General features: G+C 34.6%; 1 long non-coding RNA gene and 1 pseudogene across 1 annotated transcript; one reads left to right on the forward strand and one right to left on the reverse strand.

Moving 5' to 3' along the window:
* The first annotated feature begins 16555 nt into the window (after positions 1-16555).
* LOC107024661 lies at positions 16556-18868 on the forward strand. The gene is made up of 2 exons (XR_001457381.2): positions 16556-17469; positions 18623-18868. It is a non-coding gene; the product is annotated as an uncharacterized LOC107024661 (long non-coding RNA).
* A 2434-nt stretch (positions 18869-21302) lies between these two features.
* Positions 21303-35182, reverse strand: LOC107025080 (annotated as a pseudogene).
* Between the last annotated feature and the right edge of the window lie 24215 nt (positions 35183-59397).

The raw sequence follows: 59397 nt of genomic DNA on the forward strand, positions 1-59397 counted from the left end.
TATATATATATATATATATATTGCATTCTAGTCAAGAACGAACCGACGATGTGTGATGCCACATGATAACACTTGTATTTTGCATAATTTGTTATGTTTTTGAGGAGTCATTGACCACATTTTTTAAATATAGTGTATATCTTTTTTTTCTCATGAACATGTATTCAGTGTCGAGTTATCGAAAAGACTCCTCCAATATTTGCATTAAATTTATTTCAGCTTGAAGAGGGTGATCCTCAATAGCAAATGATTTATTCTGCTACAGAGGGAGGTTGGTTAAGAAACATAACATCTTTCGCCCTTCGTATGATTATTGAGTTTGAAATATGAGTTAGTGTAAAACTATTATTACTTAAGTAGTACAACAATTTCCTTATTACAAATGGGTACTAAATTAACTACTCTGTATGAGATTGTACAGTTCAAGTTTCCTACACCTTCTATTTGTAGATCCAAATAATCTCTTTTGTTCTTATCAGTTTCTTGTTTTATTCAGTATGTTTATTTCCCTTTCTAATATCATTTGCATGAAGAATATTATTTTCTTAACATTTTTAACCTCCAATTCCGAACATAACACATATCGGCATCTCTCATTGAAATAAGTATATTATATCTATAAGAAATCACGTTCTTGGCATCTTCATAGAATGAACCATAAGTTGTTCATCTTGTATTCAATCATACTTAGAAAAAAAACTTTGAATATATTTGTAAGACAACAAAGTTTAAGTACATTTTTAAAACTAGAAAATTAAAATTATTGGCGAAACAAGAATCAGAAACAACTTTAAAAAAAATACCAAATAATTTTCTTAAAGAAGAATTGTTGTTAATATATGTCTAAAGAATCTTACTATTTCCAACAAAGTTTGCAGAAACATGAAGTTACCAAGTTTTATGGATCAGTGAAGAACAAAAGAATAGAAGAACTGAAGTTAATTCACAAATCTTAAATTTGTAAAACATGTACCAGAATCTGGAAAATTTTAATAGGAAAAGGATCAAGTCCACTGAACTCACAGTGTCCCCTTAAGGAAATTATTCCCCTCTAGTATCCGAGGTTTGATTTGTATATGACCTCGCAGGGTAAAATGATCTCAATCACCAGAGTATAGATACCAAAAACTCCGATGTCAGCGAACGACTCAACGGTAGTAAAGTACACTTAAAATACTAGATTTAGTAGTTGAAGAAGAAGTCCATGAATTCTACCTTAAAATGAGAGGAAATCCCTCAATTTATAGAAACAAAGGGTAATGCAAAAAGGTTCTTATTGTGCCTTACCGTAAAGGTCACAAACCTTTGGAAAAGTCACAATCTTTCAGAAAGGTCGTCACCTTTCATAAAAGTCACAACTTTCCATAAAAGTCACAACTTTTCATATAAGTTGCAACTTTTCATAAAAGTCACAACTTTTCATAAAAGTCGCAACATTTCATAAAAGTCACAACTCTTCAAAAACGTCGCAACTCTTCATTTTACATTCACACCTTTTTAATATCCAACCTTCCCCCGCATGAATGGGGAATGACTCGAAGACAGAGAAACGGACAAGTATGTGTACTTTACAAGCAAGAATTAATTGCATCTGGATAAGTAGGTTTCCTCTTGGACTTTCCCTAGTGAACATATGTTGGATATACTCGGTCAATCGGTAGACGCGATATCTTTGAACCGTCGAACTTTACTGTATACCTAGACAAACATATGTCACTCAATCAACCCTTTACCATTTATGGTTCTTACAGTTGTCTTCCTTTTAGCCATGAACACCTCCTTATTTCATGAGTGTATAAAGAGATAGACTTTTGACAATCATCTTCTTTGAAGCGGCTTACACTTCACACTCACATAGGTGATTTCTAACCGTGTTATCGCGTAGATACACTATTTGGTCAACTCTGTCAAGCTCAACAAATCATTAAAATGATTAAGCTTTATTAAATCATTGATAAGACTTAATGTTGTATCCTTGTCCCTGAGCATTGTCTTCATCATGAGAATTGATTGAGTTTGTTGACAATGCCTAACCGTCATTCACAACTTTGTTGACAATGCCTAACCGTCATTAACTCATTAGGATCTCCATTATGCTAGATAGAGTTACAGCCATGATGACTTGTCCTAAGCCATAAATTAATTCCCTTAGATGATCTTTTAGCTTCCTCTCTAGTTAGGCCTTTTTGTAAGTGGATTTGAGTCATTATCCTTTGACTTTACATAGTCAATTCTAATAATTCCACTAGAGGGTAGTTTTATAACGGTATCATATCTATGTCGTATATGACGAGACTTTCCGTTATACGTAATGCTCCATGCCCTACCTATTGCATCTTGATTGTGAAAGTGTATGCATACTAATGCCAATGGTTTGGGCCAAAATAGAATATCTATCAAGAAATTATGGAGTCTTCCAACTTATTCACCGACCTTATCAGAGCACCTAGCTCAAAGATTACTGTAGAGCTAGCGATACATGTCTCTTTTGAAATATTTCTAAGATACTGCACTTCAACCAATAGTTAATATTCGTCCGATGATTCAATTTGCATCACTATATCTTTCAATATTGTTGGATATTGTTATAAAGCAAGACATAGTTTTAAGTATTATTTTAAATACTCCAAAACTCTATTTATTTTCATCTAATGAATTTATTTGGGATCACTTGTGAACTGACTTGGTTTAAAATAGCAAATGCTATATCTGATCGCACACACTATCTGATATACATCATGCTTCACAAAACTCTAGCAATCCAATTGTGAGTAACTTTTGTTTTCACTCTTTTGAAATGCAAAGCTCACATTTATTGGAGACTTGACAATATTGACATCCAAATATTTGAACTAGTGAAGTACCTTTCAATACAATGAGACCGTGAAAATGCTAAACATTATGGAGTTCTACGAATTCTTATATCTAAGATCGCATTAGAACCTCCAATAATTTTCATTCCACTTGCTTTATAACATATGTTTAGTAGCATTTATATCATTAGTGTCTCTATTGATGATCAACATATCACCAATATACAAACAAACAATGACGTTATGATTTTAATGTGAACACATTTATCACTTCCATCATCCTTCAATCCATTTGCCGATATGGTTTGATCAAATTATGTCATTGTTTGGGTGATTCCATAATGTGACTTAACAAGTTCACACACTTTATTTTATTTACCAGGAACCACAAAACCCTTGGGTTGTTCCATGTAAATTTCTTCGTCCAATTCTACATTCAAGAAAGTTCTTTTCACATTCATTTGATGAATTTGGAGGTCATATACCACACTAATAATTTTTGCATCCGAATGGATGTAATTCTAATTACTAAGGAGTATATATATATTGACAAGATCAAAACCTTTGTTTTTTTTTGTCTAAATCCTTTGACACAAAGTCTTGCTTTATATTTTTCAACAGTTCCATCAACTGTTATTTTCCTTCTAAAGATTCACTTTGAACCCAAAGGTTTATTTTCTTAACGAAGATCAATTAACTTCCAATATTGTTTATTGACACCATCTTTCCAAAGAATGAGTCTATAGAAGACACAGGAAATGTTACAAAATCATATTCAAAGGAAGTAAATGTCCTTTAACATTTACTAAGTCTATGAATCTCTTTATTAAGTACATTATGCTTTTCATTTCATAGGCCTGTTAGACCCTTCTCTAGACTACTCAAGTCTAACTTTACATTCCACAGTCATAGGTCCTATTTTAATTCTTTTAGGAATAGGAACTTGCACTTTGACTAGATACCCCCACACTTTGAAATATTTCAAGTTGGATTTACTTCCTTTCCATTTCTCATATGGAAAAGATTGTATTCTGATTAAACAAAATCGCTTTCTTTCTAAAACGACAAAACTTTTTGTTGTTCCCTTTTGCAGTAAGGATAGTTCCTCCATACAAGTTTTGTGTAAACCCGAACTTATAAATAATGCATCCATCATTTTCGCAATCTAAAGAACTTTAAAAGCAATAATATTTGCGAAGTAAAATTCATTCCACAACATATGGTTTGCAGATCTTTCTCCAAAGATACACATAATAAAAAAAATTAAAATTCAAATATGATAATCCTTAGAAACTATTTTCCTCCTTAGATAATTTAATAAGAAAATTACTTGGTAATCTTTAAATGGAATACCATAAATATTTTCTGTTACATTCTCACTTCGACCTTACTAAACAAAGCAACAACTTATGGAGAAGTAATACATTTATCTTCTACTTCCATTATCAGATTCTCTCAATCAGTAGAATACAAAAAATACTAAGAGTATACTAATTTCCTTAAGATTGTTGTTCATCTTGTATCCCAAACACACTTCGAACAAAACTTTGAACATCTTTGTAAGACAGCAATGTTTAAGAACATTTTCACAACTAGAAAATCAAAACTAGTAATGAAACTAGAATAAGAAACAGATTTAAAAAAAATATATGAAATGTTTTTCTTAAAGAAGAATTGTTGTTAATATGTGTCTAAATAATATTACTGTTTCCAACAAACTTTGCAGAAACACGAAGTTACCAAGTTCAATGACCCAGTGAAGAACAAAAGAATAGAAGAACTGAAATGAATTCACAAATCTAAAATTTGTAAAACACGTACCAGAATCTGGAAAATTTTTAATAGGAAAAAGATCAAGTCCACTGAACTCACAGTGTCTCCTTAAGGAAATTATTCTCCTCTAGTATCCGAGGTTTGATTTTGAATATGACCTCCCAGGGTAAAATGATCTCAATCACCAGAGTAAAGATACCAAAAGCTCCGGTGTCACTGAACCACTCAACGGCATAGTATAGATACCAAAAATTTGGCTTTGGTTTTGGCAAATAATCGAGAGTTTTGTAGTTGTTTAACCCGACCCGACTCGGATCCGCGCGCGACCCGTCTTATTTAAACTTTCCCATTTTATTTAAAATTCCCGCCATGACTGTTCTAAAATGTTGAAACTTTCAGGAACAGTCAGTGCCATTTAAAAGGTTGCAAACTTTCATTAATGATCGTGTGAATTCTGAAAGGGTTGCAACCTCTGTGAACTTATTCTCCTTGCCTATAAATACCACTCATTCTTCAGAATATTTACTAATAAATTTTATAATCTTCTTTTTCTTCTTCTGCACACATTGTTCTTTGTGTACTTTCCTGTTGTGGATTGATTCGCTGACAGTAGAGTTTTTGGTATCTACACTGTGCTGATTAAGATCATTTTACCCTGGGAGGTTATATTAAAAATGAAACCTCGGATACTAGAGGGGAATAATTTCCTTAAGAGGACACTGTGAGTTCAATGGACTTGATCTTTTTCCGATTTAAAAGATTTTTTCAAATTCTGGTACGTTCTTATAGATTTTAGTTTTTTTTTTAAATTAAATTTCTGTTCATCTCTCTTACTGGTTTTATAAATTTCAGTTACTTCGTGTTTCTGAATAATTTATTAGAATCAGTAATTTCTGGTTTTGATAACACAGATCGAAAACACCATAATCAACACCGATCCAATTCAATGTTGGAAACTAGAATTAAAAAAGTAAACCTTGTTATCGACAGTGGAAGTCATACAAGAAGTGAGACAAGAAACAAACATGTATCCGACTTCATAAGTCAACACCTTTTAATGATTTCTCATGCATATTCGAAAATAATATATTGGTTTTGGGGTCTCTAGTATAAACAATGGATTTAGCTATAACTTTGTCTCTCTCATTGTCACAAGAATTAGAAAAAAGTACTCAATAAACTTCCGCCGATCCTTTTGCTAATTTCTTCTGATGATGAGGGAGAATACAAAGAGATAAAGGTAATGTTTAATCCTTCAATAAGACTGGAGACACAAAAAAATCACATTCTCCCAAAGGTAAATTCATAAAAATCTAAAAAGTGTTCACTAATGAAGTCCATTATATATTTGTGTCCCATCTCACTTTTGGGATGACTGCTGATGTGGATGACATGTTTTATTTTGCAAATTTTGCTTTCTCCAAATAAAATTGGATCAATTGATTACCTAAACTGTCATTTTGACCCTAAACTACCTTGTTTTTATTAGTTTTAGCCTAGAAACATAACTAAAACTTGCCGAAGTCAAATCATTCATCAAACATAGAAAATTAGATATTAAGAGGAGAAAGGAGGTAAAGAACCCTATTTCAAGAATGGAGGAATATTCCATCAGTTCTAGCACCAAAATCGAAAGATTTTAACATGGAATTCGTCACCAGGCATATGGTATTTCACTGATGGGTTCCTTTCGCTCATTAGATCCCTACAATTCATTTCGATTCTAGATTCCTTTATTATAGCTAGACCTAGAATTTGTAGAATCTTAGAAGAGCATCATTAATTAATTATTTTAATGTTCCAAATTAGATTATCATGTTATACTTGGTTTCAAACATGAATCCTACCTATGTACTTCTTTAGTTCTGTAATTACACATGCTAGGTCAAATATATCAATCATTCACATGTACATGCCTTAGTTTTGGATATGTCAATATCTATTTAATAATGTTGCATTCTCAATGGACATGTCCGTCTGGAGCTATCAAATGTATTACAGTAATTCAGTCATACTGTGTTAGTCATTTAGTCGATTGAGAGTAGCATAATACCAAGTTGGACTAGGGTTAGTCACCATATAGTCTGGAAACGAGGAGCCGTGTAGTGTGTAATTAAGTCCCCTCTATGGGAATCATTTAGTATCATGACAGTCGTGCATCTATACCTATGGTAAGGTACATTGAGTCCTCCCAATGGGGAGTATACATCAAACTCCACATTTAGCTCATGTGGTTTTATTATCGGTTATTGGTAGTTCACAGACATCAGTTAGATATTATTGCACTGACCATATTTGCAATACTGTTACACTTCCTTAAGCACTTGACTATTTTAGACTACATCTCCCATTATTTTCTTCTCTTTATTACTAACCCTCTCTTAAATAAATATTTCACAAGTAATTTTCATCATCTCAAGAATGCTTCAGTCATTCTATATCATTTTTTTTCAAAGGATTTTGTTTAGTCATATTCTTTTGTTCTTCTCTTTTTTATTCATGTCACGTTTTTTCAAAAAGGGCTTTTTATGAACTTTGTAGCTATCGTTGATTATCTTTTCACTCAATCATCTTTTTTCTTCAGATTAACAATTTGAATATGTCTATTCTATAATGCTCAAGAAAGCAAGGTTCCAAATAAAGTACTCAAAAATAGTTACGGACAAATTATGACTACCAACCAAAAGGTTGCAGGCTCAAAAGGGCTAACTACTACTATAATACCTAAAAAAGCTAAAGTTTACAAGAACATCAAAGAAATCTTATAATCATCTCCTAAACAAAATAACACTTTTTATTTCGCTTTTTTAACATGCAAAAAGAGTTTCAAACTAAGATGCAAAACATGAAATAATCAAATTTTCACCACACATGAAACAAGTATAAATTAAGATGGATCAATTCCACTTTTAAGAGATAAATGATCATAAAAAACTACAAGAAAAATCTGATTGCATTGTATATCCTCCCATTATAGAACCTCTATTTTACTTCTGACTGTCTTTTGAGTATCACGAAATTCATAATTGGATTTTTTAGCGTCAAACACAACAACATATGCATTCAGTTCGTTGCTTAATTTCAGAGTATGCAAGAAAAAAATCAACATCTTCAAAAGTTCTTCATTTTTCTATCTATAAGGCGTTACATTACATGTATGGTTATCCTATGAAGCTTTTCACATTCCTCTATAAATTTACTTCAGGATTCCATACTATCAAAGGAAAAAAAGATAATTAGAACTGTCATGATAGGATTTTGAAATAGGGTAGAAAAACACAATACAACTAAGGCACAAAATACTAAAAAGTTTGCAGGATTAAAATGGTGCACACAATTCTCCCTGAAAATATAATGAAATTGTTGCCAAAAGTGGGCTCATTTGCAAGAAGGACAAGGTTTTACAACATAAGAATAATCACCAGTTCATCCACAAATAGTATTTTAGTACAAAAATTATGTATCAAAATATATAAACGAATAAATAAAAAGAAAAAGTATAACCTAGAAGGATAGTTAATTTTATGTCCTTCGCAATGACTCCAAAAACTTGTTGCTCCCAATTTCACACGCATGTGTACGTGGTCGCGCAAGTAATAGTGGCTCTTAAAAAAATCAGAGTATCGAACCCAATGAACTTGTCGATTATTTATTTTCACTAAATTTTACTAGTATAATTATTCATTTAAGAGTGCCAAAATAGTTTGATTTATTTGTAAAGAAAAGAATGTAGGAACTAAATACTAAAATTACTCATATTGATTGGAGAATTCCAAGGTTTCAACATGTATAGGATTTCATTTATCACACCTCATAGATGAAGTAATTACGATTATCAAATTATTGATTTACAGGGTTGATGTTATGATCATGATCTCCCGACCTCTAAGCGCCTACTCCAGTTAGTTGTCTTACTACATCGTTTAGAGGGGTAGGCACTCCGAATTGGCAAGTAATTATATTTCATCATGTTTTCTAACCAAGCTAGGTGTTCGTCCGGGCGTCACTCGTAAACACAATTTAACTATATCTAAAGGAAGATTAAGTCTTTTGTATCCTTTTGTCTATCTACCTTATCTTCTTTGAGTCCAGCAATAGACAATATTTTTATCGCTATGTTTATCTAGCATGATTTGCTAAAACAAAAAATCAAAAGTAATATAAGGTATAGCCAATATTAATTTAGAAAAAATGATGTTCAAAAATTACCCATAGATTCTGCCCTAGAATACATGTCTTTACTACTAATGTCTATGAAATGAAACCCTAAAAAATATTAACAACTTTATACTTGATGCTCTATTTTTTTCTCTCGCATAATTATTTCTCTGAACTATTTATAGATCTAGAAAACTCTAAATAAAATAATTGAGTCCAAATCAATAAGGAACCTAAAACCATAACAAAGTTGAATTCCTTTAATTTTCCGCGTGAAGTTGTGTGTTCCAAATTTGGTGCCTATCTCCAAATTGTTACACATGGCAGCAGAATTGTATTGCAATTCAATTTACGTATTATTTTATAACTTTTGATCCATTATATTTCTTGTTTGATTTCCTTCTCCAACCTTCTATGTTGTATGTATTTTAGCTCCAAACTTCTTCATCATTACACCAATTTACTCCTACAAATAAATACATTATTTAATACAATCCATAAAGTTCACACACAAAAAGGATAAACACAAATAATGAATATGAGATAACTAATAAATATATATATATATATACACAAATATATATACATATACATATACATATACATATATACATATATATATATATATATATATGTATGTATATATATATACATACATATACACACACACACACACACACACACACATATATATATATATATATTTAGAGAGAGAGAGAGACAGAGAGAGAGAGAGAGAGAAACTATGGATGTATATAATTAGAGATAAGCATTATATTATGACCAATTAGTGTAATAAAGTTGAATTTGGAGGGATGTTTAGGAAATTATTTCTTAATTAATTTATATATTTATTCTATTAAATTAATTTAAGTTGATTTGATTTAATGTGACATTAAATTAATATGACATTTAATTTACAATGAAATCATGTAATCATAATAAATTGAGCTAAATTGACATAAATTGATGGATAACTAATATTAAATTTGTACTGCAATATTAAATACAACTCAAAATTACATACTAAAATTATAAGTGAAGTTTCCTAGACAAAAGCATTTTCGTTTTCCGTCGCCCCTGAGAATTCTTTATTTACCAAGAGAGCAGAAAGGGGGCGAATCACAAACATGGATGGCGGAATCGCCGTCTTCGTCTTTCGGAGGAGCGTAGATTATGGAGGATGGATCAGCCACATGTATTTTATATCCTTTTAATATTTTTTTTCTTGTCAGTACTTTTTGTGTAATTTTTTTTACTCTATTGATGCACAATAATAGGTTATTAGGAAATGTAGATTTGATAGTTAAGTTAACTTAAGGGTGTCTTCTGTTTTTCCCTTAGGGATTTGTGGCTACGCCAGAAACTGCTCCACATGGGTCTGTCAATTTGATGGTGTGGCATTGTTATATCCCAGGAAAACCTATGGTGAGTAAATTTTGTTGCTTTCTTCACTACCCATTTCAAGTTTTCTCCTTTTGTAGTTTATGTATTAATTGTTTATCACAAGTGAAAATGAGAAAGTTAGATGTTTCTGATACTCTTCCTAAAAATTTATTTAGATAGATACAAATTAGTCATGACAAATAATAGACAAGTGTCCACATGAGTGAGTGAGCTCCCATTTCCTATTTCAATTTCAAATAAAGGATGAGGGTCGAATTAAGCTTGTAGACATTGTGAAATGTGTCTATTTTTTTTATGGATTCTCATGATTATAAAAGAATATAAACATGTATATATTTAGTGCGTTGGTTTATATTCCTCGTTTGTGATTGATATTTCGGGCTAGAATTTGTATACTTCTATTATAAACATGTTGTTTATCATTTTTCCCTTATTAATTGTGGAAAACCAGTAATTTTGTGATATAATTACCCAACTTCAGAGTTTTATGAGGAAGTTTATCGATTCTATGTTATGCGAACTATGAAGAAAAGATAGTGCAATCTAATTATTAGTTAGACAAATCAATTTTGATATTCTCGCAACAGTTATAGAAAGTATTCTACTATATTGGTTGCATAGTTTTGTTATTATTTCTAGGATTTATATACTCCTTTAGTTTTATTTTTTGATTTGATTTACCGGATAATTCATTGTAGTGTAGAATTAATTAAAAGTTAGTAGAATTAGGTTATTGGAGTAGGAAGTAAATTTAACGAGATCTAAGTTATGTCTCATTGGATGGTGATAGTTGTAGAATACATGTTTCCTTTTATCAAACTCAGGAAAGGAAACATGTATGCTACCACTATTATCATCCAATTAGACATAACTTAGATCTCGTTAAATATACTTCTTACTCCAATAACCTAATTCTATTATCTTTTAACTAATTCTCTACTACAATGAATTATCCGGTAAACCAAATAAAAAGATAAAACTAAAAAAGTATAAAAACCCTAGAAATAATAAGTAAAATATGCAAGTCCCAACAAATATAGTTGAATACTTTCTATGTTGAGGGAATATCAAAATTAATTTGTCTAACTAATAATTAGATTGTACTATCTTTTTGTCATAGTTCTCAGAACATAGAATCGATAAAATTCCTCATAAAACTATGAAGTATGGGTAATTATAGCACAAAATTACTGAGTTTCCACAATAAATAAGGGAAAAATGATAAACAATATGTTGATAAAAAAAAGTAGACAAATTCTAGCCCGAAATTTTCAATCAGAGATGACGAATATACACCAAACCACTGAATATATACATGTTTATACTCTTTTACAATTATGAAAAACCATCAAGAATTGACACATTTCACAATGTCTACAAGCTTAATTCAACCCTCATCCTTTATGTGGACTTGAAATAGGAAATGTGAGCGAGCTCACACATGTGGATACTTTTTTATTATTTGTCCTGAATAATTTGTATCTATCTAAATCATTTTTCAGAAAGAGTATCAAAAAACATCTAACTTTATCATTTTCACTTGTAATAACCAATCCATACAAAAACCACAAAAGGATAAAAGTTAAAATGGGTAGTTAAGAAAACCAGAAAGTTTAGGTTTTTCAGGGATAGAACAATGTCACACCATCAAACTGACATACCCATCTGGACCAGTTTCTGGCATAGCCACAAATCCCTAAGGGAAAAAAAGAAGACACTCATAAGTTAACATAGCCATCAAATCCATAGATCCAAAAACCCATTATTGTGCATCAATAGAACAAAAAATACACAAAAAGTACTGCTTAGAAAAAATAATTCAAAAGGGTATAGAATACATGTGGGTGATTCATTCACCATAATCTACGCTCTTGAGAAAGACGAAGACGTGTGATTCCTCCACAACTTTACACTTGAAGCCCTATATTCTTTTCTCTCCGATATTTATTTCTCTTGATTATTTATAGATATTGAAAACCATGAATAAAATAATTGAATGCAAATAAATTAGGAACCTAACACCAAAACATAGTTGAATTCCTTTTTATTTTCTCTGTGAAGCTGTGTTTCAAATTTTGTTCCTATGTTCAAATTCAAACACATTACTGTAGAATTGCAATTGTAATTGTTATTTAACTTATGTATTATTTATAACTTTTAAATTCTTTCTAGATTTTCTTCTGCAACCTTCTATCTTTAATTCGGTTTCGCTTCAAGCTTCTTCAACTCTACACCAATTTAGTTGTACGAATAAAATACATTATTTAGGATAAATATAAATAAATAACAGTAAAAAACATGATTAAAAAAAATGTTTTGGCCTCAAATCAAGACCCTACATTTACACTTTTACTCGTCCTCGAGCAAACATTAAAGTCCATCTCTGAAAATCATACTAGGAATGTCATCATTTAAGTAGATGCAAACAATTTGACCATATATTAATTTCAAAAATCAAGTATGATTCCCGGTTATAATGCAAGACATTCAAATAAACAACAAACCTCTAACCTCCTAACCTCAAGCAAGAACTTTTAACTCATAAAATTTAAGTTTGGTCATCTACTCTCATCAAAAAATGTTAATAGAAACACTTATCCATCATGAAACAAGTGCTCTCACAAGAGAAACATTCCACACACTTAATTCAAAATATTAAATATACATTTATGATTTAGCATCAAAGAACAACTCAAACTCAAAAATAAAATTTACATGTATTCACAAAAATTCATATGCTTGCGCATTATGTACATATCAACTAATTTAGCATGCTTGAATAGAATAAAAAAAGGACTCTAACCGGTTGTAATGTAAGCTAGGGGATAGTACGAAAACAATATAATAGTGACCTACACAGTACAATCAATATTCGGTCTCAGCATATAACAACTTTTTTTTCTTGCATTTACCTAGCTCAGTATTAATTATCTATATCATTTTTACATTATATACTTAATTTATTGCTTATTTAGTTATATGTTATTTCATATTTACTCTATCTTGCATTATCTGTACCTTTCCAGTACCAACTTATACTCTACACATCATCTTCACTTGATGTAGGTCTAGGTTCTCAGTGTTTAAATAACGCATAGATTGGTTCACTTATAAATCATTAAAACTACTCATGTGTTCTCCTATTTACCTACAATTCTCCAGTTTTTGTTATGATATATAATACATCATAGTTTACTTTGTCCATAATCAAAACGACAAATATAATGTTCTCTTATTTTCCAACATACACTTAATTGTTTGATTTTGAAAAATAGGGATGCTACGATAACATTTATGTAGATATAAATTACCTTTGGTAGGAAAAGCTTTACACAAAGTGGCACTTCCATAGGAATCTTGGTTAATCACCCCAAACATTTTTCTCAAGTTAAACTTCAGATTTATTTAAACAGGATATGGTTTTAAAGTATTAAAATTGGCAAACTTTTGTATATCCCAAAACATTAATCATGTTTAACTAGAGATACTTAAGTTCTAGCATGCATTATCATCATTTCATGTTTGAGTTCACTCTTTCTTTTTCCTAAGACAAGTAGCCGTCCAAGTATTGATCCAATTCTTTGAAAGCTACCTTCTTATGTAATTTAATATCCCAGTAGACTATTCTATTTTTTATTGGATTAGAGACTTTTTGTATTTCATGTTTCTTAATCCCATGGTGAGCTCTATGTTTTACTCATCATCTACCATTCAGATCTCAACTTGTTTAGTATCAGCAATTTTTTCGGTCCAATTTGAGAACAATTTTTCTTGAATACTACATTTGTTTTTTTAAATGTTGCTTTATAACCTTGTCCTTTTCTTGATCTTCTTCAGTGTATTCAATTTCATTTCAAATATTATTTGCACGGAGACTAATGTCTAAACTTTTTTTCTCCAATTCTGAAATATAAAACATTTTTTCGTATCATGTTGTAGTGAGTAAATCATATGTATAGGGAATCAAGTTCATTGCATGTTCAACGAATAAATCATAAACAACTGGTCCGATTCAATTTGGAGAGAGAAGAATTGGCAAAATAAAATGTGTCATCAAATCTAGCAGCCATCCGAGAAGTGAGATGAGACACAAATATAGAATGGACTTCATCGGTGAACAATTTTTAGATTTTCATGCATTTATCATTGGGAGAATGTGATATTTTTGGTGTCTCCCGTCTCAATGAAAGATTCAACTTCCCCTTTAGCTCTAGTCTCTCTATTCATCAGAAGGAATTAGCAAAAGGATCCTCAGAAGTTTATTCAATACTTTTTTCTGATTTCTTATGACGAAGAAGGAAAACTGAGAAAGAATGCATTAAAAGTCATTAAAATGTTATGACTAATGAAGTCGGGTCTATGTTGGTGTCTTGTCTCACTTTTGAGATGACCACTAGTGTTGATAACATGGTTAACTTTGCCAATTCTAATTTCAAACATTGAATTGGATCGGTGTTGATTATGGGTGATTCTACAAAGATGGAAAGAACATTATTTCTTATAAATATATTATACTAATTTCAAATAGAGATGAAAATATGTGTTATGTTCTGAATCGCGATTAAAAAGGTTTAGACGACAATGCTCTTCATGAAATTCATATTGGAAGTAGAGTTCAACTTCCTGAAGAACACAGGAAACTGATAAGGATAAACATGAAAATTTGAAGATACTAAAAGAAGGTGTAGGAAATTTGAATTGTACAATCTTATATAGTTTAGTTAATTAAGAACCCATTTTTATTAGTAAATTATTGTATTACTAAAATAATACTAGTTTTACACTAAATAATATATTTCAAACTGAATAATAATGTACATGCAAAATATGTTATGTTTCTTAAAATACCTCCCTCTGTAGAAGCATAAATCTATTTGATGTTGATCATAACCCTCTTCCGCCTGAAACAAATTGAATACAAACATTGAAAGAGTCATTTTGATAACTTGACAATAAATTCATGTCCATGAGTAAAAACAAGATATACATTATATTCTACAATCTTGTCAATGCCTCATAAAAACATTACAAATCATGCAAAACACTAGTCATCATGTCGCACCACCCATCCTCGATTTTCTCTTGACTAAACTATAGTGTATATATATATATATATATATATATATATATATATACACATATATATAGCTTTAAACTTAAGCCTAGAAAATCATTAGAGAAAATACTTTTAATGTAGCATAACAAATGGTTACGATCATACAATTTTAAAAGGGCATAATAGAATGATTCATCACGTCTTAACAAGCCAGATCTATGAATTTACTAAGCATACAATAATTAATAATTCTGAAGTCTCTTTTATAAAATTTTGGAATAAAAAGACATTCTATTTAATTTATCATTGAATGACTAATACCAAAAACTTTACAAACAAATATATATTTATAGCACATATGTAAAATTACTCACTTATATTGAAAATTAAACAACGTTGTCTAGAATTTATTTAATTTTTGTGTGTAAAACCTAATTCAAATAAATTTCTGATAATATGGAATTAACATGTATGATTTTACCTGAAGTATATATTCTCGAACAAATGAATTTTCTCATCTTACTAGGACGTATGTTTGAACCTATCGTCATTTGCATCCTTAACAAACATTAATCAATTCAAGAATGTCATTCGAGTGACAACATCAAGCTCATGAAGGTCATCAACATACCAAAGGATTGTGGCGTCTACAAAAAATTAGGGTTTGATGGCTAATTGAAGAGGAGGGAACATATATAGAGCAAAATAGGTCCTGCACTTCTTAAAACTTTTCAAATTTACCTCCAAGATTTGTATTATTTGTCAATTAGTCCTTTTAAACTTTTTAATAAATGCATATTAGAACTTTTAATTTCGAATTAAATATAATTTTTATATTTGAATCTTTTTTAATAATTATTCAAATATCTTTGGTGACACCCAATTTTGAGTCTCCCCGATATAATTAATTATCGAGCTTCTTAAGTTTCCAACAATTTGAAATAATTGACTTTATTAAATTCGAGATATTTTCCAAGTCATTTTAAGAAATTTTGTTATTTTTGCAAAGCCTTTACAATTTCATGTATATTTAGTATATTTTATGGACATTCGAAAATCGTCTTAAAAAGGTTTAGTCTCACTTGAATATATGGATTTAGTTATTTGATTGATAATTTTATTCTAAACTAGTTAGGTTATAATTAAGTTTATTGATTAATTTTGTTAATATTAATAAGCTTGTTAACTAATTATAATAATTCATCTTATTTTGATTTTGGCCGATTTCAACCAATTGCCTCAATTTGATAGAAATTAAAATTGGTGTGATCACTTTTCTCAAGTCAATTTACCACATTCTTGGCTTCTCTTTCTAGACCCCTTTTAATACAACTCCCTAAACTACAATTCTTCAAGAGACACAACAGCAAAACCCATCAATTTCCAAATTGGCAGGGCCAATTACCACAACCTCAGCAGCCCACTAAAAGATACCCATACAACGTACAACAGTTTCAAAATATACCAAAAAGAAGTTGACCTGACCCGACCCATCCCTCCTCTTCTTCACAAGAAGAAACGCAGAAGCGTACAGCAGCAATACACGTCTTCACAACATCAAAACACAGCAACAATAGTGCAAGTGAACGGCAAAAAAAGTCCCGTACGCGGCTCACCACTTCTCACGCCAGAAACGACAAGTCACGTGGCGGCAAAATAGACGGAAAGGAGCAGTGACATAGGCAGTTCACTGCTTTGTGTTGTCATCTTCTTCCCTTTCTTGGACAAGCAGTACACGCAGTACTGTCCCAGCAGCAATTTCATCCTGTTGTAGCCGCGTCTCATCCCTTGTAGCAACGAAATGAAGACACGTTAAGCAGAGAGTACGTTCGATCGATCCGGAGCGTCCGCCTCAATTCTATCCGTTCAAAATTTGAGTGAATCCCTTGGAATATTCCTTAGTTATGAATAGAATTTGGGTGTGGAACTCCAAATTTCGTGGGCCTGGAATTCAATTTTCAGGATTTTTCCCTCTTTCGAACCCTAATTTTATTCTATATAAACTTCCTCTTCCCCACTGATAAAAAAAGAGTTGATCGTTCTTCACTAAGGGAGAAATTTTTTAGTTGGAAATTCAGAAGAAAGGTGAGAGAAATTTAACTAAGGAAGAGGGGATAGTTCAAGAAGTTAGTCATAAAACACATATAGAAATACATTCAAGAAAGGGTAAACTAGGCCGTTTCGTTTGGCTGTCCCCTTCGTGATTTTGTGGTGGAACTCGCTATTATTCCCCTGCTCGTTCTTGTCTCCGTCATTGCTCAGGTAAAATATTTTCTAGATTTGTTGATCAATTCCTATTCGCTTTATGTGTTCCGTTTAGATATTCTTAATCTGTTTAATCATTACATGTTAACATTATTTATATTAATGGTAAAGATTTTCTTTCTTCTTCCTTGAAGTTTTGCTACTGTTGTTATTGAAATGCAACAAAGCTCTCAGTTTCTTTTCCTTGTTTGCTCCTATAATTTCCCTTCGTGGTGCTCTTTCGGTTGCTTACCTTTGTTTAGATCATGAATTCCGTCATCTAAATTGGATTTGAAATATGTTAATAAATCCACAGACCCAAGCACGATTGTTTATGTTTAAGTTATTTTAGAGTATCTGTTTGTCCTTATCACCTCTCATTCTGCATTAATTTACATGCTTGTTGCTGAATCAGTTTGCTTCTATTTGAATTTTTCTTTCGTCTTTAAGTATCGACCTCTGCTGATTTGTTGCTTTTAATGTGGTTGTCTATGTAAAGGTAGAACCTCAACTAGCCTCTTACCGCCTATCATGATTTTTTTAAGCCCATTTTTTCTGCCTAACATCTATTATTTTTGGTTATGTTTATGTTTTGTCTTTAAGATTACTTGGAGCATGAATTTATCGGTAGTGGTCTTTCATGTGCATAGCATGCTTATTTTTTCTTTAGTATAATGTCAGCTGCTATTGGTTTGGTTATATGTTAGTCTTTTAGTAGCCTACTACGGTAAAAGAATGAGATTATTCTTAGTTGATCTCTATCAGCGTGCAAGTGAGATCTAACGATCATGTGTTAAGCCACATTGTTGTTTACTTTGTTACCTATTAGACCTTGTTTTTTTAATCTCGAGTTTACTGAATATGTGATTAAGTCTCTTTCACTATTAACAAGGTTAGATTTCTATGTCGTTGTTACTGTCCAAATTTCTACCGCTATTGATTTTTTATATTTATGTCTGATGCTTAATGAATTTAGTTATTAAAATCTCTGTCTTTCTTGAATTGTATTGAGGTCACATCTGATGATTTCTTTTTCATATCTTTGTCTCCATTAAAGCTTTTCTAGTAAAAAATAATGATAATAATTGAAGTTTCCTGGTTTCTAATTGTTGCTTCCAATTAGTTATTAATTCCATCTCTTTTCTTTTGATACATGTGATGTCAATTCCAGTCCACTTCGGACTAATCCCTTGCATTTTGTTCAGTTGTTTGAATCGGTCGGCAAATGGAGGCCATGCACAAAGGTGGAAAGTTATGTACTTCTTTAGTTCTTTAATTACAAATGCTAGGTCAGATATATCAATCTTCCACATGTACATGCCTCGGTTCTGAATGTGTCAAAATCTGTTTAATAATGTTGCATTCTCAGTGGACATGTCCGTTTAGAGCTATCAAATAAATTATAGTAATTCAGCCATACTGTGTTAGTCACTTAATCCAATGGGAATCACATAATACCAAGTTGGACTAGGGTTAATCACCCAGATAGTGTGAAAACGACGAGCCAGGTAGCGTATAAGTTCCCTCGATGGGAATCATTTAGTTATCATGCCAGTCATGCATCTATACCTATGGAAAGATACATTGAGTCCTCTCGATGGGGAGTATACATTGGACTCCACATTTAGCTCATATTGTTTTATTATCGGTTATTGGTAGCTCCCGCACATCAGTTAGATAATATTGCACTGATCGTATTTGTAGTACTATTACACTTCCTTAAGGACATTACAATTTTAGACTACATCACTCATTATTTTCTTCTCAAGAATGCTTCAGTCTTTTTTTATCATTTTTTTCAAAGGTTTTTGTTTAGTCATTCTTTTGTTCTTCTCTTCTTTTATATAAGACATATTCTTTCAAAGAGGGCTTTTTAAGAACTTTATAGCTATCTTTGATTACCTTTTCACTCAATTATCTTTTTCTTTTCCAGATTAACAATTAGAATAAATCTATGCTACAATGCTCATGAGAGCAAGGTGCAAAAATAAAGTGTTCAAAAATAGTTACGGGCAAAATATGACTACCAACAAAAGGTTGCAGACTCAAAATGGCTAACTACTAGTATAATATCTGAAAAGGCTAAAATTTAAAAGAACATCAAAGAAATCTTATCATCATCTCGTAAACAAAATAATACTTTTTATTTCGCTTTTATAACATGCAGAAAATATTTCAGACTAAGATGCAAAACATGAAATAAAAAATTTTCACCACACATGAAACAAGTATAAATTAAGATTGATCAATTTCACTTTTAAGAGAGACATGATCATAACAAAATACAAAATTAAATTATTATATACAAAGTCATATTTGTGAGCCTTGGTGTCACCGAGTTTGCAATTTCCTTATTAATCAAGCATTCACAAGAAATGACTACTCAAAAATTAGGCCTAAATAGCAAGTATCACACCACTCAAAAAGGTCTTCTCTTTTTTTCTTAAAAAAAAATTATTCCTAAATAATAAAAGACACTTGGTTCAAAGGGACTATTCTCAGGAAAAGAACCGAAAACAAAAGCGAAGGAACTCATCCTTAAATAAGAAAAGACACAATAAAACAGTAAAAACTAGGAATTCAATCCTCCATCCCACACCTAAAAATATGTTATACCCCCCAAAACATCAAATAAAATTTATAACAAGGGTTAGAAAAACTTCCTCAGGCCATTAAGGCCTAGCTAGTAGCATGTTCTCTTAATTTTCATGAAGGTTTGTATGCACCCCACACTTAACCTCAAACGTTCTCCTTTGCTTCAAACTTTTGGGCACACAGACTTCCCCTAATCTGCAAAAACAAGACAACAAAAAAGCAAATAAATGAGATTAAAAAAAATAAAAAATATAAAATAAGAAGTTACACTTCTAATTGGGTTGCCTCCCAATAAACGCCTAATTATCATCACGACACGACATATATAAATACGCCACTTATACTTCTAATTTGAACTTATGAATTTTACCCCTATCTTTGCATCAATTTTTTTCGCTCATCTTTATTGGTGGTGGTTTAAAGATAAAGGAACCAAGTAATATATTTTGCATTTTGCATTTCTATGTCCTTAGGTGAGGAATGTCGTTTTGTCTAAGTGGACTTAAAAACTTTAAGATATAGGGGTCTCGTTCCTCATCTATACACTCATGCATTAGTTTAGATTACTCAAATTTCATGTCGCCATCTAAGCATATTATAGAAAAGTGTTTTGAAGGAGATTTAAGATGCTTCGACTCCAAAGCAACATTATTTAGAACATTCTCACTTTTGTACTATTTCTGAAATGTTGCATCTTCAAGAGAAGTCTGATTGCATTGTATATCCTCCCATTTTAGAACCTCTATTTTACTTGTGAGTGCCTTTTGAGTATCACAAAACCCATAATTGGATTTTATAGCGTCAAAACACAATAACATTTTCATTCAATCCATTGTTTAGGTTCTGATTATGCAAGAAAAAACCCAACATCTTTAAAAATTCTTCATTTTTCTATCTATAAGCACTGCAGCAAAAGAGAATTTTAGTGGCATTTAATTTTTCTTTTAGCGGCAATTTTTATTGCCACAAAATCTTTAGCGACATTTAATCTATTGTCAATGCATCCAGTTTCGCTAAAGACTTTAGCGACATTAATTTAGAGTACCAGTAAAGACCAGTAAATTGCCGCAAAAGGTATTTACTTTTAGCGGCAATCGCTATTCCTGGTAAAGGTTCCATATTCATAAATTATAATTGCCGATAAATAAGACCTATTTTAGTGGAAATTATAATTGACCATAAATTAACCTTAATTCATATGTATAGCCAGAGAAATCAATACAAAGATAGTAATTGAAGAATTATCAAACTTAAACCACGTCATTCAAGAACAATCAAACTTTTTTTTAATCCAAACTCTTAAAACAGTGAAAAATTTATGATTAGAAACTTCTGTTTAATATTTTTACTACTACATAAAGATAAGCCACAATTACCAGAAAAAATACGATAGGTCAGTACTACAAGCCAAATATACCAAAACACTAAGTTGATCATTCTTCATCCTCTTCATCATCACCATCACTACCAGCAGCCTTCTTGACAGCAGACTTTGGTTCTTTTGCTTCACTCTTCCAAGACACCCACCGCCAAACAGACTAGTGAGAGAGAAGTCAATGTGCTTTTGGGAGTCTACTCGCACCCTAAAAGAAGCAACATTCACCACCTGCCTCCCAACTCTAATATGCCTTTGCTTGATGAGCACTCTGGCATGATGAATTGACTTAGCCATGCAAGTCTTGAACATTAGTGTTTGGAGACGACGCTCAAGAAAGTTCTCCACAGTGAGTGCCAAGACGAAATCGAGCTTGTTTTGGCTCTCATCCAACAATCCGTACCTATTAATCCTCCTCAAGAGATCTTCACCTTCAATAATACGACGTAGATTCTTCTCATCCAATGTCAGAAGCATTCTAGCAGCATTCCAGATACGGTTCAAACTACTGAACTCTCCAAAGCGCCCTCTTGCACCTTAGTCCATACTCTTCTACAAGCTTCAATTCTCATACAATTGTTTTTTCTTGTAAGGCTTTCGTGGCTTCTTCAAGGTCTTTCTGTGTTGCAATAAAAAGAACAATCAAACTTAATAAAACCTATATCTTCCAGGTACACTACATTGCACTTGTTTCATTTAATTATCAAATTCTTTCAAAAAGAAATGTTTTTGTAAGATTGACAGGTTAAGCACACTAGAGAAAAATTACAAAATAAAATCTTTGTTACCATAGGATGGATGCAGAAGTCATGACTGATGTTACTCGATTTAGTACAGTCAAGCTGCTACCTAGGAATATATACTCTTTCATGAAGTTCGAGCTTTGTATGTGTTCAACATACGTCACGTCTGTCATTGAACTAAACTTGAGGAAAGCAAACACTTGTGATTCAAGAGAAATTTAGAAAAGACAAAAAAATGTGGAAAATGTTGAAGGGTCGTGTTAAATGTGTTCATTACCTACATAACTAGAAGCCCATCTTCTGCCAATGCAGACTCGCAACAACTAAAGAATTCCCCTCTAAAATCATGACCAATATGTTCAAACACCTCGGTGAAATGATAATTAATACAATTGTAGTATTGGCATGACATATTTTAACTACTACAAACAATATGTTAATACCTAGACGGATAAAAGCATACACTGATATAATCCTGTCATATTTATCGTATAACATTGACTTGAAATCTATTGAATATTACAGACAACTCGTCTTTCTCTTGCAAATAAAAAATAGATCATGTTTCTATGTCAATAGGAAGTATAAAGAAGTAACAAATTGTGCCTAAGTTGGCCCAGACACCACGATTAATAAACGAACCATTTTAGTTATTGAAGGTTTAAGATCATGAAGTGCAATTTCCTAATTGCTTTTATCACTTGCCTCAACATATAGAAATTATTTATTTTAGTCACATAGCTACTTTGAACTTCAATAGACAATGCAAGTTGTATACCTGAAGGTCTGCTCGCTCAACTCTCAACTTTGCATACTCCAGCTGCCAATCGGAAAGAGTTATGCCAGTATATTGACATCCTATTTGCTTGAGAACTTCCTATGCGAATCCTCCTCAACCAAATCTAAACTCCAAACTGTGATGTCCCTTGCTAATTTTTGCCTATATAGAATCAAATTATACGTGGAATTTATCTAGAAACAAGAGAGATTCTTAAGAATTAGTTAATGACTTACCTTTCTAATGAGAAGATAAATCTTTCTCGTCTGTTTTTTGGAGCTAATACTTTCGCCAAAGCTATAGTACACTAATAAAATCAAGTCAAGTTTTTTAAAAGTGAAATTCTCAAAAGTTGTCTAAGTAAAATTGATAGAAAATGCCAAGATCGCAACAAAAAAACTAAAAACTGATAGAGCAGTAGATCAAGTTTTCTCTAGATATTTTGTCGAACACTTTGTGAATCTAGTAACATTCCTAAACTTATAAACGTCTTTAAACCAAATTATAAGAAAATTAAAGTTGAAAGGCATATTTATTAGCTTATAGGCTGATAGCACATGCATGTATACATTACCAGCGAGAAAGAGAGTGCGAGATTCATCAGTAGGTTGCTGAAATTCAGAAGAAAATTAAAGAGAGATTCTACCGGTTGGAAGTGTAAGAGCGAGTATACTGAAAGAATGAAAATTGTCGGTGCTTCTGTCTGAATATGTCGTCCATAGCCATGGAAGGAGACTTGCTGGTGCTTCAGAGAAATTGCTTGAGCTCCGATCAATCTCGTGAATCTCAAGTCTACCGCTTTAGATGGAATTGAAAAGAGTGACGAGCCTTAGAATTTGGGGAATGAATTGGGGTAGAGAATATTTGGGAATTTATTTAATTGAAAGGAATTTGTTTGTATGCATTAGACTTTTCAAGTAATTTTCTTTGAAGGTCAGATTAATTGTCGTTAAAAGGCTATAATATTATCGGCGAAAGGACAAATGCCATTTATAATTGACTTTAAAACATGATTTAGCGGCAATTATATTATTGTCATTAATAATTGCTGCTAAATATCGTATTAGTTGTAATGAAGCGTTACATCACATGTATGGTTATCCTATGAAGCTTTTCATATTCCTCTATTAATTTACTGAATGAATCCATACCATTAAAGGAACAAAGATTATTAGAATCATCATGGTAGGGGTTTGGAGTGGGGTAGAAAAACACGGTACAACTGACCCACAAAATACTAAAAATTTATAGGATTAAGATGGTGCACACAATCCCGTGAAAATATATTGACATTGTTGCCAAAAGTGGGCTCATTTGCAACAAGGACAAGGTCTTTCCACATAAGAATAATCATAATTCCCGTTCATCCACAAAGAGTATTAAGTAGTAGAAAACCTATGTATGAAAATAGATAAACCAATAAATAAAAAGCATAACCTAAAAGGATAGTTAATTTTGAGACCCTGGTAACGTCTCCTAAAACTTGTTGCTCCCAATTTCACACGCATATGTACGTGGTCGCGCAAGTAATAGCGACTCTTAAAATATTCAGAGTATCGAACCCAATGAACTTGTCGATTAACTATTTTACTAAATTATACTAGTCTAATTATTCATTTAAGAGTGCCAAAATAGTTTGATTTTATTTGTAAAGAAAAGAATGTAGGAGCTAAATAATAAAATTACTCACAGTGATAGGAGAATCCCAAGGTTGCAACATGTATAGGGTTTCATTCATCACACCTCATAGATGAACTAATTACGATTATAAAATTATTTATTTACAGGGTTGACTTTATGATCATGGTCTCCCTACCTCTAATCGCCTACTCCAATTAGTTGTCTAACTACATCGTTGAGATAGGTAGGCACTCCTAATTGGCAAATATTCATATTTCATCATATTTTGTGTCACATCCGGGTTTACCCCGTAGATGTTTCCTGCGACGTCGCCCTCTTTGAGGACTAGGACTAGCCTCATAGTTTACATCATCACATTCATAAGTCGAATTTAGCGGAAATTTAAAACATTTATTACTTCTATTTGGAGGTTTACATAGACCTCTACATATACATAATATACATATCTAGTATAGATAGACCCTTCATATAAGAAGGTTACATAGCCTTGTACTTTTGTGGCACATAAATATATACATAAGACAGAAGATAGTCTTAAGGATTATCTCATCTCATACCATCTAAAGATCATGAAAGTTGAAATCGTACTCAAATGTAAAGAAGCCACATATAGGCTTATACAATCGTACTCAAATGAAAGTGGAATTAACATAAAAGTCTTATAAAAACAAAGAAACTTCATAAGCAAGATATTGGCATGGCCCTTGAAAAGTGAGGACCTACCCATTTGGATGATAGAGAATATCCAAGCCTTCTTCAAGTCGTTTCGAATGATTCTTCAACGACCGTAACCTAAAATATTTGGGAAAGAGGAAGAAATTGGAAAGTACGCCACTTGTACTAAGTATGAGACCATATACACAAATAATAGCAAAACATGCTAAAACGGGACATTTAGTTTAAACCATGCTCATTTACCCTTTTAAAAAGTCTTATGCACAATCAAGCAAGTCATACCAAACAACAACACATGCTTACAAACTCAACCTAGAAATATGAATATCCACATACTTGGCCCATAATCTAATACAACTCTATCATCAAGGAATTAACATCACAAGCATGAGTAAGAGTTAATAATATCATAATAATCTAGACAACTACTAATGAATCATCATCGAGTCAACAAGTGCAATGACCAAGCAAAGTCCCATAACTTTACTCAACCAAGTAGCCTCAACAAGAAACCATGACCAATGTCCAACTTCACCTAACATAACCTTTAAGAACACATAACATCATACTTTGATAGTTTAACCCAATTACATGTTTAAGAGGATAATCATCATCATATAATATCATTAATATTGTAGCATCAATATGTTATCATCATATACATACATAATATCAACTTCCTACAGCTTCCATCAAGGTCAACTAGTGCAAGACATAAGTAGAGTCCCATACCCCTACCTAGGCTAAGTTAAACCTCTGAAGTAACCTTAGTTTGTTTATACTTCATTAATTTATTTTAATTTAGTGAACACATGCCTTAATCGACATAGACCACAAGAGCTAAGTGTGGAATCCGGTGTTCTAAAACCTTACACCGATGAAAGGTGGTCTACCGGCCAAAGTAAAACCAAACATAAACATAGCTTTCTAGGTGGATCAACTAGCTAGTCTTCCTATTGGGGCAACATAGTTCAAGAACAAAGAGATAGTATATTCCCTCTTCATACAACGTCGTAGTTGGGTTCTCCTCTCATGGGAATCTATTGGATTATTATTTATCTTTGGGAAGTCAACATCTCATGTAGAACTATAGGGAAAATCATCCTCTATGAAAAGTCTCCACCTCCCATTATCAAGTTCACTCCGTGCTAAGCTAAGTCCCTTCGTTGAAATGTCATTAAGCCTTTAACTATCGATCATATCTTAGTTAGTCATAGGGTATACCCCTTGTATAATCACCATCATCAATAGCTCAATAATAATTGCATGAGTATAGTCCTTTTGTCACAATTCATATACGGGAGGTTAATACATTAGCATTTCGTAGCATAACAAGGAACATTGATAGTCATCACCATACTTAATCACATACATGTTAATCAACCTCACAACATAGTCAAGACATTTCAATTATACATCATACCACCCTATCAATCCTAATACAAGGCATACTCCAATATAACATCATGACTTAACTATAATCAATCACGATTGGAAGTAAAGATAGACATTCGAAGACTTACAAAGTCTACTTCATAGTTTATCTTTTAGGCTTTACCATAAACTCTCAATTAAATCCAATTTAGATGTTCCACATCATAATTCAAAAATCAACATGATAATAATAATAGAAGTGTCACTACAACATAATTCAATCCAAAATCAATGCTTAAAACAAGATTACTTAGGTCAATTTCCATAACCTAGATCACTTATAAAATTTTGCATAAAAGACTACAATTCATTCGAATTTGTTAATGATTGGTGCAAAAACATCATCTAATAGTGATTTAACCCATAATATAGACAATTGAATCAATGACAACCCCATTTACATCAAGATCAAACCTAGGGTTAAGGGTTAAGGATCATGCTACTCGATTTAGGTCAAACCATCGTAACTTACCATAATCAAGTTAAAATACATGTTAATATATCAATTATACCCTATATAAAACATAACAAACTCAGTTCATAAAATCAAATTAATAATTGAGTGAAACCAACTTGAAAACCCAACTTTGGAAATCCATTTTGAAGGAAACCTTTGAGGAAAGAGTCCCAAAGGTGCATTAGATCACATACCTTGTTAATTGATGAAGAATTGATGGTGAATTCGTCCCTTTTCTAACCCTCAAAACCTCCCCCAGGCTTGTCTTCAATGTTATATTCCGACAGAGAGAGAAAGAAGAGAGAAGGAAGAGGATTTATTTTTAGAGTTTTGTTTTATCTAATGAGGGTTAGGGTCTTTATATGGGGGTTTAAATTAGTTAATTAATCTTCCTTAAATCCCTAAATAACCCTTAAACCCCTTAATTATTTTGAATGAAATGAAATTAGAGTGTTCAAGAACTTGGACCCTCAAAGATAGAACCCCGTCGATGGGCCGTCTGTGAGTCGACAGTTGGTCCCCCCTTCGTCAACTGTTGTCTTGGTCAAAGACTTGTGCAGGCGAGGGCTTCCACATTTTAGATAAGTTTAGGACGACGATTGGAATCGATGCTCGTCGATTCATACACCAGCCATCGTTTGAGTCTCGTTGGTGCACACTGCCGAGGCAGTGTTGCCTCCAACGTGCTAGGGTACTCCTTAAGGGAACTTTGTTGGTCTTGGGGAGTCATACCCAGACGTTTCGACCAATAATCACCTTAAATGCATGTTATACACCCTTCAACCTAAGTTCATGAATTTTCGACTCCTAAAAGTTAGTCAAATAGGCTAAGGCACGCTAATACGTCCTTGAACCAAATTTCAAGACGTTCTTGAATGTTTTAGTTCCTAAAACTCCTAAATGACTAATATAAATCATTATACGTCTTTTAATGGTGTTTAGACCCCATAGCACCTATGTTAGGCCTTAAGACTTATATTGGATTTTCGAAGTGTTACATTATCCCCCCCTTAGGAACATTCATCCCCGAATGACACTAAAATTCTTTTGAAGGAATGAATAGACTCGAGACTAGAAGCCCAACCAATAAAAAAAGTCAAAACAACATAAAGAATATGATTTCAACAAGGAAACTTTCAAAACTTCAATTACCCCACTTAAGGCTTAACACTTCATTATAAGACATTTCCTTCTCACAACTCACAAGAACTCAACATTGATACACTCATATTTACTTCTTGAAATGAAGTAAAATCGGTCGCATCATGTAAAGAACCCAACTAGTGAGGTTGAGATCGTTCCCACGAGGAAAATGGTTCAGACTTAACTTTATTCTATTATTAATTCTATTTAGTCAATTATTTCCGGAAAACAAATAACTAAAGGGGGCTTTGATTAATGAAAGCAATTAGCTAAATTAAAATAAACAAGTGAAAGGTCAAAGTATTGGAGTTTAATCAAGTAATGAGAGTTACTTGGGCGCAAGTGTATCCCACAAGCTCGTAACTCAGTGATTCTAGCTATACCAATCCTTTCCTAGTATCTTGCATGCAAAGTGATAAGTTAGGTATCTCTTAATCCTTGATACGACATCTAGAGAATTTCACTCCACACGTTGGTCCGGCAACGTGTGTTTCTTTACTAAACCTTATCTTTACCTCATATTAAGCATCCTATTCGATATTTGACTAAGTTTTTACTTTGTACCAACTGACACTAGCCTATTAAATAGTATACACTAAATCTATGTTGATAATTATTTTTCTATTATCTATATCCTTGGTCCGGAAAGTAGCAATAAGGTGAGTTCTAACGTTGTCCATCCGTTAAAAACCTTTTAAGCGAAAGAATTCGCAATACATGCAACATACTATTCTAGAATCGTTATTTTATCTAGGTTTTACCTTGTTATTCACCCAAGGTTCCACAACCCTTGTTATGGACTTTAGTACCCATGCTAATAATCATACAATTCATAATAATAATGTAAGGATTCATGCACATACTTTGATGAGAATGAAAAAAATCCAGAAATTTACTTGAATAAATCACAAAACACCAATAATCGATTCCGGATAAGTAATATCAAATCCCAAAATCGAAAGTTCAATACTAAGACAATAAAACTAAAAATTATCCAAGAGTCTAACCCCAAAAACGAGGTTTTTCAGACTATTTATTAGAAACAAAATCAAATAAAAGAGGGAAATCTATTTAAGGAAAAATCTGCCCAAAACGCAACTGAGTCGACGACCCTCGTGACGGACTGTTGTGGACACGACAAACCGTCGTGGACACGAGGAACCTTCGTGGTCTTTCGTCGCTCCATACTTAGCTCTTTTTCTGTTGCTTTTCTTCATGAACTCTCTGTTACCCTCGACGGACAAGTGTGACGAACCGTTGCAAGCACGACGGTCTGTCGAGGGGTTTCGTTCCACGACACTTAGAATCTTCTGAAGTTAGGTACTGGGACTACTATCTGTTAGCATTGATAAATGTGCAGAACAGACCGTCGTGTATATGACGGTCCATCGTGAGCTTCTGTAGTCCCACACTTGTCCAGAATTCCCCAAGTTCCTTCAACAGCCATTATCTTCTCACGACGGTTGACCCATACAGACTATCACAGTCAGACGGACCGTCATGGGGTCCGTAGGTGGTCACTTCTACAATTTCATCTCAAAATCTCTGCGTTATCCTTTGGACAGATTTCCTTGAAATAAATATAAACTACATAAAAAATCAATACAAAAAGTCTTTAGACACACACTAAACTTAAGGAAAAGGCATTGAAAGAACCGTGAAACCATGATACATCAACACCGTCAACTTAAATTTGTTGTTTGTCCTCAAGCGACGCACTATGACTCACTACAAAATCTTTGTACAAGAGTATCTGTATTTTAGCTTTCACAATCATTTGTCTATCAATCTTGATTATTATAATTATGTACATGCATGCTATCACTATTGGGCATGAATTATGTGGATCAGATCATGACACAGACTCACCACAAACTGACACCTATTCTCTTCGATCTCTCACCTAGGTGCTAATTTTTCCAGTATTGCAACTAGTGTCCTCACTTCAAAATAACATCCTCATTTTTCACATAATGATTACAGTTTGATTATATGGATTACTTTTCAACACTCGCTCTCAGAACAACTTCACAACTCATTTACACATCTTGCCATAGGCTTGCCCTTATTTTCACTGCTTTATGTTCGCCATAACAACTCTTAGGATTACGATAGGACTTTCTTAGTGTGTAACATAGGCTTAGGGTCAGGTAGGGTATATTTAGGTATATTTTATTGACTTGTTGCACTCCTTGACATGTCAGCTAAGCGTCATACCTTTTTATCGTTTTATTTTACCATATATCTCAATTTTCTTTCACCTTGCTATTCTCCATTTCTTCTCCTTATGTGTAAGTGACTCTTCTCTTTTCTTGTGTTTTTTTTTGTTTTTACTCTTGAGTTAATGTAGTTTTGTTCTTTCTTCCTCTTTATTCTTTCAACCCCACTTTTCAGAGTATTCCTCATAACAGCCACCCTCAACTCATGGCTTTGCCATGAGTCAAGGTTCACGATACCCAAAATTGTGTCAGGGCCACGACAAGGTAGTTTTTTGCATTAGCCACCCTCAACTTATGCTTTTGGCATAAGCTGAGGTGCACATGTCCAAGGAGGGACCAGGGCCAACACATTGTTCCCAGAAAAGATCTGAAGGGGTGAAGAAAAAAAATCTATTTTAAGCTCAAACTATTTGGATCAATAAGGGATTACTTCATCTGGTTTTTCTGTTATTTTAGGCTAAATATTGACTATTTCAAACAAGGGCCTATGATTCTCTCCTAATTGTCTATTACAACTTACTTTTAGCAAGACTAACTAGGCAAGTTCTAGCTCAGTACCAATGGTGGAATATCCAGATTTTCCTCACTCTAACTTGACATCTCATTACTCTACAAGATTATCAGACACCTAGTTCGAATCTTAGATTTAGGGTCATGCCATAGTGTATCTCTATATCATGCTTATAGCCACACATTTATCAGTTACTATGCCTAGTCATGCATCATTTTCATAACATCAGGATATCATTTGTGTTTTAGGCATCATGCTTCAGAGTTATACTATGTACACAAGATTTAGACATGCCGGTTCAACAATAAAAATAATCAGTCTCTTGGGGAAAAAGAACACAAGCAAGAAAACCCCAAAAGAGGATCATGAGTTGGGCTACTCAGACTTAACCCTAGCACTCACTTTCCATTTACCCCACCCCCAAAAAAAATATATGCTATTGTCTCCAGTGCATAGAAGAATTTAGAATAATAGAGCGATAGGTGAAGCAAACCTGAGGCGCAAAGCGCCGGCGATCAACAAGTTGGTGAGTCCGGTGTCTCGAAACCCACTCCCTCTGTAGTCTTGACACCCTCAGTAGTGTGGGAAGTTAAAATGTTTTACATCTTTTAATATTGGCCGGTTCGGTTTACTGGTTTTGACGCGACTTGTCCCCGTCGACGGTACATCGCAGGCTTAACGGTCCTTCGTGGGGGTCCGTCATGCGTTCCATAACTTAGATAAATTTGAAAAATATAACTGGGCACGATTGATGCTTGCGACAATCCGCACAAGCGTGACGGTCCATCGATGGGTCTGTCAAAGGGTGCTGCAGACCAATTTTCTTCAGATTTTCTGGTGATGTGATACATGCAAATTTAACACCCATTAAGCTATTCTTTTTGTATTTTTTGGACATTTTTTTTGACACGGACCCTAAACTATGCTCTAGCCAACACTTTTAACAAACAGAAAACAAATATTTAGACGGGACGTTTAAGGAAATAAAAGCAAAGAAACATGCAACTATAACTAGAAACCTATAGTTGGCTAGAGGATACATATTAGGTTGCATCCCAACCAGCACTTGATTTAACATCGCGGCATGACGTAGGACACTTGATTACTCCGACTTCATCAAGATGGTATGCCTCAATCACTTCATTCGCTGTTTCAGCATGCCTCAGAGAGATTTTTGTTCGTTGTCCGTTCACCTTAAACCGCACACCCTCCTTGTTCTCCAACTCAACTGCTCCGTGAGGGAATAGTTGGGTGATAAAGTAAGCACCATTCCATTTGGACTTGAGTTTTCCTGGAAACAAACACAACCTAGAATTGAATAAAAGCACCAAATCCCCAACCAAAAAATCGCGTTTCTCAATCTTTTGGTCATGGTACTTCTTCATCTTTTCTTTGTAGAGGTCTCAACTTTCATAAGCTTTTAGGAGAAATTTATCAAGCTCATTCAACCCATTTATCCTCTGTTCAATAGCTTTATTCCAATCCATTTTCAACTTTTTCATGCCCACAAGGCTTTATGCTCTAATTCAACCGGTAAGTGACAAGCCTTCCCATATACAAGTTGGTATGGGGACATACCGATGGGAGTCTTGTATGCTGTCCGGTAGTCCCAAAGGGCATCATCAAGCCTCCTTGACCAATCCGTGCTACTAGCATTCACCGTTTTCGACAAAATTTGCTTAATCTCCCTATTTGACACCTCAACTTGCCCTTTAGTTTGAGGATGGTAATGAGTGGCCACATTATGACAAACACCACATTTCTCCAATAATTTCTTAAACAATTTGTTGTAAAAGTGGGATCCACCATCACAATTAATAGCCCTTGGGATACCAAATTGAGAAAATATATTCTGTTTCAAGAACGCGGTGACACTCTTCCCTTCATTATTTGCGAGTGCGATAGCTTCCACCCATTTAGACACATAGTCGACCGCTACTAGAATGTAATTCAATCCATGAGAACTCACAAAAGGGCACATAAAGTCAATACCTCACACATCAATTATCTCAATAAAAAGAATGGTATTTAAAGGGAGCTCTTGCTTTCTCGATATGCAACCATCTCTTTGGAATCTATCACATGCCTTAGCGAACTCATGGGCATCTTGGTGGATAGTTTGCTAATAGTAGCCACATTGCAAGATCTTGTGAGCGGTCTAGATACCACTATGATGTCCACCTATGGGTGAAGAGTGACGTGCCTCGGAAGCACTCGATATCTCAACTTGTGGCACACAACGCCGAATAAGCCCATCACCACAACTCCTATACAATATGACTCATCCTAAAAGAACTTTTTCACATCATACATGAACTTTTTCCTTTGATGAAAGGACAAGTCGGTGGGACGATATCGCTAGCCAGATAATTCGCAAAATCTGCGAACCATAGAATCAAGTCTTGAGAGGCGGCCAATACATACTGATCGGGGAATGTATCATCAATTTCAGTCTTATCCCCCAACTCTCTCATTGCTTCATCTTCTAAATGCGACAAGTGATCAGCAACTTGATTTTTGGTCCCTTTTCTATTAATCACCTCAATACCCAACGAATCAACCTCGGTTTTGCATCCTTCTCTACAATCAAATATCTCAAACCAGAATGATCAATATGCACTATAACCCTAGTTCCAAGCAATTAGGAGTGAAATTTCTCAAAGCAAAGATAATTGCAAGGAGCTCTTGCTCAGTCACGTTGTAGTTCTTTTCGGCTTCATTTAGAGCTTTACTAGCATATTAAATGGGGTGAAAGATTTTGTCCCTTCTTTGCCCAATACCACACCAAGAGCAACCCCACTAGCATCACATACTACCTCAAATGGCTTGCTCCAATCGGCAAAACAATTATAGGTGCAGACACCAACTTTTCTTTCAACTCACCAAATGCCTTAAGACAAGATTCATCAAAATAAAATTTACACTCTTTCTCAAGCAACTTGCGCAAAAAATGCGCAATTTTTGAAAAATCCTTGATGAACCTCTAGTAAAAACCTGCATGCCCATGAAAGCTTCTCACACCTTTTACAGATATAGGTGGGGGAAGTCTCTCTATTACCTCGACTTTAGATCGATCAACCTCTATGCCCTTCTCTGAAATGCGATGACCCAATAAAATACCCTCTTTCACCATGAAGTGATATTTTTCCCAGTTTAGAACTAGATCATAAGAACCTCAGACAAATGACTCAAACACTGCTGAAAAGAGTCACCAACCACAGAAAAATCATCCATAAACACCTCAATAGTGTCCTCAACCTTATCGGAAAATATAGACATCATAAATCTCTGAAATGTGACGTGTGCATGGCACAATCCAAATGGTATTCTCTTGAACACAAAGGTCCCATATGGACAAGTAAAGGTGGTTTTATCTTGATCTTTCGGCGCAATAGAAATCTTATTATACCCCGAATCCATCAAGAATTCAGTACAACCCCTTTTCGGCAAGTCTATCCAACATCTCATCCATGAAGGGCATAGGAAAATGGTCTTTTTCAGTCCATGCATTTAATTTTCGGTAATCCATACAAACCCTCCAACCAGTCACCAGTCTCATTGGAACAAACTCATTTTTCTCATTGGTGCCTACAGTCGTTCCCCCTTAGGTACACACTAAATAGGGCATACCCAACTACTATCAGCGATTGGATATATAACTCTAGCATCCAACCACGTAATAATTTCCTTCTTCGCTACCTCTTGCATAGGTGGATTTAGACATCTCTGATTCTTAATACTTGGCTTATGATCGAGCATGAGTTAGTTTTTATGAGAACAAATACCGGAGGGATCCCAATAATATCCACAATAGTCCACCCAATAGCCCTTTTAAACCTTTTTAACACTTTCACCAAACTCTCAACTTGATGCACAGTAAAATATGATGTAATAATAACCGGAAAAGTGTCATCTTTTCTCAATAATACATACTTCAGATGAGGTGGTAGAGGCTTAAGTTCTAATTTTGGAGCATCATCAATTGATGGTTTCGTGGGTGGAGATTCGCGATGTTGAATATCTAACTCAAATTTCTTTGGTTTAAAACTAATATTACCTCGATCAAGTCCTGCAACCAATAACCCATACTCTTCAATGCAATCACAATCAAAATTAATGATCACTACCGCCAATGCTTCTACAGCCAGATGCTCTTCCATCTGTACCTCAGATGAGTCTTCAACTCTGTAGGATATAGCTATACCGATTGGAGCTCACCACTCTGCATCATGGACCTACAAATGTTGAAGTTCACTTCTTCATTGTTCAATCGAAATTTCATCTGCCCTTTTCCATATCAGCCAAGGCTCTACTTGTAGCAAAGAAATGACCTCCCAAGAATAATAGGCACCTCAAAATTGACCTCACAATCAAGAATCACAAAACCGGCCAAAAATATGAACGACTCCACTTTTACTAGCACATCATGGAGTATACCAATGGGCCTTTTTACCGTTCGATCGTCCATCAGTAGCCACATCGTAGTGGGCTTTGGGTCACCCAAACCCAACTTCTTGTAAATTGAGAGGGGCATGAGGTTTATGCTTGCCCCAAGATCACATAATGCTTTCGCAAAATGTAATAACTCGATTGTACAAGGAAAAATGAAAGCACCCGGATCTTCTTTCTTTTGCACTAGAGATCTTGTAGCAATAGCACTACAGTGCTGCATTCTATCATCATCCTCAAAAGTGATTGATCTTTTCTTCGTGACCAAATCTTTCATGTACTTTACATAACCAGGCATTTGTTCAAGAGCTTCTACCGAAGGGACATTGATAGAAAGCTGTTTCAACATTGTTATAAAACGTCGACATTTACCATCCTCGGTCTTTTTACTAACATTTGTGGGAAAGGAGGTGGTGGTCTAGGCATGGGGGTCACCTTTTGGGGCACCTCAACGTCTTTTACCGTTTTATCTTCTAACTCGCCATTAATCTCCACCAACGTATCATCATCTCTTATCACCTTTTCTACACAAAGCGGCATAGGTGGGTCAATGGTTTTCTTACCACCCCGAGTAGTGATTGCCATACAATGCCCATCAGTTTTCTGATTTTGGACAGTGTTGCTAAGAAGAGTGCCCAGTTGCCGTGTGTTCACAGTTGCAGACAATTCGGCCATTTGCAACTCAAGATGCTGAATCAAGATTTCATATGTATCAACTTTCTGCCCTATACCCACTACGTCATTCCTTTGATCTTTAGTGTGCTCGTCACTAGCATCGAACCTCATTATCATTTTATGCATCATATCCTAAACTCGCGCCATACTACATCCACCATCCCTAGGAGCAACTTAACAATTTTGTGGTGGAACATAGGGCCCACTCCTATCATTTTTCTTACCATACTTACCTCGGTTGCAGTTGTGTCGCGGTTGTAATTCCCATCTCGGACATAATGACCCTCACAGTTATAATTACCATAGTCGGACCTTGGTTTCCTTGACCCTGGTGCCAATTCTCCTGATTGGATCCTTAGGTGTTCGATCGAAAACCCCCCATCTGATCATTCATCGCATAGGAGTCCTCCTCATAGTAATATTCATCATTTGGCGGTGGTGGTTTAGACAAGTACTTCACCGCATTTACCTTTTCCGCACCCCATCAACATGTTTTAACACCAAACCAAGCTCAGTTCTCATTGATCCATCTCCTCACGAAGATCATCTGCGATTGAGTTGTGTGCGGATTGTACTGCGAAGTTGTTTCTGCCAGTATCTGACTTCCTAGTACTCCAAGCTGTATTATTTCGGGAGATTTTCTCTAACTTTTCAGCAATATCGGCATAAGGTACACCCCATAAGAACCACCTGCAATCGTATCCAACACCGCTTTTTTATTATCATCTTGACCTCGACATAGATAATCTTTCAAATATTCATCATGTATGCGGTGATTTGGGACACTTCGCAAGAATGAAGTGAACCTATCCTAAGAACTGCTAATTGACTCTCTCAGTAGTGCCACAAAGTTTTTCACTCTGTATTTGTAGTTTAGTTTCTTATACACCGGGTAATAGCTTGCTAACAAAACATCCCTCAGTTGATTCCAAGTGAATATTGAGTTCTAGGGGAGCTCAATAAATTAGATCACAACCTCTCCCGTCAGTGAGAGAGGAAAAATTCTTAGCCCGATTACATCCATATTCAAATCAGGCCTCCCTACAAAGCTTTTTCGCACTGCCCTTACCTTAGCGATGTGGGCTTGTGGATCCTCAGAAGGTAGCCCTGAAAACAAACCTCTGGTAGTGAGCATTTTCATCAGTCTACTAGTTACCACAAAAGTGTGGCCGTGTGGTAGAGGGGGCAAGACGAGTGGACCATCAGAGTCTGCGATATTTTTATAGCCCCTATAGTACTCTTGAGGGCGTGGAGCGGGAGTTGTCTCCGTATTTCAGCTTCCCCACGAATATCTGTTAATACAGGATCATGAGCGTCGACCAATGATGGCATTTGCGGGTTGAACTCATCACCTTGGATGCCCAAATTATGATTCATTCTTCTTAAAGTACGCTTTAGTTTGGGGTCAGGTTCAATTACGAGTATTCCTCTACTCCGTGTGTTTAGCATATAAGGACTTTAGACATGCAGGAGACAAAAACAAAAACAAAAAGTAAAATTAGCAAAATGTTGACTAAACTTCGGTAATAAGCTCAAAGTTAATCTAAAAGCCACTTTTCCCTGCAGTGGTGCCAAAATTTGATACGCTCAAATTTACTTCTCAAAATGAAGTAAAAGCGGTCGCATCAAGTAAAGAACCCAACTAGTAAGATTGGGATCGTTCCCACGAGGAAAATGGTTAAGACTTAACTATATTCTATTATAACTTCTATTTAGTCAATTATTTCCCAAAAAGAAATAACTAAAGGGGGGTTTTGATTAATGAAAGCAATTCTCTAAATTAAAGTAAAATAAGTGACAGGTTCAAGTATTGGAGTTTAGTCAAGTAATGAGAGTAACTAGGGTGTAAGTGTTCCCCACAGGCTCCTAACTCTGTAATTCTAGCTATAACAATCATTTCCTAGTATCTTGCATGCAAAGTGATAAGTTAGGTATCTCTAAATCCTTGTTCCGGCATCAAGAGAATTTCACTCCGCACCTTGGTCCGGCTACGTGTGCTACTTTACAAAACCTTATCTTAACCTCATATTAAGTATCATATTCGATAATTGACTAAGTTGTTACTTCATACCAACCGACACTAGCCTATTAGATAGTATACACTAAATCTATGTTGATCCGTTAGCAATAAGGCGAATTCTAACTTCGGCGATCTGTTAAAAAAACTTCTAAGCGAAAGAATTATCAATAGATGCAAGACACTATTCTAGAATTGTTATTTTAGTAGGTTTTACCTTGTTATTTATCCATGGTTCCCACAACCCTAGAAATGGAGTTTAGTTACCAATGCTAATAATCAAACAATTCATAATAATAGTGCAATAATTCATGTATTTACTTTGATGAGAATGAATAAAATCGAGAAATTTACTTGAATAAATCACAAAACACCAATAATCGATTCCGAAAAAGTAATATCAAATCCCAAAATCAAAAGTTCAATACTAAGAAAATAAAAATGAAATTTATCCAAGAGTCTAACCCCAAATATGAGTTTTTTCGGACTATATATAAGAAACAAGACCTAATAAAAGAGGGAAATTTATTCAAGGAAAAATCTGCCCAAAATGCGTCTGAGTCGATGACCCTCGTAACGGACCGTCGTGGTATACTGTTGCTCCATACTTAGCTCTTCTTCTGTTGCTTTTCTTCAACAACTCTCTGTTACCCTCGACAGACAGGTGTGACGTACCGATGCAATCATGACGGTCCATCTAGGGGCTTCGTTTCATGACACTTAGAATATTCTGATGTTGGGTACTGGACTACTCTCTGGTAGCATTGACGAATGTGCAGGACGGACCGTCGTGGCTATGACGGTCCGTCGCGATCTTCTGTAGTCCCACACTTGGTAAGAATTCGCCAACTTCCTTTAGCAGCCATTATCTTCTCACGACGATTGACCCCTACGGACCATCACAGTCACGACGGACCGTCGTGGTGTCCGTAGGTGGTTACTTCTGCAATTTCAGCTGAAAATCTCCGCATTCTCCTTCAGACAGATTTCCTAGAAACAAATATAAAACTACATCAAAAATCAATACAAAAAGGCTTTAGACACACACTAAACTTAAGGAAAAGGCATTGAAAGTACCGTGAAACCACGGTACATCAAACATACATTACATAAGTCATTTAGTAAAAAGTTCAACTTATCAACATGCTACATATCATTTCATAAAGACTCACTATATAAAAATGCACAACATAACTCAAAACAAGACAAAAATCAAAATTTCAACTTCAAATGCTAATTTCACTGTAAATCAAGAGTCAAAAATGCACTTTTAGTAATACTTCATTACAAATAAAAACACCTTCAATTTTAGTTATTATTTTTTTAATAAGTTAGAAATACTAAACCTTAATTATCAAATATATGAGGGTAACGGGTCTTCATGTCGACCTCGGCCCCCCATGTTGCACCCTCAATTAGGTGATTCTTCCATAACACTTTTATGGAAACCACCTCTTTATTCTTTAACTTCTTGACTTGCCTATCAAGAATTTGAACTGGAACTTATAAATAAGAGAGGTTATCCTTGATAACAAAACCCTCAATAGGAAGAATAGATTCGGGATCACCAATACACTTTTAAAGCATGGAAACATGGAAATCCGGATAAACCAAAGTCAATTCACTAGGAAGTTTCAATTGATAGGCAACCTTACCAACCCTTTGAAAGATTTCATAGGGACCCACATAACAAGGACTCAACTTCCCTTTCTTGCCAAATCTAACCACCCCTTTCATTGGTGAAATTTTTAAATACACCTTATCACCTTCTTCATACTTTAAATCCTTTCTCCTATGATCGACGTAAGACTTTTGCCGACTATTACCCGTTTGCAACTAGTTCCTTATGATATGAACTTTCTCTGAAATCTTATAAATCAAATCGGGACCAAGAAGTGAAGTCTCTTCCACTTGAAATCATCCTATAGGAGACCTATACCTCCTACCATACAAGGCTTAACAGGGAGCCACAAAAATGGATGAATGAATACTATTGTTGTAAACAAACTCCACCAAAGGAAAATGCTTATCCCAATTTCCTTTAAAATCAATAATGCAAGCCCTAATCATATCCTCAAGGGTTTGATAGTACGTTCCGCTTGACTATCCATTTCGGAATGAAAAGTTGTCCTCAACTTCACGTTAGTACCCAACCCTTTTTGGAATAACCTCAAAATTGTAGATGTGAATTGTGAACCCCGATCCAATATGATGGATAACAGAATACCATGGAAACACACAATATCATCTATGAAAATCATAGCACAATCTTCTGCCGAATAAGAAGACGTGACAGGAATAAAGCGAGCGGGACCGACTCAATGGGAGGAATTTCGGAGTCTAGATCTTGGACTCTTACAATATGGTATAGACAACTTTTAGAGATCATTTTCCATTCTTTTAGACAAGATATAATACGAACTCTACAAATAGAATTTACCCCCTTCCACATTACAATGGGTTCATTATGAAAGTTAAACTTCACCACCTTTTTTCCTACAATCAATCGAAGCAAAGCAAGTGTGCAACCAATCCATACCCAATATAATATTAAAATCTATCATATCTAGTTCTACTATATCAACATAGGAAACTGTATTGGGCAACATTATTGGAAAATTTCTATACACCCTTTTTGAAACAACCGACTCACCCACCAGAGTAGACACTATAAAAGGTTCATGCAAAATATCGCGTCAAATATCAAACTTTTTAGCTATAAGAGGGGTAACAAATGACAAGGTAGCACCCGGATCAAGGAAAGAATATATATATCTATGGTAAAGACTTTCAACATACCAGTCACCACGTCGGGAGAAGTCTCTTGTTCACCCCTAGAGCGGAGAGCATAGAAGCAATTCTTCTTAGGAGCATCACTAGAACCACTTGTTTGAGCTTGACCACCCTTCTCTTGACCCTTCCAATTTGGACAATATCTCACCTTGTGACCTCTCTTGTTACAACCAAAGCAATACCGTTCCTACCAAGCACTCACCAAGATGATACTTTCTACACTTGACACATGTAGGCTTCTCATTTGGTGAGTTTCCACTCTTCTCCTTTTGAACTCTCGGTTTATTTTTATTTTCCTTTTCTTCATGAGCCTTAGGGAACTTGGATAGAACTTTATTACAAACCCGCTTCTTAAATCTAGGCTTATCTTGTATTTCAAGCTTATTCTTTGAAGAATCTCCATCAAATGATCTTGCCCTCTTAGAATCTCTACTCTTTCTCTAAGCCCTTGCCTCCTCAACCCTTCTCGCATGCACCATAAGACGGGAAATGTTCATGTTGTCATGTAGCATGGACGAATGACACTCCTCTTGTAAGTCCTCCGACACCCTCGTCACAAAGCGGCCCATTTGGTCTCTAGAATCAGAAACCAAAGAAGGAGCATATTTGGACAGTTTAATGGATTCCATGGAGTATTAGTGAACACTCCTTCCTCCTTGGTGATGGTTGATGCACTCCACCACTTTTTCCTCCCTCATATCCCTAGGAAAGAACCAATCTAGAATAGCCTTCTTAAAGATCTCCCAAGTTAACAGACCACCCCTCAATGATCTATTATCTCTCCATTAAACATACCATGCTTGTGCCACACCCTTGAGTTAATAAGTGGCCAACTCAGCCTTCCCATTGGTGGAAAACCCCATATATAAAAGTATTTTAGAGACTTCATCGATGAATTCTTGGGGGTCTTAATCAACCTTAGACTCGTAGAGTGTAGGAGGGTTCATCCGAGTGAAGTCTCTTAGACGGGAAGCCATAGTAGTGACTTGTTTATGAGGACGAGGTAGAAACTCCCGGTTGGCTTGGGACGTCATAGCTTGCGCTTGGACAGTGGTGGCTTGAGCCAATTGAATGAGGTAAGCCCTTATATCTCCATCCATCATGGGTGGAGGATTGACCGGAGCTTGGTCAACATTAGCATCTTCTTCAAGTGGAGGAACTTTCTCACCACGGGGAGGATCTCCCGCATTGGCAATTTCCTCTTCAAGTCTTCGTGCCGCATTCCTTCGAGTGTTTATTCTTTCTATCAGCACAACAATAGAATTTGATAGAAAAGGACACCATTAGTATACTCTAACGATACGATATAAGATTTCCAAGAAAAAGAGTGGTTCCTAAGCATCACATAGACTCCTATTCATAAGTGTGGTGCGCTTCACAATTATGAACACAAACCTACATAGATGTGGTAGAGAGAGAAACACTACTCAACGATATTAAACCTGGCTCTGATTACAAGTTTGTCAAAGCCGGGTTTACTCCTAGATGTAACCGGCGTCATTGTGCTCTTTGAGGATTTGGGCTAGCCTCTTAGCTTATATCATCACATTCATAAATCAAATTCAATGGAAAACTTGAAACTTTTACTACTTCTATCATAGATCTCTACATACACATAATATACATATCGAGTATACATAGACCCTTCGCATAGGAAGGTTACATGGCCTTCTACTTTTATTTCACATAAACATATACATAAGATAGCAGATAGTCTTAAGTATTGTCATCTCATACCATCTAAATATCATTGCAATTTGGGCATAGCCATACATCAACGTAAAGATGCAACATATAGGCTTATACAAATCGTACTAAAATGAAAGTGGAATGAACATAAAAGTCTTATAAAAAAAAGCAACTTTATAAGCAAGATATTGGCATCGCCCTCGAAAAAAAGACATACCCACTTGGATGATAGATAATACCCAAGCCTTATTCAAGTCGTCTCAAATGAGCCTTCAACGAGCGGAACCTAAAATGTTTGGGAAAGAGGAACAAAATGGGGTTAGTACGCCACTTGTAATAAGTATGAGACCATATGCATATATAATAGCAAAACATGCTAAAAAGGGACATTTAGTTAAAACCATGCTCATTTACCCTTTTAAAAAGTCTTATGCACAATCAAGCAAGTCATGTCAAACAACAACACATGCTTACTAACTCAACCAAGTAATATTCATTTCGACATACTTGAGCCCATAATCTAATACAACTATATCATCAAGGAATAAACATCACAAGCATGAGTAAGAGTTAATCATATCATAGTTAGCAAGACAACTACTCATGAATCATCATCGAGTCCACAAGTGCAATGACGAAGCAAAGCCCCATAACTTTACTCAAACAAGTAGCCTCAACAAGAAACCATGACCAATGTCCAACTTCACCTAACATAACCTTTAAGGACATATAACATCATACTTTGTTAGTAAAACCCAATTACTTGTTCAATATGATAATCATCATCATATAGCATCATTTATAATGTAGCATAAACATGTTATCATAATATACATCATTATCATATACCCATCATAATTCAAGCCCAAAATAAATGCTCAAAATAAGATTACTTAGGCCCATAACCTAGATCACTTATTAAAATTTTCATAAAAAGACTACGATTTGTTAAAATTTGTTAATGATTGGTTTATCAACATCATCTCAGAGTGTTTAACCCATAATCAAGACAATTGAATCAAGATCAAACCTAGGCTTAAGGGTTAAGGATCATGCTCTTCTATTTAGGTCAAACCATCGCAACTTACCATAATCAAGTTAAATACATGTTAATGTATACATTATACCATAATTAAAACACAAAAACTCATTTCATAACATCAAATTCGTAATTGAGAGAAACCCACTTGAAAACCCAACTTTGGAAATCCATTTTGAAGGAACCCTTTGACTAAAGAGCTCAAAGGTGAATTAGATCCCATAACATGTTAATTTGATGAAGAATTTATGGTGAATTCCTCCATTTTCCAGCCCTCAAAACCTCCCTCCTAGCTTGTCTTCAATGGTATCTTCTAATAGAGAGAGAAAGAAAAGAGAAGGAAGAGGATTTATTTTTAGAATTTTGTTTAATCTAATGACGGTTGGGGTCTTTATATGGGGGGTTAAATTAGTTAATTAATTTTCCTTTAATACCTAAATAACACTTAAAACCATTAATTATTTTAAATTAAATTAAATTAAAATATGCAGGAACTTGGACCCTCACAAACAATGCCCCATCGACAAGCTGTCTGTGAGTTGACGGTTGGTCCCCCCTCCGTCCCGCAAAATAGTCGTCTTGGTCAGAGATTTTTGAAGGTGAGGGATTCCCCGTTTTGTCTAAGTGTGGGACAATGGTTGGCATCAATGCTCCATCAATCCACACAAAAGCCATCATTTGAGTCTCGTTGGTGCACACTGCCCAGGCAGTTTTGTCTCAAATGTGGTAGGGTCCTCCTCAAGGGCCCTTGGTTTGTCCTTGGTGAGTCTTACCCGGATGTTTCGACTACGAATCACCTTAAACACATGTTATACACCCTTCCACCTAGTTTCATGAATTTTCGACTCCTAAAAGCTAGTCAAATAGGCTAAGACACGCTAATACTTCCTTGAACCAAATTTCCAAACGTCATCGACGTTCTTGGATGTTTTGGTTCCTAATCCTCCTAAATGACTTATATTCATCATTATAGGTCTTTTAACAGTGTTTTGAACCCACAGAACTTATGTTAGGCCTTAAGTCTCATATTGGATTTTCGAAGTGTTACATTTTGTAACCAAGCTAGGTGTTCGTCCGGGCGTCACTCCTAAACACAAATAAAGTTAATTTAATGGAAGCTTAATCCTTTTATATTCTTTGTTCTTATCAACCTTATCATCTCCAAGTCCCACAACAGACAATATTTTTATCTCTATGTTGATCTAGCATGAATTACTTAAACAAGAATACAAAAATAATATAAGTTATTACCAATATTAATTCAGAAAAATTAATGTTCAAAAATTACCGATAGATTCAGCCTCAGAATAAGGTCTTTAGCTACTAATGTTTATGAAATGAAGAAGAAGAAAACTCTGAAAAAATATTGACAATCTGAAAAAATATTGACAACTTTATACTTGATGCTCAATATTTTTTTCTCTCCAATAATTATTTCTCTGCACTATTTATTGATCAAGAAAACCCTAATTAAAATAATTGAGTCCAAATCAATTAGGAACCTAAAAGCAAAACAAAGTTGAATTCCCTTTAATTTTCCGTGTGAAGTTGTGTGTGCCAAATTTGGTGCCTATCTTCAAATTGTTACACATGGAAACAAAATTGTATTGCAATTCAACTTATGTATTATTTTATTACTTTTGATCCATTAAGTTTCTTGCTTGATTTCCTTCTCCAACTTTCTATGTTTAATGCAATTTAACTCGAAGCATCTTCAACATTACACAAATTTACTCCTACAAAAAAAAATTATCGAACACAATCCATTAAATTCATACACAAAAAGGATAAATAAAGTTGAATTTGAGGTATATTTAGGAAATTATTGCTTAATTAACTTATATATTTACTCTATTAAATCACGTATTTATAATAAATTTAAGTTAATTTGATTAAATGTGAAATTTGATGTACAATGATGTAAGACCCCCAAAATGAGTTAGGGTGTCTAGAGACTAAAATTTTTGTATTAAGTTTATAAGGTTCTAAAATGACTTATAACATGGTATTGAGGCAGTGTGTAAAGTATGAGGTTATTTGGAAGTCAAACGTCAAGGGACGACCAAGGCATTCGACGACTAGTCACCTATGTGCCTCATGTGTCTATACATGTTTATATATTGTATGACATGATGTTATGAAGTCATAAGATGAGCTTTTATGATGTTTATAGGCAGTATATGCAATTTTGTGAAGTTTGGAGGTCAAACGTCCAAGAATGTTCAAGATGTTCGAAAGTTAGCCCTTTAGACGCTCATATGTGTCTTGATGGGGCCTTGCATGTTTGGACGAGTTGCAAGTATTTGTTTTAAGTGAAACTGATGTGGCAGGTATAAAACTTGTTAAGGGTTGTATTTACGCTGGAAATGTCCGGGTACAACTTCTCAAGGGCCTCATAAAAGGGACCACAAGAAAGAACCAATGGCTATCGAGACACTGCCTTGGTAGTGTCAATCGATGAACCAAAATAATGCCCTATTGGTGGAATGACGCCCTGTCGATGGTCACTTACCCTGGGTAAGGCTTTGCCACATGACAACCTCAGACCCTGTAACACCCCATAGCCAAAACACACCAAAAAAATCAATTTTTCAGAAAAATCTACAGGTGAAAAGGACGTGACCATTAATGGACCATAGCCTGACCCATGGTCCATCCTGCTCAACCGTCTATGGGATCAGAAAATCCCAAAAATCTCAGCCAGGAAAATTGGTTAAGTGTAGGTCGACAGAAGTACTTACTGTCCGTAGGTCAGACTACAATTCGTAGTCCATGACCGTTGATCAAGAATCCCTGCACTAACTCTCTGACAAGAGCTACGGATGGCAAACACAGTCCGTAGGTGGAAAATTTGCCGACAGTTAAGGGGAAATGTACCCATGACCTACCCACATATAAATAATGGAATTATCTTTCCATAGACACTAACCTTACTAAAATCAGACATTCGAGTAAAAAGTTATACCCATTTCAGTAATGGCCTGTCGAACAGTCCCATTCGACGGACCCAACGATGGGCCGTCGGTCAGACGATGGACCATCAATCCTGGTCGTCGTTTGGTCCGACAGCAACTTATCCAGTGGTCTTTTGGTATTTTTCCACTTTGTTTAAACACAAAGTTATGTCGTGTTGACCCTAAATCATAATATTTTAGTACATTTAAGCCTAGAAACATAACGAATATATATCTAAGTCAAATATTTAAATCAAAACCTAGAAAATTAGAAGCAAGAGAGGAGAAAAATCTCAAGAACCCTAGTTCAAGAACGCAACAAGTTCCAGCAGTTCTAGCCTCGAAACCTTAGTATTTTTCTGTGGATTACATCACTAGGTATGTGGGATTTCATTAGTGGGTTCCTTTCACCCATTTGGTCCCTAGTTTTCAGTCAGATTCTTGATTCCCATATCATGCTTAGACCTAGGTTTTCTAAAACTTCAATAGAACTTCATGATTAATTAGTTATATGTTCCAAGTCAGTTTTACATGTTATTATTCAGTTTATCGCATGAATTTTCAAAACCCTAGCTATGTATTTCTTTAGTACTTGAATTACATATGCTAGGTCATATATTTCAGTTACTTCAGATATACATGCCTCAGTTTTAAATGCATAATTACCAGATTAATTGTTGCATTCTCAGTTTCCATTTTAGTTTTGAGCTATCCAATATTTACAAAAACTCAATCATAATCAGTTAATTACAAAATTCATATGGAGTAGCATAATATCGAGTTGGACTAGGGTTTAGCTTCCCAATTAGTCCCAGAACCACTAGCCAAGTAGGTTGTAAGTCCCCCCTGTGGGCAATCAATTTAGTGATCACGCCAGCATGCCTTTATACCATTGGTAGGGTATATTGGGTCATGTCGATCGGGCGTATACATCGGAATCTACAATTAGCTCATGTGGTTTTATTATCAGTTATTAGTATCTCCCACAGTTCAGTTAGACTCCCTTTATTGACCATTTATTAGTATATTCAGTATTCAGTTTCAGCATGTTATAAATTGGTCATTGCATCCAATTAGCTCAGAAATGGGCATATCATGCTCCAATTATTTTACTTGCTTTTGTTCTTGTTCAATTATGTTTTATTTCAGATTTATTTTATCCTACATGCTCAGTACCATTCAAGTACTGACACATACGTGCTCTATATCTTCTCGTGATGTAGGTTCAAGTTCTCAACATCCACGCATAGATAAATTTCCTGATCTCCACTTCAGCAGATTCAGTTGTGAGTCCTCATTCTCTAAGAACAACAATTATGATTTTCGTTTCTGTCTTTAGTCTTTTAGTTTTAGTTTTTGCTAGATTTAGCTGGGGCTTGTCCTAGTATTTCTAGTCTAGTTTAGAGGCTTATTTCAGACGTAGTTAGTTTCAGCTTAGTATTGAGTTAATAACTTCTTTTTATTAAACTCATCAGTTTTCATATTATATCAGTTTTAGCATATGGTATCCCCATCTTTTCATTATAAATTATTATTTTGCTTCCGTATCAGTTTATTATCTTTAGTATACTCATGGTGATGCCAGCAGGGTTAGCTTGGGTTCGCTTGTGGTCCTAGGTTCTGTGTCCACGTCTCGGCAGTAGCTCTGGGCGTGACAAAACTTGGTATCAGAACCCTAGGTTTAAGTGTCCTAGGATGTTTGATAAGCTGCAATAAGTAGAGTCCTTTTCATGGGTGTGAAGTGCACCACACCTAATGAGAGGGAAGCTATGAAGTGTTTTAGGAAAAACTTCACTTACTTGGTATTCTTATCGGGGGGGGGGGGGNNNGGGGGGGGGGGGGTATGATCTTATTCCGTTCTAACTTGACGTTCTACGTTTCAGATCATGCCTCATCGTAGAGCTAACGCTAAGAATGCGATCTCCTTAAATTCAAACGCAGCTCCTCCAGCCCCAAATCAGGAAGTCTCCAATGTTGAGTTTAGAAATTCCAATGTTGGCTCAGAATATGACTAACCAGAACAATCGGGTTCATGTTCATGTGAATGAAAATGGTGGATCAGTAGCAACAAGGGTCCGTGTCTTTGTTAGGATGAATCCGCATGAGTTCTGAGGATCGTAGACTAATGAGGATCCTCCGAATTTCTTGGATAAGAGCAAGAAGATCTTTGAGGTAGTGCATGTCACAGAAAATGATCCGGTAGAGTTAGTATCATACCAGTTGAAGGATGTTGCTCATATCTGGTACACTCAGTGGAAGGAGAATAGGGGTGCAAATGCGGCTCTTATCGCTTGGGATTGCTTTTGTGAGAATTTTCTCGACAGGTTTTTCCCAATAGAGTTGAGAGAATGAAAAGCCCAAGAATTCATGAACATAAGGCAGGGTACATGACAATTCAAAATTATGGACTCAAGTTTAACCAACTCTCCCGGATGCTCCTCACATGGTTGCTGACTCTAGGTATCAGATGAATAAGTTTTGTATGGAGTGTTAGATTTTGTGCAAACTGAGTGCAGAAATGCAATGTTACTTGAAGATATGAATATCTCTATACTTATGACTCATGCTCAGCAGGTTGAGTGTGATAAGATTAGGGAACAGGCTAAGGAAAATAAGAAGGCTAGGACTGGGAACTATGACTATTCTCAGCAGAAATCGGGCTGTGGTAATCGCTCCCAGGGTCAGCAGAAGTTTTCGGCTCCAGCCCCTTCATCATCTAGTGTTCCATCCTCCAAGAACAGGTAAGACAAGAAGGGTATAACACCAGGCTCTAAATCTCAGGGAAGTGCTTCAGGAACCAAGACTTACCCAGACTTGTCCTAAGTGTGGTAATAACCATACGGGCGAGTGTGTTGCAGGAAAAGAGGGATGTTTTGGGTGCGGTCAATCTGATCACAGGTTGAGGGATTGTCCTTTTATACAAGGCAAGAAGGTGGTAATGGTAGAGCTCAGCCTACAACTTCAGCAGCACCAGCAAGTCGCCCAACTCAGCAGGGTAACTCATCTGGTATAGGTGGCGGTCAGCGCCAGAACAGGTTGTATGCTCTTCAATCCAGCCATGATCAGGAGGGTTCTCCTGATGTAGTCATTGGTACATTACGTGTCTTTGACCTTGATGTTTATGCATTGTTAGATACAGGGGCTACTATTTCTTTTGTAACTCCTTACATAGCACTCAAATTCAATGTCAGTCCAGAAACTCTCTTAGAACCTTTCTCAATCTCTACTCCAGTCGGTGACCCAGTTATAGCTAAACGGGTATACAGAAATTGCTTTGTCATAGTCTCCCAAAATGTCACCTTAGCAGATCTAGTAGAATTAGAAATGGTAGACTTCTATGTCATTCTAGGCATGGATTGGTTACACTCATGTTATGCCTCAGTCGATTGTTCGTTTTCAGTTTCCAGACAAACCAATCTTAGAATTGAAGGATAGTAACTTAGTGCCTATGGGTCGATTTATTTCTTACCTTAAGGCCGAAAATATGATATCTAAGGCTTATCTCTACCATCTAGTTCAGGTTAAGGATTCTAGCCTTGAAACCCTAAATCTTGAGTCAGTTCCAATAGTTTGTGAGTTTTCAAAAGTATTTCCAGAAGATCTTCCCGGAGTACCTCCCAAAAGGGAAATCGATTTTGGAATTGATCACTTTTTTGATACCCAGCCTATTTCTATTCCTCCTTAAAGAATGGCTCCAGCAGAGCTTAATGAATTGAAAGAGCAGTTGAAAGACCTTCTGGATAAGAGCTTCCTCAGACCTAGTATTTCACCATGGGGTGCACCAGTGTTGTTTGTAAGGAAGAAAGATGGTTCTCTCAGAATGTTCATTGACTATAGAAAGTTGAGCAAGGTCACAATCAAGAATAAGTATCCCATCCCTAGGATTGATGACTTATTTGACAAGCTTCAGGGTGCTAGTCACTTGTCAAAGATATACCTCCGATCGGGTTATCATCATCTTAGAGTTAGAGATTGTGACATTCCAAAAATAGCCTCCAGAACTCGGTATGGTCATTATGAATTTGTAGTTATATCGTTTGGACTAACTAATGCTCTTTCAACTTTTATGGATTTGATGAATAAATGTTCAAACAGTACTTGGACTTGTTCGTTATCGTCTTCAATGATGATGTCCTCAATTACTCTAAGAATAAGGAAGAACATGCGAGTCATTTGAGAATAGTTTTAAAAACTCTCAAGGATCGCCAATTATTTTCTAATTTCAGCAAATGTGAGTTCTTGTTGCAGTCCGTTTCTTTCCTTGGTCACATTGTATCTAGTGAAGGGATCCGAGTAGATTCACAGAAGATAGACGAAGTGAAAAAATGGCCTAGACCTACCTATGTTGCAAATATCAGAAGTTTCTTAGGTCTAGCGGGTTATTACAAAAGGTTTGTGGAAGGATTTTTATCCATAGCCTCACCATTGACTAGGTTGACTCAGAAGATGCTCAACTTCCAATTGTCAGATGATTGTGAGAAAATGTTCGCAGAATTGAAAACTAGATTGACTATAGCTCCTGTCTTGACTCTACCAGAGGGTTCAGATGGTTATGTGATCTATTGTGATGCATCCAGAGTTGGCTTAGGTTGTGTGTTGATATAGCAGATAAGGTTATAGCGTATACCTCTAGACAACTTAAGGTGGATGAGAAGAACTATTCAACTCATGAACTCGAGCTTATAGCAGTGGTGTTTGCACTCAAGATATAGAGACACTACTTGTATGGTGTTCATGTAGATGTGTTCACTGACCATAAAAGCCTTTAGTATGTTCACAGGCTTGCTCTCTTGGGAGTTTGCCTTATAAGCATATCAGACAATGGTGTAACAGTTCAGAATGGGGCAGAATCTTTTTTGGTGGTGGATGTTAAGGAAAAGCAAGACAGTGACCCAATATTGCTTGAACTTAAGGGTGCAGACCATAATCAGAGAGTGGAGGTTTTCTCCCAAGGAGGAGATGGTGTACTTCGCTACCAGGATAGATTGTGTGTTCCTAATGTGGGCGAGTTGAAACAACACATTCTTGTAGAAGACCATAACTCTCGGTATTCTATTCATCCAGGTGCCACTAATATGTACTGCGATCTGTGAGAAGTCTACTGGTGGAATGGCATGAAGAGAGATATAGCAGATTTTGTGAGTAAGTTCCCCAATTGCCAGCAAGTCAAGATAGAACATCAGAAACCAGGGGGTATGATTCAAGAGATCGATATTCCTACTTGAAAGTGGGATATGATCAATATGGACTTAAGCATAGGATTATCGCGTACTCGCAGACAGCATGACTCCATTTGGGTGATAGTTTATAGGACCATTAAGTCTTCTGGCTTCTTAGCGGTCAAGACTACAGATTCGGCTGAGGACTATGCCAAACTTTACATCTATGAAATTGTGAGGTTGCATGGGGTTCCTTTGACTATCATCTGAGATAGATGTCCTGAGTTTACCTCTAATTTCAGGAAGTCATTTCAGAAATGTCTTGTTACTCAAGTTAACTTTAGAACAAAATTTCATCCACAGACGGATGGGCAGGTAGAGCGTACCATTCAGACCTTAGAGAATATGTTGAGAGCTTGTGTGATCGATTTCAAAGGTAGTTGGTTTGATCAGCTATTAGTAGCTCCCACAGCTATTGTATCCTACATGCTCAGTACCTTTCAAGTACTGACGCATACGTGCGCTACATCATCTCGTGATGTAGGTTCAGATTCTCATCATCCAGATCACGCATAGATCGATTTCCCGATATCCAGTTCAGCAGATTCAGTGGTGAGTCCTCATTCTCCAAGGACAATAGATATGAGTTTCATTTCAATCTTTAGTCTTTTAATTTTAGTTTTTTCTAGATTGGGGCTTGTCCCAATATTTCTAGTCTAGTTTAGAGGGTTATGTCAGACATAGTTAGTTTCAGCTTAGTATTGAGTTAATAAATTTTTGTATTAAACTCATTATTCTTCATATTATATTAGTTTTAGTATATGGGTATTCCCCATCTTTTAATTATAAATTATGATTCATATTCCACATCAGTTTAATATCTTTAGTATGATCATGATCATGCCAGTAGTGTTAGCTTGGGATCATTTGTGGTCCTAGGTTCCACGTCCGAGTCTCGGGGTTGCTTGGGGCGTGACAGACCCAATCAACGGAGGGCACAAAATGGCCCATCCTTGGACCAACACTCCGTCCTTGGGTCTGTCGATGCAGGCTGGTGCATCATTACCTGCGCACTGCTTATTAGAGGGGTGAATGGGATATTTACCCGGCGTTCTAACTTGACCCTAATAGGTTTATTTAGCTATTTTTGGGTGTATATAAGTTATAAAAAACGTGATCAATCTATTCCCAATCCCATACACACAAAAAAAAATTTCCCTTATAAACCAATTCTCCCTAGAAACCTCCATTGTTGGTGAAGCTCAAGAACAGCTTGGAGCTTCAAATCCTATGGTTTCTTCATAAAAGTTTTAAAGGTTTTCATGAATAAAAGGTATGTTGATCCTTCATCTCTAAGAAACCTTTCACTTGGAGAGTTCTTCTCAAAGTTTTCAAAGAAAAAAATATGATCAAAGTTCTTCTTCTTCAATATAGACATGGGTTCCTTCTAAAAACGTTTTAATGGCTTAATCATGATGAATTGATGTTAATTTATTGGTTTTAACGTGGTTTTCAATTCAATTGAACTATGAACCCATGTCTCTTCCAAAAATCGATATACCCCTTGCATGGGCATTGTGATCATGGTTTATTAATGATTCAATTGTGATTCTCTTACGTTAAATTGTCTATATATACTGTTATTTACATGAATTAATGATGAATTGATAATGAAGGATCCATGTGGATCATTGTATGAAGAATTGAACATACCTAGTTTGGAATTCTAGGAGTTCATTGTAATATTGCCTCTTTAATGGTTGAATGTTGAAGTTTATTAAGTGAAGATGATTGTAGATAATGTTTTGGGTTAATATCATGATTGAATTATGTAAAGGAATCTCGTATTATCAAAGTAAGAAAGGATTGACATTAATTGGTCTAGGTTCTTCTAGTCTATCAAATGGTAACTTGTGATGACGTTAGGTTGGTAGTCTTGTATCTTGATTCTATGGTAATTGGTTCATGATGTTGTATAGGGTCAATTGTATCTTAGCTACTTCCAATAATATATTATAATGATGAATTATGTGTTGGTATCCAATGTTGATTGATTCTTGAAGACTTGATCCCTAATTCGTCTCTATTGAAATCCCATGATGTTCACTGTAATCTTGACCTCTTGGCAAATTGTAGTAGAATTTCGTCTAAGACATGGTATCTTTAACTACTGCCTTTTTGTGTATTATTGATTAATTGTGAGTATGACTAGTGGACAATCAAAGTGAGAAAGAATTGATAACAGATTGACTTCTCTTCACATTCTGTAAATTGATGATGCTATGAACATCATGTGATCTCAATTTAGGGTAGATGAAACATGATTTAGTCTTGATTATTATGTCTTTAACTACTTCCCTTGGTTTTTGTTATTGTTATATTACGAAGGCTAATCATAGTAATCACAGTAAAAGATATTAGCAAGTGATTTATAACTCTCTATCTTCTAGTATACGTGTGATGCCTTGTATTATGTTATAGTATGATCTTGTAGCGACTTGTACATGATTTCTTTCATCATTAATGTACATTTAGATACTTCCCTATACATGTATTATTGATGAACGATTAGTAATGGTCAATGATGACTAAGGGTAAAGAATTGGTAAGAATTGCTCTACTCTTCTACTTTTTTAACTTTTTTATAGTAATGTTGATGAAGCCTTGTATCGCATTGTGTGGTATGGTCCACTTATGGTGGTGCTGTTTACTTTATTGCCATTGTATCTGTGTTGACCATGGCCTTCAAGGCGAATTGATGAATATATGAATGAGCGATTATGATTATCACCTTATGTGTAACTTGTGCCTAGTCTTCTACTTCAGTTGTGAATCTAGGTTATGTTACTATTGTTATGAGTATGTAAATGGTTATGAAAGATCATGTGTAGGTGCTTCCATTAATAAAGTATTAAGGATTGATGATCCGTACCCATGTACCCTATGTGAATGGGTAAATAGCTAAGGTTAGGAGTCTTGAAGGTAATGTGAAGATTGTCTTGCCACCTATGCTAAATGGTGTTGTGTGGTCTATGTTTTGTTGTGCATTATAGTCTTAAGAGGGTGGCTTCCTCAAGATGTTTTGGATAGCCATTTATTTGATCATGTTGACCAATGTACACATACACTCACACATGCATTCTTACAAGTAGTATTGGTCATGGTGAATAAATGAAAGGTAGTTCTCATATTCACTAGTTTCTACTCACTATACATGTTAAGATGATGTCCATGAAAGTATGATATGTGTTTCTTTAACTAGGATGACTTGATAGGTGTACTAGTAAGGGCAAGGGTATGGGACTTTGCCTATGCATTGCACATGTGTGCCTTGATAGGATAGTTTCTAGTTTTTGTTTCTATGTGTATGAATATGAATATATGAACATGTGTGTTTTAATGTGTTATGTGAAAGGTTTGCTTACATATATGTATACACACACATGAATGATGATCTAGTCAATAGAGGAGCCTTGAAAGGTGTGCTCAATTGTATCCTAAACTAGATAGTGCTATTGGTATATGCTAAGTCTATGTGAAAGGGTTTCTCACATGATTTAGATTGATGAACTCTCATCTATTACCTTTGAGCTAAGAATATAGGGATTCAATATCCTAAGACTATATTTTATAAAGTAATGTTTAACGAAGGCTTTTAACAAAAAGGAACTTAGATTAGCACCGAGTGAACTTGAAGATGAGGGATGTACTTTCCATTGTAGGAAGGTAGGTCACCATAAACCTCACGGGGTGGATAGCCTCATGACCTAAAAAGGGTGTTAGAGTGATGTTTCCATGATACCCCCAAGTTCCATAAATTATTATTTCCATATAGGATCTAGTAATGTGATATCAACTAAAATGCTAGGATGTGTTAATGTTCTACCTTGGCTAGGTAAGAACGCCTTCCATTGGTGTAAGGCTCTACAACACCAAATTCTATATTTAGCACCGATGGTCTTAGTGTCGGTTAAGACTATAATTTTCCTAAACTAAAATGGACAGCAAAAGTAAATGACTAGGACCATAAGTAGAATGACTTAAGGGAGGTTACTTAGGATAGGTGGAAGTAATGAACCCATCTAGACATTGCACAAGTAGCTCCTTAGAAAGTTCTAAGAAGGTGTTCTAATGTGTATGATTATGATTATGTCTTTATGTATCGCATGGTAGCATTTTTATGTGTCATCAAGATGTGCATTGTATGATTCAATGTAAGGAGGTCTTATTCTTATATGCACTATATGAGTTTTAATGACTATATGATGAATTTTTGACATGAATGGAGTGGTCTTCACTTAATATAATGATGTATGAATTGAATGATAAGGTTTGTGGTCTGATGAAGGGTTTACTAAGTATGTGTAGGGTAATGGAGCTTCATATGTACATTGCACTAGTAGACTAAGATTGGGGTCATGAACAAGGAATGTATATGAAAAGAAGTAAATATATGTGTAAATGTAGGTAACTTTCTGTAAAGCCAATAGAGTTTTGACTTAAATGTGTCTGTGATATATTATGCTTATATGATGATATGTGTTGACTTATGTAGGTTATAGGAGAAATCCTGATCTTCCAATTGCGTCAATACAATAAGATAGATGGAATTACGCTTACTTGTTTTTTAGTACAAGTAGCTACTGGGTTTGTTTACTTTTTTGTGACCTTAAGGCGATACATTGGAACAAGTATAACTAGAGGGTTACTTGGAAGGATAATGAGTAAAAGGAAAGAAGTTCACTGTGAAAAGAAAATATTAACTGTAATTAAAAGTGCTTACTGTAATGTGACTCAAAAATGACTTAAATGATATGTGTTTTTCTATGATGTTTGGCCTTTCAATATGTTTATATGAAGTATGTAAATTGTTCAAATGCTATTATATAAAGGTTTTATGAAGATTACTCAAACAGGCATGAAGGATGATTCAAAAAAATGTCACTTTTGAATGCATGTTTTTGCATGGTTGTCATACTTAGTGCATTTTTGTACTAATCCCATTCTTCTTTATTTTTTACACAAAGTGTAGGTTATGGATGCTTAAAGGCTGTCTTAAATGGTGAGGAGCTTGATAGATGATTTCCAAGCTCAAGGAAATGAATCCTTAAGTCCAAGGATGTCCTAGTATTTAGTTTACTGTAAAGTTTTATGAATTATATAGTTATGTATTCTGTTATAAGTGTCGTTTCCCTGATGTACTCGAATGTTGTTGAGTCTACGATTGCAAAGAGACTTAGAATCTAAGTATATATATATATATATATATATATATATATATATATCCCTGATGTTATCTAATGTTGTTGAGTCTAAGATGAGAAAGAGACTTAGAATCTATCTATCTATCTATCTATCTATCTATCTATCTATCTATCTATCTATCTATCTATCTATCTATCTATCTATCTATCTATCTATCTATCTATCTATCTATCTATCTATCTATCTATCTATCTATCTATCTATCTATCTATCTATCTATCTATCTATCTATCTATCTATCTATCTATCTATCTATCTATCTATCTATCTATCTATCTATCTATCTATCTATCTATCTATCTATCTATCTATCTATCTATCTATCTATCTATCTATCTATCTATCTATCTATCTATCTATCTATCTATCTATCTATCTATCTATCTATCTATCTATCTATCTATCTATCTATCTATCTATCTATCTATCTATCTATCTATCTATCTATCTATCTATCTATCTATCTATCTATCTATCTATCTATCTATCTATCTATCTATCTATCTATCTATCTATCTATCTATCTATCTATCTATCTATCTATCTATCTATCTATCTATCTATCTATCTATCTATCTATCTATCTATCTATCTATCTATCTATCTATCTATCTATCTATCTATCTATCTATCTATCTATCTATCTATCTATCTATCTATCTATCTATCTATCTATCTATCTATCTATCTATCTATCTATCTATCTATCTATCTATCTATCTATCTATCTATCTATCTATCTATCTATCTATCTATCTATCTATCTATCTATCTATCTATCTATCTATCTATCTATCTATCTATCTATCTATCTATCTATCTATCTATCTATCTATCTATCTATCTATCTATCTATCTATCTATCTATCTATCTATCTATCTATCTATCTATCTATCTATCTATCTATCTATCTATCTATCTATCTATCTATCTATCTATCTATCTATCTATCTATCTATCTATCTATCTATCTATCTATCTATCTATCTATCTATCTATCTATCTATCTATCTATCTATCTATCTATCTATCTATCTATCTATCTATCTATCTATCTATCTATCTATCTATCTATCTATCTATCTATCTATCTATCTATCTATCTATCTATCTATCTATCTATCTATCTATCTATCTATCTATCTATCTATCTATCTATCTATCTATCTATCTATCTATCTATCTATCTATCTATCTATCTATCTATCTATCTATCTATCTATCTATCTATCTATCTATCTATCTATCTATCTATCTATCTATCTATCTATCTATCTATCTATCTATCTATCTATCTATCTATCTATCTATCTATCTATCTATCTATCTATCTATCTATCTATCTATCTATCTATCTATCTATCTATCTATCTATCTATCTATCTATCTATCTATCTATCTATCTATCTATCTATCTATCTATCTATCTATCTATCTATCTATCTATCTATCTATCTATCTATCTATCTATCTATCTATCTATCTATCTATCTATCTATCTATCTATCTATCTATCTATCTATCTATCTATCTATCTATCTATCTATCTATCTATCTATCTATCTATCTATCTATCTATCTATCTATCTATCTATCTATCTATCTATCTATCTATCTATCTATCTATCTATCTATCTATCTATCTATCTATCTATCTATCTATCTATCTATCTATCTATCTATCTATCTATCTATCTATCTATCTATCTATCTATCTATCTATCTATCTATCTATCTATCTATCTATCTATCTATCTATCTATCTATCTATCTATCTATCTATCTATCTATCTATCTATCTATCTATCTATCTATCTATCTATCTATCTATCTATCTATCTATCTATCTATCTATCTATCTATCTATCTATCTATCTATCTATCTATCTATCTATCTATCTATCTATCTATCTATCTATCTATCTATCTATCTATCTATCTATCTATCTATCTATCTATCTATCTATCTATCTATCTATCTATCTATCTATCTATCTATCTATCTATCTATCTATCTATCTATCTATCTATCTATCTATCTATCTATCTATCTATCTATCTATCTATCTATCTATCTATCTATCTATCTATCTATCTATCTATCTATCTATCTATCAATCTATCTATCTATCTATCAATCTATCTATCTATCAATCTATCAATCTATCTATCTATCTATCGATCTATATATGTACCTATCTAACTCTATCTATATCTATATATATCTATAATTATATCTATATCTATATCTATATCGATATCTATCTATCTATCTATATCGATATCTATCTATCTATCTATCTATCTATCTATCTATCTATCTATCTATCTATC

Source organism: Solanum pennellii, chromosome 7, assembly GCF_001406875.1.
Source record: "Solanum pennellii chromosome 7, SPENNV200".
NCBI lineage: Eukaryota > Viridiplantae > Streptophyta > Magnoliopsida > Solanales > Solanaceae > Solanum > Solanum pennellii.